Below are 63,194 nucleotides of genomic sequence, written 5' to 3'. Positions count from 1 at the left end.
TAACACGCATTGGAGCGGCAGGGTAAGTGGTTAGAGTAGAGACGGCAGGGTAGCCTAGTGTGGTAGCCTAGTGGTTAGAGGTAGAGACGGCAGGGTAGCCTAGTGGTCAGAGTGTAGGGACGGCAGGGTAGCCTAGTGGTTAGAGGTAGAGACGTGCAGGGCAGCCTAGTGGTTAGAGTGTAGGGACGGCAGGGTAGCCTAGTGGTTAGAGGTAGGGACGGCAGGGTAGCCTAGTGGTCAGAGGTAGGGGCGGCAGGGTAGCCTAGTGGTTAGAGTGTAGGGACGGCAGGGTAGCCTAGTGGTCAGAGTGTAGGGACAGGCAGGGTAGCCTAGTGGTTAGAGTGTAGGGACGGCAGGGTAGCCTAGTGGTTAGAGGTAGGGACGGCAGGGTAGCCTAGTGGTTAGAGGTAGAGACGGCAGGGTAGCCTAGTGGTTAGAGGTAGAGACGGCAGGGTAGCCTAGTGGTCAGAGTGTAGGGACGGCAGGGTAGCCTAGTGGTCAGAGGTAGAGACGGCAGGGTAGCCTAGTGGTTAGAGGTAGAGACGGCAGGGTAGCCTAGTGGTTAGAGGTAGGGACGGCAGGGTAGCCTAGTGGTTAGAGTGTAGGGGCAGGCAGGGTAGCCTAGTGGTTAGAGGTAGGGACGGCAGGGTAGCCTAGTGGTTAGAGGTAGGGGACGGCAGGGTAGCCTAGTGGTCAGAGTGTAGGGATGGCAGGGTAGCCTAGTGGTTAGAGTGTAGGGACGGCAGGGTAGCCTAGTGGTTAGAGTGTAGGGACAGGTAGCCAGGGACCTAGTGGTTAGAGTGCGTGGCAGGCAGCCTAGTGGTTAGAGTGCAGGGACGGCAGGGTAGCCTAGTGGTTAGAGTGTAGGGACGGCAGGGTAGCCTAGTGGTTAGAGTGTAGAGACGGCAGGGTAGCCTAGTGGTTAGAGTGTAGAGACGGCAGGGTAGCCTAGTGGTTAGAGTGTAGAGACGGCAGGGTAGCCTAGTGGTCAGAGTGTAGAGACGGCAGGGTAGCCTAGTGGTTAGAGTGTAGAGACGGCAGGGTGGCCTAGTGGTTAGAGCGTTGGACTAGTAACCGGAAGGTTGCGAGTTCTGCTCCTGAACAGGCAGTTAACCCACTGTTCCCAGGCCGTCATTGAAAATAAGAATATGTTCTTAACTGACTTGCCTGGTTAAATAAAGGTAAAATTAAAAAATTAAATTGCTTGTCGTATGGTTTTGAATGCACACTCACTTTATCTTTCATATCAGCGAGAAATCATGTTAAATTGATACACACCAACGAGCATATCTGCATGTTACAGTAAATTAGCTACCTAGTGTAAACGTAACTCGGGAAGTGTAGCTGAAGTGTAGTTTTGTTGGATGGAGGTCGAGGCGTCCGTAGCTGTACAGATCAGTGCAAAAACTGCTAGTGTTTTTAATTATTATTATTTTCTTTAAGGGATGCTTTCTCGCTGATGAAAGATTGACGTTTCTAAACCTTAAAACACAAGAGTTGGGATTGTAGTTCACATTTTTCCATTGACGGTAGATGTCTATTCAGTGCAGTGCATTGGCATCATGTTACAGGAAGCTAGCTAACCGGCTTCTTCATTAGTTGGGTAGCTATGGATATGCCTACATCTCTGTATGTACTCACTGATGCCTAGTAGTGGTGAAGGGATATACTTGTTTGTTTACACGCAGAAATGGTCTGACATTATGGTGTGCTGGCTGATAATATTATGAAGTACAGAGTTTCTGGTGGAAGAGGATCTACCATGTTCCCTATGTAGTGCACTACTTTTGACCAGTCCAGAGCCCAATTGGCCCTATATAGGAGTGCACTATATAGGGAATAGGGTGCCATTTGAGACACAATCTGTTTATGTAGGTGCAGCCCTCACCCTCCCTACCTGTGAGCTGACTAGCGGAGCTCAATGGTGCTGCTGGATACAATTCCCTGGATCAGTTTACACTGACTGACTGACTGGCTCACTGGCTGACTGACTGACTGACTGGCTCGCTGACTGACTGGCTCGCTGACTGACTGACTGACTGGCTCGCTGACTGACTGATTGACTGACTGGCTCGCTGACTGACTGACTGGCTCGCTGACTGACTGACTGGCTCGCTGACTGACTGACTGGCTCGCTGACCGACTGACTGGCTCGCTGACTGACTGACAGGCTCGCTGACTGACTGGCTCGCTGACTGACTGACTGACTGGCTCGCTGACCGACTGGCTCACTGGCTGACTGACTGACTGACTGACTGACTGACTGACTGACTGGCTCGCTGACTGACTGACTGACTGGCTCGCTGACTGACTGGCTCACTGGCTGACTGACTGACTGACTGGCTCGCTGACTGACTGACTGACTGGCTCACTGGCTGACTGACTGACTGACTGGCTCGCTGACTGACTGGCTCACTGGCTGACTGACTGGCTCGCTGACTGACTGGCTCACTGGCTGACTGACTGACTGACTGACTGACTGACTGACTGACTCGCTGGCTGGCTGACTGGCTGGCTGACTGGCTGGCCGACTGACTGACTGACTGACTGGCTGACTGGGGGTGTTGTGTAGGCTTTGTCCTGGCTACTTTTCCATTCCAATGGCCTCAACAACAAGAAAACAACTAAGACGGATGTAGACAGTAGGCCTTTTGATCCTAGAATAACATATTACAGGCAAGCAAGAGACTAAAGAATAATTGTTAACTTTGAGGTTATTTAACAGATTCTTCAATAATTGAATTGGCAACGTAGTGGGGAAAGTGTGTTTGTGTACTGTAAGATGCAGCTAGTCTATCAGTGAGGAGTGAAGTGGGTAGCTAGTGAGACCTGTGTTATAGATTACCCCGTGACCTTGATCTCTCTGACATTCTCTCCTTGTCCCAAATGGCACCCAAGGGCTCACCCTGGTCAGAAGTAGTGCACTAGGGAATAAGGCACCATTTGTGATGCTCCCTCCTTCACCTTGAAGGTGAAGGTCCTCTACCCTTCTTTCAAAGTGTGCAATCATACACTCCCCTTACTGAGTAAACAGTTTCCGTTGCAAAATGTTTTGAAACAAGCCAAACTTTTTGCTACGGTCTGCGACTAATGAATACACCCCAGGTTAGTCCATCCTTAATGCACAACAAATAACAAGCTTTAATCCTGATAAGGCCTGAAACAGTCTTGATTTAACCTGTTGCTTACTGTGCCGTTAATATCTGCAACTTAGTAATAATATAATATAGCCTAATAATATATTCCATTTAGCAGACACTTTTATCCATAGTGACTTAAAGTAGTCCGTGTATACATTCTCATATGGGTAACCCCAGTGGGAACCTACAAACCTGCTGTTATCTAGGACCACGTCAGCCTATAAAACACCCATTCCTCTGAGGGATAAGAACATAGTCCAAACTCAAGAGTTAACAACCAAATCTCGCTGCTGCTGTTTTGCGTGCCAAACATATTTGTGTTTGCAGTTCCTGTTTAGTGAGAACACAAAGTCACGTATGGGGAAGTCAATGACACACAGGCTGCATTAAAAATGACATCCTATTCACCAATCTACTGCACTACTTTTGACCACGGTCCACATAAGAGGTCGACCGATTATGATTTTTCAACGCCGATATCGATTATTGGAGGACCATAAAAGCCGATACCGATTATTCTGCCGATTTTTATTTATTTATTTATTTGTAATAATGACAATTACAACAATACTGAATGAACACTTATTTTAACTTCCTTTTAACATGAGTCTTCAATTTTCCCAGGTAAGAAGTTTTAGGTTGTAGTTATTATAGGACTATTTCCCTCTATACCATTTGTATTTCATTAACCTTTGACTATTGGATGTTCTTATAGGCACTTTAGTATTGCCAGTGTAACAGTATAGCTTCCGTCCCTCTCCTCGCTCCTGCCTGGGCTTGAACCAGCAACACAACGACAACAGCCACCACATCGAAGCAGCGTTACCCATGCAGAGCAAGGGAAACAACCACCCCAAGGCTCAGAGCGAGTGAAGTTTGAAACGCTATTAGCGCCCGCTATCTTGCCAGCCATTTCTGAATTCTGATTTCTGATTGTTATGAAAACTTGAAATCGGCCCTAATTAATCGGCCTGTCGACCTCTACTCGGTACCCCCTGTATATAGCCTCGCTATTGCTAATTTACTGCTGTTATTTAATTATTTGTTACTTTTATTTTTTACTTATCAATTTTTTACTTCTTTTTTAAAAACTGCATTGTTGGTTAAGGGCTTGTAGGTAAGCATTTCACCGGTTGTATTTGGAGCATGTGACAAATTAAAATAGATTTAACTATATATAGGGAGTACGGTGTCATTTGGGGCTCAATCATACACTTGGGTGACATGATTACAGTTGATGTCTGAGTAGCCAAAGTGTTTTTTCCCCCAACACTTTTCAAACAAGTTTGAAAGGTTCTCTTTAAAAAAAAATCTTCTTATAGTTTTTTCCTCCACAGGAGACCTTCTCCTCATGTTCATTTAGCAGGGCTCTACGCTGACCTTTCTTTTATTACAAGGAGCACATTTGTGCCGAGTTGAAAAATGTAGGCGCACACAAATACATTTTGAAGCACAATGAAATATATTAAAGCTAGAATTCCAAAAATGTCTTGGTACACTGGTGCTCCTAGGATAGAATTCCAGGTCAGACAGCTAAATATTTAGGTGCAAATGTGAGTAAAATGGTCACTCTGTTTATCCAAACTTTGCTTTATTTGTTACTGCTAACTTACAATAGGAAGAGCATTTAGGCCTACTGTCTGTTAATAATGACATATGACTATGTAGAACAAGACCTACTGTCTGTTAATAATGTCATATGGCTATGTAGAACAAGGCCTACTGTTAATAATGACATATGGCTATGTAGAACAAGACCTACTGTCTGTTAGCCATATGTCATTATTATGTAGAACAAGGCCTACTGTCTGTTAATAATGACATATGACTATGTAGAACAAGACCTACTGTCTGTTAATAATGACATATGACTATGTAGAACAAGGCCTACTGTCTGTTAATAATGACATATGGCTATGTAGAACAAGGCCTACTGTCTGTTAATAATGACATATGGCTATGTAGAACAAGGCCTACTGTCTGTTAATAATGACATATAGCTATGTAGAACAAGGCCTACTGTCTGTTAATAATGACATATGGCTATGTAGAACAAGGCCTACTGTCTGTTAATAATGACTATGTAGAACAAGGCCTACTGTCTGTTAATAATGACATATGGCTATGTAGAACAAGGCCTACTGTCTGTTAATAATGACATATGACTATGTAGAACAAGACCTACTGTCTGTTAATAATGACATATGACTATGTAGAACAAGGCCTACTGTCTGTTAATAATGACATATGGCTATGTAGAACAAGGCCTACTGTCTGTTAATAATGACATATGGCTATGTAGAACAAGGCCTACTGTCTGTTAATAATGACATATAGCTATGTAGAACAAGGCCTACTGTCTGTTAATAATGACATATGGCTATGTAGAACAAGGCCTACTGTCTGTTAATAATGACTATGTAGAACAAGGCCTACTGTCTGTTAATAATGACATATGGCTATGTAGAACAAGGCCTACTGTCTGTTAATAATGACATATGGCTATGTAGAACAAGGCCTACTGTCTGTTAATAATGACATATGGCTATATAGAACAAGGCCTACTGTTAATAATGTCATATGGCTATGTAGAACAAGGCCTACTGTCTGTTAATAATGACATATGGCTATGTAGAACAAGGCCTACTGTCTGTTAATAATGACATATGGCTATGTAGAACAAGGCCTACTGTTAATAATGACATATGGCTATGTAGAACAAGGCCTACTGTCTGTTAATAATGACTATGTAGAACAAGGCCTACTGTCTGTTAATAATGACATATGGCTATGTAGAACAAGGCCTACTGTTAATAATGACATATGGCTATGTATAACCATGCCTACTGTTAATAATGACATATGACTATGTAGAACAAGACCTACTGTTAATAATGACATATGGCTATGTAGAACAAGACCTACTGTCTGTTAATAATGTCATATGACTATGTAGAACAAGGCCTACTGTCTGTTAATAATGACTATGTAGAACAAGGCCTACTGTTAATAATGACATATGACTATGTAGAACAAGACCTACTGTCTGTTAATAATGACATATGGCTATGTAGAACAAGACCTACTGTTAATAATGACATATGGCTATGTAGAACAAGGCCTACTGTTAATAATGACATATGACTATGTAGAACAAGACCTACTGTTAATAATGACATATGGCTATGTAGAACAAGGCCTACTGTCTGTTAATAATGACATATGACTATGTAGAACAAGACCTACTGTCTGTTAATAATGACATATGGCTATGTAGAACAAGGCCTACTGTCTGTTAATAATGACATATGGCTATGTAGAACAAGACCTACTGTCTGTTAATAATGACATATGGCTATGTAGAACAAGGCCTACTGTTAATAATGACATATGGCTATGTAGAACAAGACCTACTGTTAATAATGACATATGGCTATGTAGAACAAGGCCTACTGTCTGTTAATAATGACATATGGCTATGTAGAACAAGGCCTACTGTCTGTTAATAATGACTATGTAGAACAAGGCCTACTGTCTGTTAATAATGACATATGGCTATGTAGAACAAGGCCTACTGTTAATAATGACATATGGCTATGTATAACCATGCCTACTGTTAATAATGACATATGACTATGTAGAACAAGACCTACTGTTAATAATGACATATGGCTATGTAGAACAAGACCTACTGTCTGTTAATAATGTCATATGGCTATGTAGAACAAGGCCTACTGTCTGTTAATAATGTCATATGACTATGTAGAACAAGGCCTACTGTCTGTTAATAATGACTATGTAGAACAAGGCCTACTGTTAATAATGACATATGACTATGTAGAACAAGACCTACTGTCTGTTAATAATGACATATGGCTATGTAGAACAAGACCTACTGTCTGTTAATAATGACATATGGCTATGTAGAACAAGACCTACTGTTAATAATGACATATGGCTATGTAGAACAAGGCCTACTGTTAATAATGACATATGACTATGTAGAACAAGACCTACTGTTAATAATGACATATGGCTATGTAGAACAAGGCCTACTGTCTGTTAATAATGACATATGACTATGTAGAACAAGACCTACTGTCTGTTAATAATGACATATGGCTATGTAGAACAAGGCCTACTGTCTGTTAATAATGACATATGGCTATGTAGAACAAGACCTACTGTCTGTTAATAATGACATATGGCTATGTAGAACAAGACCTACTGTTAATAATGACATATGGCTATGTAGAACAAGGCCTACTGTCTGTTAATAATGACATATGGCTATGTAGAACAAGGCCTACTGTTAATAATGACATATGACTATGTAGAACAAGGCCTACTGTCTGTTAATAATGACAGATGGCTATGTAGAACAAGGCCTACTGTTAATAATGTCATATGACTATGTAGAACAAGGCCTACTGTTAATGTCATATGGCTATGTAGAACAAGGCCTACTGTCTGTTAATAATGACATATAGCTATGTAGAACAAGGCCTACTGTCTGTTAATAATGACATATGGCTATGTAGAACAAGGCCTACTGTTAATAATGTCATATGGCTATGTAGAACAAGGCCTACTGTTAATAATGTCATATGGCTATGTAGAACAAGGCCTACTTTTAATAATGTCATATGGCTATGTAGAACAAGGCCTACTGTTAATAATGTCATATGGCTATGTAGAACAAGGCCTACTGTTAATAATGTCATATGGCTATGTAGAACAAGGCCTACTGTTAATAATGTCATATGGCTATGTAGAACAAGGCCTACTGTTAATAATGTCATATGGCTATGTAGAACAAGGCCTACTGTTAATAATGTCATATGGCTATGTAGAACAAGGCCTACTGTTAATAATGACATATGGCTATGTAGAACAAGACCTACTGTTAATAATGTCATATGGCTATGTAGAACAAGGCCTACTGTTAATAATGACATATGGCTATGTAGAACAAGGCCTACTGTTAATAATGCCATATGGCTATGTAGAACAAGGCCTACTGTCTGTTAATAATGACATATGGCTATGTAGAACAAGGCCTACTGTCTGTTAATAATGTCATATGGCTATGTAGAACAAGGCCTACTGTTAATAATGTCATATGGCTATGTAGAACAAGGCCTACTGTCTGTTAATAATGACATATAGCTATGTAGAACAAGGCCTACTGTCTGTTAATAATGACATATGGCTATGTAGAACAAGGCCTGCTGTTAATAATGTCATATGGCTATGTAGAACAAGGTCTGCTGTTAATAATGTCATATGGCTATGTAGAACAAGGCCTGCTGTTAATAATGTCATATGGCTATGTAGAACAAGGCCTACTGTTAATAATGTCATATGGCTATGTAGAACAAGACCTACTGTTAATAATGACATATGGCTATGTAGAACAAGGCCTACTGTCTGTTAATAATGACATATGACTATGTAGAACAAGACCTACTGTCTGTTAATAATGACATATGGCTATGTAGAACAAGGCCTACTGTCTGTTAATAATGACATATGGCTATGTAGAACAAGACCTACTGTCTGTCAATAATGACATATGGCTATGTAGAACAAGACCTACTGTTAATAATGACATATGGCTATGTAGAACAAGGCCTACTGTCTATTAATAATGACATATGGCTATGTAGAACAAGGCCTACTGTTAATAATGACATATGACTATGTAGAACAAGGCCTACTGTCTGTTAATAATGACAGATGGCTATGTAGAACAAGGCCTACTGTTAATAATGTCATATGACTATGTAGAACAAGGCCTACTGTTAATAATGTCATATGGCTATGTAGAACAAGGCCTACTGTCTGTTAATAATGACATATAGCTATGTAGAACAAGGCCTACTGTCTGTTAATAATGACATATGGCTATGTAGAACAAGGCCTACTGTTAATAATGTCATATGGCTATGTAGAACAAGGCCTACTGTTAATAATGTCATATGGCTATGTAGAACAAGGCCTACTGTTAATAATGTCATATGGCTATGTAGAACAAGGCCTACTGTTAATAATGTCATATGGCTATGTAGAACAAGGCCTACTGTTAATAATGTCATATGGCTATGTAGAACAAGGCCTACTGTTAATAATGTCATATGGCTATGTAGAACAAGGCCTACTGTTAATAATGTCATATGGCTATGTAGAACAAGACCTACTGTTAATAATGTCATATGGCTATGTAGAACAAGGCCTACTGTTAATAATGACATATGGCTATGTAGAACAAGGCCTACTGTTAATAATGTCATATGGCTATGTAGAACAAGGCCTACTGTCTGTTAATAATGACATATGGCTATGTAGAACAAGGCCTACTGTCTGTTAATAATGTCATATGGCTATGTAGAACAAGGCCTACTGTTAATAATGTCATATGGCTATGTAGAACAAGGCCTACTGTCTGTTAATAATGACATATAGCTATGTAGAACAAGGCCTACTGTCTGTTAATAATGACATATGGCTATGTAGAACAAGGCCTGCTGTTAATAATGTCATATGGCTATGTAGAACAAGGCCTGCTGTTAATAATGTCATATGGCTATGTAGAACAAGGCCTGCTGTTAATAATGTCATATGGCTATGTAGAACAAGGCCTACTGTTAATAATGTCATATGGCTATGTAGAACAAGGCCTACTGTTAATAATGTCATATGGCTATGTAGAACAAGGCCTACTGTTAATAATGTCATATGGCTATGTAGAACAAGGCCTACTGTTAATAATGTCATATGGCTATGTAGAACAAGGCCTACTGTTAATAATGTCATATGGCTATGTAGAACAAGGCCTACTGTTAATAATGTCATATGGCTATGTAGAACAAGACCTACTGTTAATAATGTCATATGGCTATGTAGAACAAGGCCTACTGTTAATAATGACATATGGCTATGTAGAACAAGGCCTACTGTTAATAATGTCATATGGCTATGTAGAACAAGGCCTACTGTTAATAATGTCCTATGGCTATGTAGAACAAGGCCTACTGTTAATAATGTCATATGGCTATGTAGAACAAGGCCTACTGTTAATAATGACATATGGCTATGTAGAACAAGGCCTACTGTCTGTTAATAATGACATATGGCTATGTAGAACAAGGCCTACTGTCTGTTAATAATGACATATGGCTATGTAGAACAAGGCCTACTGTTAATAATGACATGGCTATGTAGAACAAGACCTACTGTTAATAATGACATATGGCTATGTAGAACAAGGCCTACTGTTAATAATGACATATGGCTATGTAGAACAAGGCCTACTGTTAATAATGACATATGGCTATGTAGAACAAGACCTTCTGTTAATAATGACATATGGCTATGTAGAACAAGGCCTACTGTTAATAATGACATATGACTATGTAGAACAAGACCTACTGTTAATAATGACATATGACTATGTAGAACAAGGCCTACTGTTAATAATGACATATGACTATGTAGAACAAGACCTACTGTTAATAATGACATATGACTATGTAGAACAAGGCCTACTGTTAATAATGACATATGACTATGTAGAACAAGACCTACTGTTAATAATGACATATGACTATGTAGAACAAGGCCTACTGTTAATAATGACATATGACTATGTAGAACAAGGCCTACTGTTAATAATGTCATATGGCTATGTAGAACAAGGCCTACTGTTAATAATGTCATATGGCTATGTAGAACAAGGCCTACTGTTAATAATGACATATGGCTATGTAGAACAAGACCTACTGTTAATAATGTCATATGGCTATGTAGAACAAGGCCTACTGTTAATAATGTCATATGGCTATGTAGAACAAGGCCTACTGTTAATAATGACATATGACTATGTAGAACAATGCCTACTGTTAATAATGTCATATGGCTATGTAGAACAAGACCTACTGTCTGTTAATAATGACATATGGCTATGTAGAACAAGGCCTACTGTTAATAATGACATATGGCTATGTAGAACAAGACCTACTGTTAATAATGACATATGGCTATGTAGAACAAGGCCTACTGTTAATAATGTCATTTGGCTATGTAGAACAAGACCTACTGTTAATAATGACATATGGCTATGTAGAACAAGGCCTACTGTTAATAATGACATATGGCTATGTAGAACAAGACCTACTGTTAATAATGACATATGGCTATGTAGAACAAGACCTACTGTCTGTTAATAATGACATATGGCTATGTAGAACAAGACCTACTGTTAATAATGACATATGGCTATGTAGAACAAGACCTACTGTTAATAATGACATATGGCTATGTAGAACAAGGCCTACTGTTAATAATGACATATGGCTATGTAGAACAAGACCTACTGTTAATAATGACATATGGCTATGTAGAACAAGACCTACTGTCTGTTAATAATGACATATGGCTATGTAGAACAAGACCTACTGTTAATAATGACATATGGCTATGTAGAACGAGACCTACTGTCTGTTAATAATGACATATGGCTATGTAGAACAAGACCTACTGTCTGTTAATAATGACATATGGCTATGTAGAACAAGACCTACTGTTAATAATGACATATGGCTATGTAGAACAAGACCTACTGTCTGTTAATAATGACATATGGCTATGTAGAACAAGACCTACTGTTAATAATGACATATGGCTATGTAGAACAAGACCTACTGTTAATAATGACATATGGCTATGTAGAACAAGACCTACTGTCTGTTAATAATGACATATGGCTATGTAGAACAAGGCCTTAGTTTTATTTTTCTTCCACCACCACATTTATTTGATTGATTGAACATTCAGGCTGTCTTCTAGTAGGCCGTTCTGTACTCAACCTGTCTTCTAGTAGGCCGTTCTGTACTCAACCTGTCTTCTAGTAGGCCGTTCTGTACTCAACCTGTCTTCTAGTAGGCCGTTCTGTACTCAACCTGTCTTCTAGTAGGCCGTTCTGTACTCAACCTGTCTTCTAGTAGGCCGTTCTGTACTCAACCTGTCTTCTAGTAGGCCGTTCTGTACTCAACCTGTCTTCTAGTAGGCCGTTCTGTCCTCAACCTGTCTGTGTGTTCTCCCTACAGATCTGAGGCCTTCAGCCAGGAGAGCTCTCCCATGGAACAGGAAGTGATGCACATATACTCCTCCTCCCCCCCTCCGCTGGACGACGAATCAGGGGGAGAGGAGGACGATGACGAGTTTGGGGATTTCTCTGGGGGTGTGGCAATGTCATCCAACCAGCCGTGCCCCTCCACAACAGACCCCGCCTCCCCGACCCCATCAGCTGTGAGCTTTAGTGTTAGTAACTCCTCCTCTTTCTCCGGAACTACCCATAGCAACGGAATCTCGAAACAGTTCCGAGCAGCAGACGACCTGAAGAAGCCATGGGCGCCGGTGGTGGACCAATCACAGTCCGCTAATACTGGGACCTCAGAGGTCGGCAGGGTTCGGCCGGGGTTGGAGGTCAAAGGGCAGCCCTGTCATTGCGACCTCCCTGACCTCCCTCTCACCAATGGGTTTGTCAAGCGGAATCACCAGGGGACCATGTCTGCAGGTAACAACTTTAGTCCTGAGGGCTGTCATGGAGTTGTTTGTGAGGTTGTTTTTGTTGTATTGTGTTTTTAATCCTCAATCATTTTGAATATTTACTGTTGTACTCAAATGGCTGAGGCATCTCTATATGTATTTGAAATACGTTCCAGTAAAATGTATGAATTAATTCACCACAGGTCTTGTACCAGCTGGCCTGGGCTCCCCCAGCCAGGAGCAGGGGTTTGCAGACTTCTCTGCGTTCGCCGAGCCAGAGATGGAGCTGGAACCCTGGTGCTGCGGCTTCACTCACACTCACAGTACGGAGCACAGGAAGGACGGCAGGATGGAGGAGACAAACCTAACCAACGGTTTCTGCAATGCACACTCGGTCCAGAAGGACATGGAGCAGCGGGCCAGAATAGAGCCTGGCGGGCCTGACTCTCAATGTTTAGCACAGCAAGAGGACAGGGACTGCACTGGAGTCCAGCAACACTGTGAGCTAAGGGGCCACCCTCAGGACTCTGGCCTCTTAGCCCCCATAGAGGTGCTCTGTGCTAGGGGTGAGGGGCTGGGGGAGCCTGGAGAGAGGGCACCCAGCATCAACAGGGATAGCATGCTTACACAGGACCCAGAACTGGGAGGGAGGAGGGTGGAGGAGGAGGAAGATAAGGAGAGCGAAACAGAGGACAGTGTCTCTCCTCTCCCCACCACAGTCAGTGGGTCAGTGAGTGAGGAGTTTGCCTCCTCTGGTGAGGCTGTGTCGTCAGACGCTTTGGAGGAGTTTGGGAACTTTGGCGAGACGGTCTTCACTCCCTCGTCAATAGGGGAGGAGGAGAAGGAGAAAGAGGAGGCGCAGCGGAGTGACCTCAGGGAGGAGACCGAGACAAAGATGGTGGAGGAGGAAGATGAAGAAGAGGACTTTGGAATCTTCAGGGATGCTGGATCCTTCCCTAGCCAGGAGGACTTTGCTGACTTCAACCAATCGGAGTCCAGGACACAGGAGGGCTTTGTTGACTTTGAACAGGACTATTCTGAGGACCCAGGTCCGACCCAGGCATGTGGGGAGGAGGTTGGACATGGAGACCTTCCCCTCAGCGACAGCTTTGCAGACTTCCACTCTGCTCCCCTGGAGGGGCAGGGTGAGAGGGAGGAGGGCTGGGGGGCGTATGGGGACCAGAGAGGTCTGTCGGAGGGGGAGACCTGGGCAGAGTTTGGAGAGGAGGATAGAGCCAGGCGGACAGAAGAGGCAGAGGAGAAGAAGTGGGGAGAGAGATGTCAGGGAGGTGCTGCTGTACGAAGGGACAGTCTGCAGGTGAGTGGTCTGAGTTATTAGAGTGGATTTATATTGTGTAACGCCGGAGAGGCAGTCCCAGCTCCAACACCTCACATTTTCCCAACACGGCCGACACACAATTTATACCGGTGAGATGAATGGTCAGCCGCCGCATGCTCTAATGTAAAGTGATAGAGAGTTGGGACTCCAAACAGGATTCTCCAGGAGTCTGGATAACGAGGCATCCAACAGTACTTAGTTGTCCCACGTCTGGTAGAAATCCACTCTGACATTTGTAGTATGTTTGTCATAACCTTTGACTCAAGAATAAGAATAATTCTGCCCAGATGGTTTTTATTATTGTATCAATAGATTGTCACTGCAGTTCGCCTAAAGGTAGTTCCTAGAGGTAGTTCCTAGAGGTAGCTCCTAGAGGTAGCTCCTAGAGGTAGCTCCTAGAGGTAGCTCCTAGAGGTAGCTCCTAGAGGTAGCTCCTAGAGGTAGCTCCTAGAGGTAGCTCCTAGAGGTAGCCCCTAGAGGTAGCCCCTAGAGGTAGCCCCTAGAGGTAGCCCCTAGAGGTAGCCCCTAGAGGTAGCCCCTAGAGGTAGCCCCTAGAGGTAGCTCACACCTAAATGAGTTTGGCAGGAAATGTCTTATTCCAGCAGACTTCAGTTTGCTTCAAAATCAGGTAGATGGACATAGTTAGTTTAAAAATCTTTCCAATTAATTGTGTTTGATTACAATGTAGTAGACTGCACTGTACTAGATCTCAAACAAGCCATGTCTCTCCCATTCAGGACTCCCTGTCTATCCGGCTACAGAGAGTCCTACAGACCAGCTTCCCTGCAGTGGCAGTCCCAGAACTGGATCAGGAGAGGGAGGAGACTGACGTGGAGGGGGAGGAGACTGCCGTGGAGGAGGAGGAGACTGCCGTGGAGGAGGAGGAGACTGCCGTGGAGGAGGAGGAGACTGCCGTGGAGGAGGAGGAGACGGGGGTGGAGGAGGAGGTGGAGGACAGTGGGGATGAGGTGTTGAATGTGCTCAGCCTCAGGGCTCTGCTAGAGACTCTAGACACACAGCCTGAGAAAGAGGAGACGAAGGGGCTCAACCACACTACACACTGGTGAGAGAACCTCTAGTGATGATGATGATGATTATAACAATGATGGTTCAGTGGAATAACAGCAGATAGCATTGGAGGCTGGCCAAAGCACTACTCTGCTGTATGTGACCGCCTCCTTGTTTGCTTTACCCAGGGTTCCTAGGGGCGCGTGGCGGCAGCCTCAGGACCTCCACGATGCTGTGGGCCTGGGATTCCAGTGGGGCGGTTCCCATAGCAACAGGGCCCTGCTCCGCTGTCTGGGGATGGACACCAGAAACATGGTAACTGTCTCTTTTTCAGTTTAAAGCCACACTCTGTAGTTATGTGAATGGTTCCATCAATGATGTAGTAAGTAATGTGTCTGTCTGTCTGTCTGTCTGTCTGTCTGTCTGTCTGTCTGTCTGTCTGTCTGTCTGTCTGTCTGTCTGTCTGTCTGTCTGTCTGTCTGTCTGTCTGTCTGTCTGTCTGTCTGTCTGTCTGTCTGTCTGTCTGTCTGTCTGTCTGTCTGTCTGTCTGTCTGTCTGTCTGTCTGTCTGTCTGTCTGTCTGTCTGTCTGTCTGTCTGTCTGTCTGTCTGTCTGTCTGTCTGTCCGTAAGCCCCTCCCTCTCTCCTCCCTCCCCATAATTCCATATTGTACATCATCTACTGTAAATATGTCTGTATATCCCCTTTACTATGTAGAAGTGTTCTGTTGTTGCTGTATCTATAGTGTACTTACTGTATGTGGATTATGTGTCAATTCTTCATCTATAATATAATGTTATTCTGTCTGTATATTCTGTTTATTGGTGTAAAAGCAGCACCGTTTCAACAGCTTGAATTCCTGCTACATGTACAGTTACTTGGTGATTTCTGATTCTGTCTCTCCTCCACAGTTGTTCACTGGTCAGAGAAAGCAGCCTGTCATAGTTCCTGTGTTTGCAGCCAGCCTGGTGAGTGGACTGATGCAGATACTGTACTGTGTCCCAAATGGCTCCCTGTTCCCTATACAGTGCACTACTTTAGACCAGGGCCCATATGGACACAGTCCATGGTAGACCTAGTTCCATTTCTGTCCCTAGATCCTCCCCCTAAGCATGTGTACCAGTCAGTTTGTTCCATTATGCCACTCCTTGTCATGCCAAACATGACCAGGAGTTGACATGATAGCACCAACAGATCTGGGACCAGGCTACCTTCCCTTAGACTTGTATGCTGATAGCCCCTTAATGTTCACAGATCTAAAACTACTGGGTAGGTGTAAAGCAATGAGATGATGACTTGGCAGTCGGCCATTTTGCTTTCTCCCGTTATCCCCCCCTCTCCTCTCTCTTTCTCCTGTTATCTCTCCTCTCTCCTCTCTCTCTTTCTCCCATTATCTCCTCTCTCCTCTCTCTCTTTCCCCCGTTATCCCCCCTCTCTCCTCTCTCTCTTTCCCCCGTTATCTCTCCTCTCTCTCTTTCACCCTCTCCCCTCTTTCTCTCTCAGGGAATGTTAGAGCCCACCAAAGAGCCACTGAGACCAGCTTCAACTGCGGAGAAGACTGCTGCCACAGCACAAGCACTTCCTGGGTCACAGGAAACCACCACCACCTCGTCAATACAGGTACAGAAACAGGTGTAGGGAGAAGTTGTCCTAGATGCTGATATGTGGTCAGTTTAGCATTTTCCCTCCAAATGGTTACAGTTAGAATTGCGGGAGGTGAAGCAGATCCTAGATCTGTACTTAGGGGAAACTTCACTCCAGAGCAACAGGCACAGCACGGCTGTGTGTGAACATGTTACCAGCTGTTAAACACTCCTCCGTCTTTGTTTCCTCAATCCTGAACCCCTTTCTCAAAGCTCATTGAGGACAGTCTATGGCAAGGATGTGACAGTTGGTAATGTTTCCAGACAGCCTGTGGCTAGGATGTGACAGTTGGTAACGTTTCCAGACAGTCTGTGGCTAGGATGTGACAGTTGGTAATGTTTCCAGACAGTCTGTTGCTAGGATGTGACAGTTGGTAATGTCTCCAGACAGTCTGTGGCTAGGATGTGACAGTTGGTAACGTTTCCAAACAGCCTGTGGCTAGGATGTGACAGTGGGTAACGTTTCCAGACAGTCTGTGGCAAGGATGTGACAGTTGGTAATGTTTCTAGACAGTCTGTGGCTAGGATGTGACAGTTGGTAATGTTTCCAGACAGTCTGGCTAGGATGTGACAGTTGGTAACGTTTCCAGACAGCCTGTGGCTAGGATGTGACAGTTGGTAATGTTTCCAGACAGCCTGTGGCTAGGATGTGACAGTTGGTAATGTTTCCAGACAGTCTGTGGCTAGGATGTGACAGTTGGTAATGTTTCCAGACAGTCTGTGGCTAGGATGTGACAGTTGGTAACGTTTCCAGACAGTCTGACTAGGATGTGACAGTTGGTAACGTTTCCAGACAGCCTGTGGCTAGGATGTGACAGTTGGTAACATTTCCAGACAGTCTGACTAGGATGTGACAGTTGGTAACGTTTCCAGACAGTCTGTGGCTAGGATGTGACAGTTGGTAATGTTTCCAGACAGTCTGTTGCTAGGATGTGACAGTTGGTAACGTCTCCAGACAGTCTGTGGCTAGACTGTGACAGTTGGTAACGTCTCCAGACAGTCTGTGGCTAGACTGTGACAGTTGGTAACGTTTCCAGACAGTCTGTGGTGAGGATGTCACAGTTGGTAATGTTTCCAGACACTCTGACTAGGATGTGACAGTTGGTATTGTTTCCAGACAGTCTGTGGCTAGGATGTGACAGTTGGCAATGTTTCCAGACAGTCTGTGGCTAGGATGTGACAGTTGGTCATGTTTCCAGACAGTCTGTGGCTAGGATGTGACAGTTGGTCATGTTTCCAGACAGTCTGTGGCTAGGATGTGACAGTTGGTGACGTTTCCAGACAGTGACTAGGATGTGACAGTTGGTCATGTTTCCAGACAGTCTGTGGCAATGATGTGACAGTTGGTCATGTTTCCAAACAGTCTGTGGCTAGGATGTGACAGTTGGTCATGTTTCCAGACAGTCTGTGGCTAGGATGTGACAGTTGGTAACGTTTCCAGACACTCTGACTAGGATGTGACAGTTGGTAATGTTTCCAGACTGTCTGTGGCTAGGATGTGACAGTTGGTAACGTTTCCAGACACTCTGACTAGGATGTGACAGTTGGTAATGTTTCCAGACACTCTGACTAGGATGTGACAGTTGGTAATGTTTCCAAACAGTCTGTGGCTAGGATGTGACAGTTGGTAATGTTTCCAGACATCCTGTGTCTGACACAGTAGTATACTCAACACAAACAGGGCAACATTGGGCACTGTATTTTACACTCCCTTGATAATGAAGTTAACCCAAAACTCTGACCTATGATCAGATATCCTTACTGCGGATCCTAACCTTAGCATTAGGAGGATAATGACAATATCTGACCCTAGACTAACTAGCTCCCAATTCCTCTGTGCTGTCCTCTATCCATCACGAAGACCTGGCCATATTCACAAAGTGTCTTGGAGTAGGAGTGCTGATCTAGGATCAGTCTTTTAACTCATAATCAATAAGATAACAAGAACCAGGGGGACCTGATTCTAGATCAGCACTCATTTGTCTGATGTGTTTTTGTGAGTATGGGCCTTTAAGAGACTGTGTTGAATAGAGGGCACACTGCTGAGCCTCACTACAGTTTGTTCCTTCCGCCAGCAGGGGGCCCCCCAGCCTTGGTCCCAGTTTGACTGGAGCAGCAGTGGCCTTGGCATCAACCGTCAGGATGGTACGTCCTCCCACTGAGCCCCCTACCGACAGGGCCAGAGATGAGGCTGCTGAACACACTCTCCCCTCCGACTCTGCTGCTACCTGACTCCTGTTATTCTCTTTGGTTCCAATGTCCACACCAGCATACTAGACTACCATTTATAATGAAGCAATGTGTTGGACATGCATTCTAACTAAGTGGTATGCAAGTGTGGACTTTGGAACATAGGGACTATCACTCCCCCCCCCCTCTCCATCTCTCCTCTGCTCCTCTCTTCACATTGATGTCTCCCTCTAGATGGTACTACTCATTTTCATGACCTACTGTCCCTTTAATTGTATCTTGTACTGTGGAATCCCAAGACTCTCTCTCTCTATACGTCTAACTTAACCGGCTACCTCGTCTGCCCTGTATAGAGTGATGGTGATGAGGTTTCTCACATGTTGTTACCCTTCATCATTGATCCAAACACTGTTTCTTATTGCACTTGGCGAGAGATCTTTCAGTATTAGTGGAGGGAATGGGGCAAAGACAAGTCAAGCCATATAGATGAATGTGTGGCCATAGCCTAAAGGGAATCCCCCCCAGTAGCTGCATTTTGGTTGTAGTAGAAATAAGCTCATGTGAAAAAGCCTGAAATCCAGACCTGTTCTGTACTGACATTCCACTCCTTGTACTTTGTCATATGCCAAAAATTATGTTTGGCATGACATGAAGTGGCATGTTAGCACAAACAGACTGGTATCCAGACTAGAGAAAGCCAGGATCCTCTTACTAGTACCCAGGATAGAGAAAGCCAAGATCCTCTTACGAGTACCCAGACTAGAGAAAGCCAGGATCCTCTTACTAGTACCCAGGATAGAGGAAGCCAGGATCCTCTTACTAGTATCCAGGCTAGAGAAAGCCAGGATCCTCTTACTGGTACCCAGGATAGAGGAAGCCAGGATCCTCTTACTAGTACCCAGGCTAGAGAAAGCCAGGATCCTCTTACTAGTACCCAGGCTAGAGAAAGCCAGGATCCTCTTACTAGTACCCAGGATAGAGGAAGCCAGGATCCTCTTACTAGTACCCAGGATAGAGAAAGCCAGGATCCTCTTACTAGTACCCAGGATAGAGAAAGCCAGGATAGAGAAAGCCAGGATTCTCTTACTTGTACCCAGGATAGAGAAAGCCAGGATAGAGGAAGCCAGGATCCGCTTACTAGTACCCAGGCTAGAGAAGGCCAGGATCCTCTTACTAGTACCCAGGCTAGAGAAAGCCAGGATCCTCTTACTAGTACCCAGGATAGAGGAAGCCAGGATCCTCTTACTAGTACCCAGGATAGAGAAAGCCAGGATCCTCTTACTAGTACCCAGGATAGAGAAAGCCAGGATAGAGAAAGCCAGGATCCTCTTACTTGTACCCAGGATAGAGAAAGCCAGGATAGAGGAAGCCAGGATCCTCTTACTAGTACCCAGGCTAGAGAAAGCCAGGATCCTCTTACTAGTACCCAGGCTAGAGAAAGCCAGGATCCTCTTACTAGTACCCAGGATAGAGGAAACCAGGATCCTCTTACTAGTACCCAGGATAGAGAAAGCCAGGATCCTCTTACTAGTACCCAGGATAGAGAAAGCCAGGATAGAGAAAGCTAGGATCCTCTTACTTGTACCCAGGATAGAGAAAGCCAGGATAGAGAAAGCCAGGATCCTCTTACTGGTAGCCAGGATAGATAAAGCCAGGATAGAGAAAGCCAGGATAGAGAAAGCCAGGATCCTCTTACTAGTACCCAGGTAGTACCCAGGATAGAGAAAGCCAGGATCATCTTACTAGTACCCAGGCTAGAGAAAGCCAGGATCCTCTTACTAGTACCCAGGCTAGAGAAAGCCAGGATCCTCTTACTAGTACCCAGGATAGAGGAAGCCAGGATCCTCTTACTAGTACCCAGGATAGAGAAAGCCAGGATCCTCTTACTAGTACCCAGGATAGAGAAAGCCAGGATAGAGAAAGCCAGGATCCTCTTACTTGTACCCAGGATAGAGAAAGCCAGGATAGAGGACGCCAGGATCCTCTTACTAGTACCCAGGCTAGAGAAAGCCAGGATCCTCTTACTAGTACCCAGGCTAGAGAAAGCCAGGATCCTCTTACTAGTACCCAGGATAGAGGAAGCCAGGATCCTCTTACTAGTACCCAGGATAGAGAAAGCCAGGATCCTCTTACTAGTACCCAGGATAGAGAAAGCCAGGATAGAGAAAGCCAGGATCCTCTTACTTGTACCCAGGATAGAGAAAGCCAGGATAGAGGAAGCCAGGATCCTCTTACTAGTACCCAGGCTAGAGAAAGCCAGGATCCTCTTACTAGTACCCAGGCTAGAGAAAGCCAGGATCCTCTTACTAGTACCCAGGATAGAGGAAGCCAGGATCCTCTTACTAGTACCCAGGATAGAGAAAGCCAGGATCCTCTTACTAGTACCCAGGATAGAGAAAGCCAGGATAGAGAAAGCCAGGATCCTCTTACTTGTACCCAGGATAGAGAAAGCCAGGATAGAGAAAGCCAGGATCCTCTTACTGGTAGCCAGGATAGATAAAGCCAGGATAGAGAAAGCCAGGATAGAGAAAGCCAGGATCCTCTTACTAGTACCCAGGTAGTACCCAGGATAGAGAAAGCCAGGATCATCTTACTAGTACCCAGGATAGAGAAAGCCAGGATAGAGAAAGCCAGGATCCTCTTACTGGTACCCAGGATAGAGAAAGCCAGGATCCTCTTACTAGTACCCAGGATAGAGAAAGCCAGGATAGAGAAAGCCAGGATCCTCTTACTGGTAGCCAGGATAGATAAAGCCAGGATAGAGAAAGCCAGGATAGAGAAAGCCAGGATCCTCTTACTAGTACCCAGGTAGTACCCAGGATAGAGAAAGCCAGGATCATCTTACTAGTACCCAGGATAGAGAAAGCCAGGATAGAGAAAGCCAGGATCCTCTTACTGGTACCCAGGATAGAGAAAGCCAGGATCCTCTTACTAGTACCCAGGATAGAGAAATACAGGATCCTCTTACTAGTACCCAGACTAGAGAAAGCCAGGATCCTCTTACTAGTACCCAGGATAGAGAAAGCCAGGATCCTCTTACTAGTACCCAGGCTAGAGAAAGCCAGGATCATCTTACTAGTACCCAGGCTAGAGAAAGCCAGGATCCTCTTACTAGTACCCAGGCTAGAGAAAACCAGGATCCTCTTACTAGTACCCAGGCTAGAGAAAGCCAGGATCCTCTTACTAGTACCCAGGCTAGAGAAAGCCAGGATCCTCTTACTAGTACCCAGACTAGAGAAAGACAGGATAGAGAAAGCCAGGATAGAGAAAGCCAGGATTCTCTTACTGTTTTCTGTTTAAGCTGCTATTCTGTGTTTTCTTATATTCTTCTGTATCTTTACTTTTCATTTTCTTTGTAAAATAAAGAGGACATATATATTCAGTAAACTGAAACTGATCTTTACAATCACTGTGATTATATTAACACAATTTCTGCAAAAGAAAATACAATTTGATTTAGCTTGAATATGTTTTTATATTTCTTTTTAGATTCCCCCCAACCAATGAGATGTTTTTAATGTTCTTTCAGTGTGGTTGCAATAAACACTGTTGTAAATACGTGAATAAACCTCTTTCTAATATATTACACCTATCTGAGCTGTCCTGCCTCTTGGTTTTCTCTGGCTGTTCTATCACTGCACTGACGACTTTCCTCCATAGACATGGATAGATGTAACACATCCTGGTTTAACATCGGCAGTGCCATTGAGACCGTTCACCATAAGGAAGCAGTCAACTGGGTGGGAATTTCTATAGGATAAGTAAGGATCACAGAATTCCATTCAGGTCAGCAGGAAGGATCTGCCAATGAATTATACTCCTGAGCAAACGTCCCATACCTGGATGTGGCTGTAAATCACCCACCTTGGCCTTAATGCCTGTTCAGACAATACACTCCAGGAGGCAGTATGCAAACCCTTTCAGTTTGTTAACCGACTGTCAATTAACTCATTTAAGTCAAATGGAGAGAGCCCTTAATATTGCTGCCCATGCTGTCACGGAATCCAGAATGGCAAAGATGTAAGGAAGAGCCCTCTATCCAACTCTATGCTGCTTTCCTCTGTTCTGGAGATTCTTATTCCAGCTCCATACTGCCACCCACTGTGTTGAAAGACCAAATTCTTGATGGTTTCTTCACCACTTGCTAGTAGTTTGTACACCTTTTATTTGGACCAAGGACAGAAGTGCCATGGTGGTCTTTTTGTTTTGAACTCTAAACACAGGTGCAATGTGTGTGTGTGTGTGTGTGTGTGTGTGTGTGTGTGTGTGTGTGTGTGTGTGTGTGTGTGTGTGTGTGTGTGTGTGTGTGTGTGTGTGTGTGTGTGTGTGTGTGTGTGTGTGTGTGTGTGTGTGTGTGTGTGTGTGATGTGGTGGATCCAGAGCTAGACAGTGACACAAGCAGCCGTCCAGCTGACACCCTGAACCATCTCATGTCTACTATGGAGAACACCACCACCTCCGCCAGGTCAGACTGACACACACACACACACACGTAGAGATCAATAATTGCTAATCAAGCATAATCGATTGGTTTTATATCGTGCTCTGCCAGGTCTGAAAGAGCTTTGCATGGAAAGAGGGGAAACTCACCTGCAATCAAATGTCACCTCTGTGTTTTCCATCTTAATGTGTTGTGTGTGTTTGTGTCAGGAAACCCCATAGGGATGAGGAGGACCAGCTGAGTGAGAAGGCAGCCAGGGTGATCTGTGGGCTGGCTGACCTGTCCTTCATGAAGGCTAAGGTCCTAATGTTCCCCATCACCCTCACACCAGCCCCTGGCTCTGGTACACTGCTAGAGTGATGCACACATACACATGGACATACACATACCCAGTTCCTAGTTGGCCTACTTCTTCATTGCACAAAGGAATAACCTCAACCAAATTCCAAAGACTGGTGACATCCAGTGGAAGCGGTAGGACCTGAAAACCAGTTCCTGAGAAATATTGTTTGCCAACGAGAACTCACTGAACAGAGACCTAAAAAAAAAAAAAAAAATCTGAACGGTTAGTCCTCTGGGTTTTGCCTGCTACAGAAGTTCTGTTATACTCACATTCATGATTCAAACAGTTTTAGAAACTTCAGAGTTTTTCTATCAAAATCTACGAATAATATGCAAATCTTATATTCTTGGCATGAGTAGATGGAAGTTGAAATGGGGCATGCTATTTATCCAAAAGTGAAAATTCTGCCCCCTAGCCCCAAGAGGATTAAGAGTGTGCTTCTAATCTCAGTTTGTTACCTGTATAAATGACACCTGGGAGCCAGAAATCTTTCTGATTTAGAGGGTGTCAAATACTTATTTCCCTCATTAAAATGCAAATCAATTTATAACATTTTTGACATGCATTTTGTTATTACTGTCTCTCACTGTTCAAAGAAACCTACCATTAAAATTATAGACTGATAATTTCTTTGTCAGTGGGCTTAACGTACAAAATTAGCAGGGATCAAATACTTGTTTCCCTCACTGTAGTTAGTCTTTTGTTCTGAATGTATTGATGTATTTATGTTGTGACACAGTGGTTGAGGTCTAAGACTGATCCACATTTACCTCCAGTCATCTGCCTCGTTCCCCCAGTGGAATTAGATCAATTTCCTGTTTCTCTTTTCAAGATGGACATTTTATCTTCATGTATTTATTCTTAATGTGTGTATAGTTATTCATGTGAATTCGTCATAAATCCATAGGAAATATATTGTATTTAATATTTTCATAACAGTTTGGAAATAACAATATTTATATGATATATGTTTGTTGTTGATCCAGAGTGTGATTTCCTCTTAAATGGCACCCCATTCCCTATATGGGACCTAGTGGTCCTTCTGTAGCTCAGTTGGTAGAGCATGGCGCTTGTAACGCCAGGGTAGTGGGTTCGATTCCCGGGACCACCCATACGTAGAATGTATGCACACATGACTGTAAGTCGCTTTGGATAAAAGCGTCTGCTAAATGGCATATATTATTATTATTATTATTATTATTATTATTATATAGTGCACTATTATTGTCCAGAGCCATATGGGCCGTTGTGAAAAGTAGTGCACTACATAGGGGATAGAGTGCCATTTGGGACAAAGCCTATCATCATGGGGTTAACTACTGTTAAATAATATAATAGCACAAGTCTTAATGAATAGAACCCTACTATTTCTGATTAGTGTCTCGGGGGAAACACAGTCCTGTGTGTTCAGATGATCTGCCATTAAAGGGACAATCCACTATTGGTACATCCATTTTTTTTACCTTTAAATGAATGATATGTATCCATTGATTGGTAGAGAATTTAACATGAGTTTAGTTTGAATGTCTTTCCCAATCAGAACCCAAATGATCAGCTTGTTTCACGACATTTCTTGTAAATAATGTAATTGGTAACTAACGCTGTAAAGCTTCAGAATGTGGTTAAACTATCATGTTGATCTCATGGATGGTCAGTCCTTGCATCCATCCTTGCTTCATCTTTGAATTTGAGTGGTTTAATTTCTCCATCCCAGCTGTTTACCCAAAGAAAGTGGTGGGGGGGAATTTAGTTGTTTGAATCCCAGATTGCCCCTTTAAGGATCATATGGTGATGCTCACAGGAGCAATATGAATTTATTTGATTTCTTATTTCCATTTTGTGTGTTTGATATTTGGGTTTGTGACCGTTTCTCACACTTGTTCCGGCTGCCTGTCTACATCTTCAAGGAGGCCTTTGTACATTCTAAAGATATGAAATGAATGTGACCTGTAGTTCACTGGTGCTGAATAATAAGATCACATTCTAAAGATATGAAATGAATGTGACCTGTAGTTCACTGGTGCTGAATAATAAGATCACATTCTAAAGATATGAAATGAATGTGACCTGTAGTTCACTGGTGCTGAATAATAAGATCACATTCTAAAGATATGAAATGAATGTGACCTGTAGTTCACTGGTGCTGAATAATAAGATCACATTCTAAAGATATGAAATGAATGTGACCTGTAGTTCACTGGTGCTGAATAATAAGATCACATTCTAAAGATATGAAATGAATGTGACCTGTAGTTCACTGGTGCTGAATAATAAGATCACATTCTAAAGATATGAAATGAATGTGACCTGTAGTTCACTGGTGCTGAATAATAAGATCACATTCTAAAGATATGAAATGAATGTGACCTGTAGTTCACTGGTGCTGAATAATAAGATCACATTCTAAAGATATGAAATGAATGTGACCTGTAGTTCACTGGTGCTGAATAATAAGATCACATTCTAAAGACATGAAATGAATGTGACCTGTAGTTCACTTGTGCTGAATAATAAGATCACATTCTAAAGATATGAAATGAATGTGACCTGTAGTTCACTGGTGCTGAATAATAAGATCACATTCTAAAGACATGAAATGAATGTGACCTGTAGTTCACTGGTGCTGAATAATAAGATCACATTCTAAAGATATGAAATGAATGTGACCTGTAGTTCACTGGTGCTGAATAATAAGATCACATTCTAAAGACATGAAATTAATGTGACCTGTAGTTCACTGGTGCTGAATAATAAGATCACATTCTAAAGACATGAAATGAATGTGACCTGTAGTTCACTGGTGCTGAATAATAAGATCACATTCTAAAGATATGAAATGAATGTGACCTGTAGTTCACTGGTGCTGAATAATAAGATCACATTCTAAAGACATGAAATGAATGTGACCTGTAGTTCACTGGTGCTGAATAATAAGATCACATTCTAAAGATATGAAATGAATGTGACCTGTAGTTCACTGGTGCTGAATAATAAGATCACATTCTAAAGATATGAAATGAATGTGACCTGTTGTTCACTGGTGCTGAATAATAAGATCACATTCTAAAGATATGAAATGAATGTGACCTGTAGTTCACTGGTGCTGAATAATAAGATCACATTCTAAAGATATGAAATGAATGTGACCTGTAGTTCACTGGTGCTGAATAATAAGATCACATTCTAAAGATATGAAATGAATGTGACCTGTAGTTCACTGGTGCTGAATAATAAGATCACATTCTAAAGATATGAAATGAATGTGACCTGTAGTTCACTGGTGCTGAATAATAAGATCACATTCTAAAGATATGAAATGAATGTGACCTGTAGTTCACTGGTGCTGAATAATAAGATCACATTCTATAGATATGAAATGAATGTGACCTGTAGTTCACTGGTGCTGAATAATAAGATCACATTCTAAAGATATGAAATGAATGTGACCTGTAGTTCACTGGTGCTGAATAATAAGATGACATTCTAAAGATATGAAATGAATGTGACCTGTAGTTCACTGGTGCTGAATAATAAGATGACATTCTAAAGATATGAAATGAATGTGACCTGTAGTTCACTGGTGCTGAATAATAAGATCACATTCTAAAGATATGAAATGAATGTGACCTGTAGTTCACTGGTGCTGAATAATAAGATCACATTCTAAAGATATGAAATGAATGTGACCTGTAGTTCACTGGTGCTGAATAATAAGATCACATTCTAAAGATATGAAATGAATGTGACCTGTAATTCACTGGTGCTGAATAATAAGATCACATTCTAAAGATATGAAATGAATGTGACCTGTAGTTCACTGGTGCTGAATAATAAGATCACATTCTAAAGATATGAAATGAATGTGATCTGTAGTTCACTGGTGCTGAATAATAAGATCACATTCTAAAGATATTAAATGAATGTGACCTGTAGTTCACTGGTGCTGAATAATAAGATCACATTCTATAGATATGAAATGAATGTGACCTGTAGTTCACTGGTGCTGAATAATAAGATCACATTCTAAAGATATGAAATGAATGTGACCTGTAGTTCACTGGTGCTGAATAATAAGATCACATTCTAAAGATATGAAATGAATGTGACCTGTAGTTCACTTGTGCTGAATAATAAGATCACATTCTAAAGATATGAAATGAATGTGACCTGTAGTTCACTGGTGCTGAATAATAAGATCACATTCTATAGATATGAAATGAATGTGACCTGTAGTTCACTGGTGCTGAATAATAAGATCACATTCTAAAGATATTAAATGAATGTGACCTGTAGTTCACTGGTGCTGAATAATAAGATCACATTCTAAAGATATGAAATGAATGTGACCTGTAGTTCACTGGTGCTGAATAATAAGATCACATTCTAAAGATATGAAATGAATGTGACCTGTAGTTCACTGGTGCTGAATAATAAGATCACATTCTAAAGATATGAAATGAATGTGACCTGTAGTTCACTGGTGCTGAATAATAAGATCACATTCTAAAGATATGAAATGAATGTGACCTGTAGTTCACTGGTGCTGAATAATAAGATCACATTCTAAAGATATGAAATGAATGTGACCTGTAGTTCACTGGTGCTGAATAATAAGATCACATTCTAAAGATATGAAATGAATGTGACCTGTAGTTCACTGGTGCTGAATAATAAGATGACATTCTAAAGATATGAAATGAATGTGACCTGTAGTTCACTGGTGCTGAATAATAAGATCACATTCTAAAGATATGAAATGAATGTGACCTGTAGTTCACTGGTGCTGAATAATAAGATCACATTCTAAAGATATTAAATGAATGTGACCTGTAGTTCACTGGTGCTGAATAATAAGATCACATTCTAAAGATATGAAATGAATGTGACCTGTAGTTCACTGGTGCTGAATAATAAGATCACATTCTAAAGATATGAAATGAATGTGACCTGTAGTTCACTGGTGCTGAATAATAAGATCACATTCTATAGATATGAAATGAATGTGACCTGTAGTTCACTGGTGCTGAATAATAAGATCACATTCTAAAGATATGAAATGAATGTGACCTGTAGTTTCACCATTTTGAATAATAAGATCACATTCTAAAGATATGAAATGAATGTGACCTGTAGTTCACTGGTGCTGAATAATAAGATCACATTCTAAAGATATGAAATGAATGTGACCTGTAGTTCACTGGTGCTGAATAATAAGATCACATTCTAAAGATATGAAATGAATGTGACCTGTAGTTCACAGGTGCTGAATAATAAGATCTGTGGAGGAAAACTATGGACTGTAAAATGTCAGGGACTTCCTGTGGAAAAACACAAGACATTAAAGAGCCTCTAGAAAGGTTTGAAAGCCTTGCTCTCCTTGGCTGTTCCTGTTAATGTACATTCACATGGAAATGATTTAGAAGAGGTACATGAGTGTGAACGTGTGTTTGTCTGTGCTGAGATTCAAACACGTTACCACTAGATCATTACACTAGATGTTTACGTTATACTTCCACCTCGACCAACCACCTCCTTTCAGTTATGCCTTAAATAACCATCTGTCTTATGTGACCATATCAAACGTAACTTATACTAATTTAAGTGTTCTGGATTTACGTTTACTAAGTTACATCTAGTCTAGTCATGTAACCTAACATAAACATATCATACTGTATAAATGGAGTGGCACAGATTTAAGTAAACTATAATGTGTTTTGCTTGGGTTATAGACCTCTCTATGTCATGTGGTCTGCACATCAGCCAGGCTTGGAATCCACAACCAAAACTTACCACCACAGTTCACACCCATGTTATCTGATTCTGAGCTCTATGCAACAGTTGTGTGCAGCGATGCAGTTGAACAGGTTCTTGTTCCAAGGAATAGAAAGAAGAAGGTAGTTTGATCACATCACAACAGTTTGATCACAGAACACTAGTACATTTATCAGACTGCAGTGCCTCAATAGGACCGATTCAACCAGGTAAATGGATCAGCTAGTTTGCTATTGAAATGTGTTATACTATATTATCCATTGTTATTGTATAATAAATGCTACAGCATTGCTTTCCAGGTTTCAAGTTGTGTTAGTCTTTCTATTTATGATGAATCTAATTGTCTTCAGGAATGAAGATGACTCAACTAGACTGTCTGTGTGTGATTCTTCTACATCTCCTACACACAGCAGGCTCTGGTACAGTAGAATACACATTTAATATCTCACTGCCTTTAATACCTCTGTGTGTGATTAATATGATCTCATTGTGTCTTTAGTCACTATTGCGGTCTTAAGGGTTCTACACAGTCTAATCAAACAGAGCTGAATGAGGTCCTTTTGCTCCTCTGTCTACATAGTTTTACTACTATTGTCCATCAGCTCCATGGTGTAAACTGTGGAGATCCCTTTAGGGTGCCTGGCCTAAGGAGATTTCCTCTCCTAGTCTCATTTCCTTCATCTGCACTGGTGTGTGTGTGATTAATATTATCTCATTGTGTCTTTAGTTGCTTGTATAGTGTTAAGGTGCATAACCTAAGGTGGATTCCTCTCCTAGACTTAAAATGCTTCAAATTATTCTAGCAAAGTGATGATCTTAAGACACTACTTACCTAGCTCCATAGTGAGGTCATCTGTAAACATGTAGAGTATGAGCTCAATGACCTCAAAGTAACCTTAAAATGTTTTTGTACTTGAAGTCGGTAAATTAAAGAAAATGTTCCTTTTGTGGTTCTAATAATGTTATCAAAGTGATGATCTGAAGACAGTACTTACAGAAGCTCTCCTTGAAATTGTCTGTAAATTGTCTACGTGGAGTAGATGGAAGACAGTGAGAACATCATTAACATGAACACTAGACGATGTAGTCTGTCTCTGGGACTCCTTGGTCAGGATTCAATCCAATGTGCAGTATATCGCAGGGCACTTCACAGCTGACAATGCACTTTTTAAAGGCATTTTCCACCAGCAATCACAGATATCACATTCATGGTAAACACTGCACATGTCGATTCATGTGTAAAATACCTTTAAAAGTCTATTATAGTGTGTGGTGTTATAATGAGCCTTGAGTTGAATCCCGGCCCTTGTCTCATACCACTGTTCCAACATCAGATGGAACATCTTAAAATGTGCTCAGCTACAAAAAATACTTTAACTGCTTCAAATAATTATTGCAAAGTGATGATCTGAAGACACTACTTACCACTTTCCTTCTTGAGGACATCTGTAAACATGTAGAGTAGATGCAAGACAGTGAGAACATCATTAACATGAACACTAGAAGATGTAGTCTCTCTCTGAGACTCCTTGTCTCATATCACTTCTCCAACGGCACAAATCCTATTTGAGTTCCACCACCTAAATGAGTCCCGTGTTCCTCTGTGAGACAACTTCTCCAATGAAGATATTCTACCCTCCCACCACTTCTTAATTTAATGAATGAAATGTGACTGGCCCATCAGTGATAGAGGTGTATCAGAGTTCATTTGACCTTTATTTAACCAGGTAGGCTAGTTGAGAACAAGTTCTCATTTGCAACTGCGACCTGGCCAAGATAAAGCATAGCAGCGTGAACAGACAACACAGAGTTACACATGGAGTAAACAATTAACAAGTCAATAACACAGTAGAAAAAAAGAGAGTCTATATACATTGTGTGCAAAAGGCATGAGGAGGTAGGCGAATAATTAAAATTTTGCAGATTAACACTGGAGTGATAAATGATCAGATGGTCGTGTACAGGTAGAGATACTGGTGTGCAAAAGAGCAGAAAAGTAAGTAAATATAAACAGTATGGGGAAGAGGTAGGTAAAATTGGGTGGGCTATTTACCGATAGACTATGTACAGCTGCAGCGATCGGTTAGCTGCTCAGATAGCAGATGTTTGAAGTTGGTGAGGGAGTTAAAAGTCTCCAACTTCAGCGATTTTTGCAATTCGTTCCAGTTACAGGCAGCAGAGAACTGGAACGAAAGGCAGCCAAATGAGGTGTTGGCTTTAGGGATGATCAGTGGGATACACCTGCTGGAGCGCGTGCTTCGGGTGGGTGTTGCCATCGTGACCAGTGAACTGAGATAACCTATGAGTTCTGTTATACTCACAGACATAATTCAAACAGTTTTAGAAACTTCAGAGTGTTTTCTATCCAATAGTTATAATAATATGCATATATTAGCATATGGGACAGAGTAGGAGGCAGTTCACTATGGGCACGCAATTCATCCAAAGTGAAAATACTGCCCCCTATCCTCAACAAGTTTTCACTGACTTGCCTAGTTTAAATAAAGGTGTTCTCAACTAGCCTACCTGGTTAAAGAAAGGTGTTCTCAACTAGCCTACCTGGTTAAATAAAGGTGTTCTCAACTAGCCTACCTGGTTAAATAAAGGTGAAATAAAAAAAATACAAAACAGGGCAGGCAATCTTCCAAACAAGAAGTGAAATTCTGAAAGTTGACTCCAACATGGCGGTTACGTCTGAGCGCCGTCTCAGATTATTGCAATGTTAGGCTTTTTCCTTAACGTTTAAAACAAATCTGACACATCGGTTGCGTGTGTGTGTGTGTGTGTGTGTGTGTGTGTGTGTGTGTGTGTGTGTGTGTGTGTGTGTGTGTGTGTGTGTGTGTGTGTGTGTGTGTGTGTGTGTGTGTGTGTGTGTGTGTGTGATTGTGTGTGTGTGTATGTGTATGTGTGTGTGTGTGTGTATGTGTATGTGTATGTGTGTGTGTGTGTGTGATATTTAGTTGCTTGTGTAGTGTTAAGGTGCATAACCTAAGGTGGATTCCTCTCCTCGTCTCCTTTCCTTCCTCTGCACTGATGTAAAAACTAAACTAATGGTGAATCCAACTCTTCTGTAGGCCTCCACCCTATTGTACTGCTATATATCCTGCAGTGTATAGTACTACTATATATACTACAGTGTCTAGAACTACTATATATACTACAGTGTATAGTACTACTATATATACTACAGTGTCTAGTACTACTATATATACTACAGTGTATAGTACTACTATATATCCTACAGTGTCTACTACTACTATATATACTACAGTGTCTAGTACTACTATATATACTACAGTGTATAGTACTACTATATATACTACAGTGTATAGTACTACTATATATACTACAGTGTCTAGTACTACTATATATCCTACAGTGTATAGTACTACTATATATACTACAGTGTCTAGAACTACTATATATAATACAGTGTCTAGTACTACTATATATACTACAGTGTCTAGTACTACTATATATACTACAGTGTATAGTACTACTATATATACTACAGTGTCTAGAACTACTATATATACTACAGTGTCTAGTACTACTATATATAATACAGTGTCTAGTACTACTATATATACTACAGTGTATAGTACTACTATATATAATACAGTGTCTAGTACTACTATATATACTACAGTGTATAGTACTACTATATATAATACAGTGTCTAGTACTACTATATATACTACAGTGTCTAGTACTACTATATATAATACAGTGTCTAGTACTACTATATATACTACAGTGTCTAGTACTACTATATATACTACAGTGTCTAGTACTACTATATATACTACAGTGTATTTCAGATCAGTGCAGATGAGAGAGGAATCCACTGTAAACTATTGAAACTGTTAATATGTCTGTTCTCTTCAGAGAGGTTTGAGGTTCTTGGTCCAACTGATTCCATTGTTGCCGTAGCTGGTGATGACATCATTCTGCCCTGTTACCTCAAACCCAACATCAGTGCTGAGGACATGACAGTGGACTGGCTGAACCTGGACTTCTTAGACGGTCGTGTCTTTCGTTACCAAAACCACAGAATCATACGAGATGATCAGATTCCCTACTATAGAGGAAGAACTTCACTGTTTGAAGAGGAACTCTGGAGGGGAAACACCTCTTTAAAACTGACCAGGGTACAAGGCACTGATGAGGGACATTACAAATGTTTAATTCAGTCAAAGAGCTGGTATGATGATTCCACTGTTCAAGTCCTCGTTAAAGGTGAGGTTTATTTTCATGTTTATGTAATAATCTAACTACAGTACAATGACATCACCTCTTTCCTTCATATTACTGGACACAGTATGTGTCTATGTTCACAGCCTGTCACCAGTTAACATCAGTCTGTCTGTGTGTCTGTAGCTGTAGGATCCAAGCCAGTGGTGTCCATTATGGGACACAGAGAGGGAGGGATGGGTCTGCTGTGTGAAACAGAAGGCTGGCACCCTGAGCCTGAGCTGGTGTGGCTGGACAGTAAAGGAGTCCATCTCTCTGCTGGTCCTCCTGAGACACACAGAGACTTAGATGGATTCTACACAGTCAAACGACATGTCATTGTCCAGGAGACTGACACCAACCACTTTACCTGCAGAGTCCAACAGAGCCGGATCAATGAGAAGATGGAGACAGAGATTCACCTCCCTAGTGAGTAACAACATAATATTATTTAGACATGAAACACTGGAGATATTGATGTGTTAATGTAAAGCATGTGTCTATTTGTTCACAGCCTGTCACCAGTTAACATCAGTCGGTCTGTGTGTCTGTAGTTGTAGGATCCAAGCCAGTGGTGTCCATTGAGGGACACAGAGAGGGAGGGATGGGTCTGCTGTGTGAATCAGAAGGCTGGCACCCTGAGCCTGAGCTGGTGTGGCTGGACAGTAAAGGAGTCAATCTCTCTGCTGGTCCTCCTGAGACACACAGAGACTTCAAGGGATTCTACACAGTCAAACCTGTTGTTGATGTGTTGATGTCATTGTCCACCCTGTTGTTGAGACTGACACCAACCGTTTTACCTGCAGGGTCCAACAGAGCAGGATCAACCCTGTTGTTGAGAAGATGGAGACAGAGATTCACCAAACCCTAGTGAGTAACAACATATTATTATTTAGACATGAAACACTGGAGATATTGATGTGTTAATGTACAGTATGTGTTTTAACCAAAGGCTTTGGTTGGTAGTGTTAGTACCAAACCCTGTTGTTGATGTGTGGTAGCAGTAGTACCAAACCCTATTGTTGATGTGTAATGGTGTGTGGTAGTATTAGTACCCAACCCTGTTGTTGATGTGTGGTAGTATTAGTACCAAACCCTGTTGTTGATGTGTGGTAGTATTAGTACCAAACCCTGTTGTTGATGTGTGGTAGTATTAGTACCAAACCCTGTTGTTGATGTGTGGTAGTATTAGTACCAAACCCTGTTGTTGATGTGTGGTAGTATTAGTACCAAACCCTGTTGTTGATGTGTGATAGTATTAGCACCAAACCCTGTTGTTGATGTGTGGTAGTATTAGTACCAAACCCTGTTGTTGATGTGTGGTAGTATTAGTACCAAACCCTGTTGTTGATGTGTAATGATGTGTGGTAGTATTAGTACCAAACCCTGTTGTTGATGTGTGGTAGTATTAGTACCAAACCCTGTTGTTGATGTGTGGTAGTATTAGTACCAAACCCTGTTGTTGATGTGTGGTAGTATTAGTACCAAACCCTGTTGTTGATGTGTGGTAGTATTAGTACCAAACCCTGTTGTTGATGTGTGGTAGTATTAGTACCAAACCCTGTTGTTGATGTGTGGTAGTATTAGTACCAAACCCTGTTGTTGATGTGTGGTAGTATTAGTACCAAACCCTGTTGTTGATGTGTGGTAGTATTAGTACCAAACCCTGTTGTTGATGTGTGGTAGTATTAGTACCAAACCCTGTTGTTGATGTGTGGTAGTATTAGTACCAAACCCTGTTGTTGATGTGTGGTACTATTAGTACCAAACCCTGTTGTTGATGTGTAATGATGTGTGGTAGTATTAGTACCAAACCCTGTTGTTGATGTGTGTGGTAGTATTAGTACCAAAGCCTGTTGTTGATGTGTGTGTTTTAGGTGAGTTGTTTGATTACGCAACCCCATTGAGAATATCCTTCATTGTGTTATGCTGTCTGGGAGCCATCGCTGTGTTTGGGTTATCTCTGGCTATCTACTGCGTATGCAATAAAAAAGGTAATGGACAGATTATATGAATGTTTAATTGTTAGAAAAAAATGTCTGCAATGTATTTTTTCAACCTCAACACATTCACAGTGGTTGTATTCTATGGATACAGGATAATATACTACACCTGCAGGTGATTAACATGTTAACACTGAAGACTAATTTTAATCTGCAGGTGATTAACATGTTGACACTGATGACTGATTTTAAGGATGTGTTGAGAGTGTAGAGGACCACTAGACTAGAGAGAGGTAGTCTCTGATACACCTGGATCACTGATGGACCAGTCACATTAATGTTGATGTTCTAGAACAGGATGTGTTGAGACTGTGGAGGACCACTAGACTAGAGAGAGGTAGTCTCTGATACACCTGGATCACTGATGGACCAGTCACATTAATGTTGATGTTCTAGAACAGGATGTGTTGAGACTGTGGAGGACCACTAGACTAGAGAGAGGTCGTCTCTGATACACCTGGATCACTGATGGACCAGTCACATTAATGTTGATGTTCTAGAACAGGATGTGTTGAGACTGTAGAGGACCACTAGACTAGAGAGAGGTAGTCTCTGATACACCTGGATCACTGATTGACCAGTCACATTTAATGAATGAAATTAAGAAGTGGTGGTAGGGTAGAATATATTTGTCTCACAGAGGTAGTTGTCTCACAGAGGTAGTTGTCTCACAGAGGTAGTTGTCTCACAGAGGTAGTTGTCTCTCAGAGGTACGCTGGTTGTCTCACAGAGGTTCGCTGGTTGTCTCTCAGAAGTACGCTGGTTGTCTCACAGAGGTAGCTGTCTTTCAGAGGTACGCTGGTTGTCTCACAGAGGTAGTTGTCTTTCAGAGGTACGCTGGTTGTCTCACAGAGGTATGCTGGTTGTCTCACAGAGGTACGCTGGTTGTCTCACAGAGGTACGCTGGTTGTCTCACAGAGGTACGCTGGTTGTCTCTCAGAGGTACGCTGGTTGTCTCTCAGAGGTACGCTGGTTGTCTCACAGAGGTACGCTGGTTGTCTCACAGAGGTACGCTGGTTTTCTCACAGAGGTACGCTGGTTGTCTCACAGAGGTACGCTGGTTGTCTCTCAGAGGTACACTGGTTGTCTCACAGAGGTACGCTGGTTGTCTCACAGAGGTACGCTGGTTGTCTCACAGAGGTACGCTGGTTGTCTCACAGAGGTAGTTGTCTCTCAGAGGTATGCTGGTTGTCTCTCAGAGGTACGCTGGTTGTCTCACAGAGGTACGCTGGTTGTCTCACAGAGGTACGCTGGTTGTCTCTCAGAGGTACGCTGGTTGTCTCACAGAGGTACGCTGGTTGTCTCACAGAGGTACGCTGATTGTCTCACAGAGGTACGCTGGTTGTCTCACAGAGGTAGTTGTCTCTCAGAGGTACGCTGGTTGTCTCACAGAGGTATGCTGGTTGTCTCTCAGAGGTACGCTGGTTGTCTCACAGAGGTAGTTGTCTCACAGAGGTACGCTGGTTGTCTCACAGAGGTAGTTGTCTCACAGAGGTACGCTGGTTGTCTCACAGAGGTAGTTGTCTCACAGAGGTACTCTGCTTGTCTCACAGAGGTAGTTGTCTCACAGAGGTAGTTGTCTCACAGAGATAGTTGTCTCACAGAGGTACGCTGGTTGTCTCACAGAGGTAGTTGTCTCACAGAGGTACGCTGGTTGTCTCACAGAGGTAGTTGACTCACAGAGGTAGTTGTCTCACAGAGGTACGCTGGTTGTCTCACAGAGGTAGTTGACTCACAGAGGTAGTTGTCTCACAGAGGTACGCTGGTTGTCTCACAGAGGTAGTTGTCTCACAGAGGTACGCTGGTTGTCTCACAGAGGTAGTGTCTCACAGAGGTAGTTGACTCACAGAGGTAGTTGTCTCACAGAGGTACGCTGGTTGTCTCACAGAGGTAGTTGACTCACAGAGGTAGTTGTCTCACAGAGGTACGCTGGTTGTCTCACAGAGGTAGTTGTCTCACAGAGGTATGCTGGTTGTCTCACAGAGGTAGTTGACTCACAGAGGTACGCTGGTTGTCTCACAGAGGTAGTGTCTCACAGAGGTAGTTGTCTCACAGAGGTAGTTGAGTCACAGAGGTACGCTGGTTGTCTCACAGAGGTACGCTGGTTGTCTCACAGAGGTAGTTGTCTCACAGAGGTACGCTGGTTGTCTCACAGAGGTAGTTGTCTCACAGAGGTACGCTGGTTGTCTCACAGAGGTAGTTGTCTCACAGAGGTACGCTGGTTGTCTCTCAGAGGTAGTTGTCTCACAGAGGTACGCTGGTTGTCTCTCAGAGGTAGTTGTCTCACAGAGGTACGCTGGTTGTCTCACAGAGGTAGTTGTCTCACAGAGGTACGCTGGTTGTCTCTCAGAGGTAGTTGTCTCACAGAGGTACGCTGGTTGTCTCTCAGAGGTAGTTGTCTCACAGAGGTACGCTGGTTGTCTCACAGAGGTAGTTGTCTCACAGAGGTACGCTGGTTGTCTCTCAGAGGTAGTTGTCTCACAGAGGTACGCTGGTTGTCTCTCAGAGGTAGTTGTCTCACAGAGGTACGCTGGTTGTCTCACAGAGGTATGCTGGTTGTCTCACAGAGGTACGCTGGACTCATTTAGGTGGTGGATCTCAATTAGGATTTGTGACGTTAGAGAAGTGATATGAGACAAGGAGTCCCAGAGAGAGACTACATCTTCTAGTGTTCATGTTAATGATGTTCTCACTGTCTTCCATCTACTCTACATATTTACAGTTGACATCAAAAAGGAGAGGAGTAAGTAGTATTTTTAAATAATACTTTAAATACTAAGATGTAACTTCTAGTGAAGTAGAACACTTCATGTTGTACATATTAATGTTCCCTGACTTTTATCTGATGTTAGATCATTGATATGAGACAAGGAGTCCCAGAGAGAGAGACAACATCTTCTAGTGTTCATGTTACCTCTGGTCTCTGAATAATAATGTTCTCACTGTCTTCCATCTACTCTACATGTTTACAGATGACCTCAGGAAGGAGAAGGGTAAGTAGTGTCTTCAGATCATCTCTTTGCTAAATTTAATTAAACACTGTTTTTTTTAGCACAAAGGCATAATCGGTAGTTGCTACATCCATTTTTTGATTTATAAATTAATTATATGTACCCACTGATTCTTGAAGAATATAATTTATAAATGATTAAAGAGCTTAGTTTAACTGTTGTACCCCATCAGAACCCAAAATATAACCTTGTTTTATCTCAATGTTTGTAAACAAAGTAAATGCAAGCAGACACTATACAGCCTCCAAACATATTTAAAACTATAATGTATATACAGTATAATGGATGGTCAGTCCTTACATCCATAGATCTGTCTAAGAATTTGAGAGTGATATTATTTCTCCAACCCCTCCCTCAGCTTTTTACCAAAACAACAGTGGATCATGTTTTGTTATCGTTTCAACTTCTGATTGACCCCAGATGTTCCTTCTGATGTTAGAACAGTGGTATGAGACAAAGGCCGGGATTCAACTCAAGACGCATTATAACACCACACACTATAACAGACTTTTAAAGGTATTTTACGCTTGAGTCGACATGTGCAGTGTTGACCATGAATGTGAAATGAAGGCCAGTGGAAAATGCCTTTAAAAACCTGCACTGTCAGATGTGAAGTGCCCTGCTGTATAGTGCACATTGGATTGAATCCCGACCAAGGAGTCCCAGAGAGAGAGACTACATCTTCTAGTGTTCATGTTAATGATATTCTCACTGTCTTCCATCTGCTCTACATGTTTACAGGTGACCTCTGTAACCAGAATTGTAAGTAGTGTCTTCAGATCATCACTTCGATAACATTATTTGAACCACAAAAGTAACATTTTCTTTAATTTACCGACTTCAAGTACGAAAACATTTTAAGAAGGTTATTTTGAGCTCATTGAAGATGTTAGTTCTGATGTTAGATCATTGATATGAGACAAGGAGTCCCAGAGAGAGAGACTACATCTAGTGTTCATGTTAATAATGTTCTCACTGTCTTCCATCTACTCTACATGTTTACAGATGAACTCTGGGAGCAGAAATGTAAGTAGTGTCTTCAGATCTTCACTTTACTACAATTATGTGAAGCATATTAAGTCTTTTTTTGTGGCTGAGCACATTGAAGATGTTCCTTCTGATGTTGGAACAGTGGTATGAGACAAGGGCCGGGATTCATTTCAAGACGCATTATGACACAGCACACTATAACAGACTTTTAAAGGTATTTTACACTTGAGTCGACATGTGCAGTGTTGACCATGAATGTGAAATGAAGGCCAGTGGAAAATGCCTTTAAAAACCTGCATTGTCAGATGTGAAGTGCCCTGCTGTATAGTGCACATTGGATTGAATCCTGACCAAGGAGTCCCAGAGACAGACTACATCCTCTAGTGTTCATGTTAATGATGTTAATGATGTCTTCCATCTACTCTATATGTTTACAGATTACCTCACTGAGAATCGAGGTAAGTACTGTCTTCAAATCATCACTTTGATAATGTTATTAGAACCACAAAAGTAACATTTTCTTTAATTTACCGACTTCAAGTACGAAAACGTTTTAAGAAGGTTATTTTGAGCTCATTGAAGATGTTAGTTCTGATGTTAGATCATTGATATGAGACAAGGAGTCCCAGAGAGAGACTACATCTAGTGTTCATGTTAATAATGTTCTCACTGTCTTTCATCTACTCTACATGTTTACAGATGACCTCAGGAAGGAGAAGGGTAAGTAGTGTCCTCAGATCATCTCTTTGCAAGAATTATGTGAACCATTTTATAAAGGCTATTCGTAATCCAATTCAAAACTTACCTTGAGGCCACAGGTACGTGATGAACAGACAGTTTGAAACCTTTAACCCCATCAACACTTTGTACAGAGATAAGAGTCATATTGCTGAGAACCATGTCCCCAGAGACACATTTTCGTCTCGTGTTAATTTTTGTTACTCCTGCAACTCAGGAAGATACTCTTTGGTCCACCTCTTCCAGAACAAGTCTGACATACGCTGAGAGTACAAACCATTAGGAACACCTTCCTAATATTGTGTTGCAACCCCTTTTGCCCCAATTTGTTAGGGGATGGACTTTACAAGGTGTTGAAAGCATTCCCAAGGGATACCAGTCCATGTTGACTCCAACACTTGACTCATCTGACATCAATCTATAGACCTGTACCCCTTTCTTTTCTTTCCAAAATAATTGAGCGTGCTATCTCTGATTAACTCTCTCGTTATTGCTCTCAGAACAATCTTCTTGACCCTAACCAGTCAGGCTTCAGGCCGGGTCACTCAACCGAGACTGTTCTTCTTTGTGCCACGGAGGCTCTCCGTACTGACAAAGCAGACTCTCTCTCATCTATTCTCATCCTCCCAGATCTATCCACTGCCTTCGACACTGGGAACCATCAGTAGAGAGCATCTGGGTCTGCACCATGTTCTCTCACTACTGGTGTCACCCAGGGTTCTGTTCTAGTTTCTCTCCTCTTCTCTCTATACACCAAGTCACTTGGCTCATTCATATCATCACACCTCTCCATCACAATTGACAACTCCACAGTGTCGCACACCCAGAGTGCAAAGAACCTTGGCGTGAACCTAGACAACAACCTGTCGTTCTCTGAAAACATCAAAGCAGCGTCTCGCTACCGCAGGTTCATGCTCTACAACATCCATATGACCATACCCCACACAGGAAGCAGCACAGGTCCTAATCCAGGCACTTGTCATCTCCATTCTTGACTAATAGAAATCTCTGTTGGCTGGGCTCTCTGCTTGTGCCATGAAACCCCTGCAATTTATCCAGAATGCTACAGCCCGCCTGGTTTTCAACCTTCCCAAGTTCTCTCATGTCAACCCCCTCCTTTGCACAATCCACTGGCTTCCAGTCAAATCTTGCGTCCACTACAAGATCATGGTGCTTGCCTACGTAGCAGCAAGAAGAACTGCCCCTCCCTTCTTTCAGGCTATGAGCAAACCCTACACCCCGTTCTCCCACCTCTGGTCTCTTGGCCCTTCCACCCCTGGGAGGGCAGCTCTCGCTCAGTCCAGTCCAAGCTCTCTCTGTCCTGGCACCCTAATGGTGGAACCATGAGTTTTATACACCAATGAGCGGAATGTTTCTTTAGAGACAGATTTTTGGTGTTATTTTTGTAGTAATAGGATTTCATTCAGTCATTCAATTCAGCAGTGCAGGACAGTTTCTTTCACTGAAACTTAATTTGTTCTTTGATAAGTTGACAAAATTCTGCTTTTTTTAAAAGAGTTGGGTTTAAGCTCCATCTATATGTCCCTTGAACTCCATCTGGCATCCAAACAGAACGTGTGAGGGGAGAATGATCTGAGCTAGTTCTGGATAAATACTCAATTTACACAACTCTATGGGTTACCTGTGCTAATAGGAGAAAGATCATCAATCCAGGTATTAGAGTGCAGGTAGGAGTAGAATGAGTAATCCCCGTCTTGGGGGTGGAGCTATCTCCATGTGTCTTTCAAATGTAAGTCTTTCATAAATGATAGAGTGCATTTGGCTGACTTAGTCAATGAGGTTGCTTTAGTGGAGGATGTATTCAGAATCTGATCCAGACAAAAAATCAAGTTGCCCCAAACTAAGAGTGTTCCCTGAAATTCCGTTACCTTGGGTTATATTTCTTGAATAAAAATATGATAATCATAATTGGGTGCATATACATTAAGCAAGGTCCAAGATTCAGAATACATTCTGCCATGGACCACTATATAACGTCCCAGTAGATCAATATTTATTTTCGTTACACAGAAGGGTAAATTCTGATTAATCAACACAGCTACTCCCTGTGTCTTTGTGTTATATGAAGACCTGTCCTGCCAATCAAATCACATTTATTTATATAGCCCTTCGTACATCAGCTGATATCTCAAAGTGCTGTACAGAAACCCAGCCTAAAACCCCAAACAGCAAGCAATGCAGGTGTAGAAGCACAGTGGCTAGGAAAAACTCCCTAGAAAGGCCAAAACCTAGGAAGAAACCAGGCTATGTGGGGTGACCAGTCCTCTTCTGGCTGTGCCGGGTGGAGATTATAACAGAACATGGCCAAGATGTTCAAATGTTCATAAATGACCAGCATGGTCAAATAATAATAATCACAGGCAGAACAGTTGAAACTGGAGCAGCAGCACGGCCAGGTGGACTGGGGACAGCAAGGAGTCATCATGTCAGGTAGTCCTAGAGCTCAGGTCCTCCGAGAGAGAGAAAGAAAGAGAGAAAGAGAGAATTAGAGAGAGCATACTTAAATTCACACAGGACACCGGATAGGACAGGAGAATTACTCCAGATATATCAGACTGACCCTAGCCCCCCGACACATAAACTACTGCAGCATAAATACTGGAGGCTGAGATAGGAGGGGTCAGGAGACACTGTGGCCCCATCCGATGTCACCCCCGGACAGGGCCAAACAGGAAGGATATAACTCCACCCACTTTGCCAAAGCACAGCCCCCACACCACTAGAGGGATATCTTCAACCACCAACTTACCATCTTGAGACGAGGCCGAGTATAGCCCACAAAGATTTCCGCCACAGCACAACCCAAGGGGGGGCGCCAACCCAGACAGGAAGATCACATCAGTGACTCAACCCACTCAAGTGGCGCACCCCTCCTAGGGACAGTATGAAAGAGCCCTAGTAAGCCAGTGACTCATCCCCTGTAATAGGGTTAGAGGCAGAGAATCCCAGTGGAAAGAGGGGAACCGGCCAGGCAGAGACAGCAAGGGCGGTTCGTTGCTCCAGAGCCTTTCCGTTCACCTTCACGCTCCTGGGCCAGACTACAGTCAATCATATGACCCACTGAAGAGTTGAGTCTTCAGTAAAGACTTAAAGGTTGAGACCGAGTTTGCGTCTCTCACATGGTTAGGCAGACCATTCCATAAAAATGGAGCTCTATGTATGTATGGCAGGACCAAATCAGGACCAAATCAGAGAGATAGGTAGGAGCAAACCCATGTAATGCTTTGTAGGTTAGCAGTAAAACCTTGAAATCAGCCCTTGCCTTGACAGGAAGCCAGTGTAGGGAGGCTAGCACTGGAGTAATATGATCACATTTTTTGGTTCTAGTCAGGATTCTAGCAGCCGTATTTAGCACTAACTGAAGTTTATTTAGTGCTTTATCCGGGTAGCGGGAAAGTAGAGCATTGCAGTAGTCTAACCTAGAAGTGACAAAAGCATGGATTCATTTTTCTGCTTTTGGCCTCTGCATACCCTCTGTCAGCCTCCATATGTTGGTAAATGTGGACTAGATCTCTGGCTAATCTGACCATAACTATCCTCCTTAATCCTGTTTACAAGTAAAAACTCAACCAGGAAGTACCAGTGAAACGCTCAATTCGGAAGTGGTGAGGAGTTTACCACATCAGTCACCTGCTTCATTAAAGTGCATCGATGACATCGTTCCCACAGTGGCTGTACATACATGTCCCAACCAGAAGCCATGGATTACAGGCAGCATCCGCACTGAGCAGAAGGCTGCCGCTTTCAAGGAGCAGGACACAAACCCAGACGCTTAGAATAAATCATGTTATTCCCTCAGATGAATCATCAAACAGGCAAAGCATCAATACAGGAGTAAGATCAAATCCTACTGCACAAGCTCTGACACTTGTCGGATGTAGCAGGGCTCGCAAACTATCACAGATTAGAAAGGGAAACGCAGCCACAAGCTGCCCAGTGACACGAGCCTAGCAGATGAGCTAAATGCCGTCTACGCTCCAGTCGAGAGAAGAAACACTAAACCATGAGTTCCGGGCGGCTGTGTGACCACGCTCTCGGTAGCCAATGTGTGTGAGACCTTTAAACAGGTTCTTCACTCACAAAGCCGCAGGGTCAGACGGATTTGCAGGACTCGTACTCAGAGCATGCGCTGACCAGCTGGCAAGTGTCTTTACTGACATTTTCAACCTTTCCCTGACCCAGTCTGTAATACCTTCATATTTCAAGCAGACCACCATAGTCCCTGTGTCCAACAACGCCAAGGTAACCTGTCTAAATGACTATTGCCGCTTAGACTCACATCAATATCCTTGAAATGCTTTGAAAGGCTGATCATGGCTCACATCAACACCATCATTCAAGACACCCTGGACCCACCCCAATTCGCATACCACCCCAACAGATCCACAGATGACACAATCTCTATTGCACTCTACACTACCCTTTCCCACCTGGACAAAAGGAACACCTACGTGAGAATGCTGTTCATTGACTACAGCTCAGCATTCAACACCATGGTGCCCTCCAAGTTCATCACTAAGCTAAGGACCCTGGGACTGAACACCTCCCTCTGCAACTGGATCCTGGACTTGCTGACGGGTCGCCCCAAGGTGGTGAGGGTAGAAACAATACATCCGCCATGCTGACCCTCAACATGGGGGCCCTTCAGGGGTGCGTACTTAGTCCTCTCGGGTACTCCCTGTTCACCCATGACTACATGGCCACTTAGAACTCCAACACCATCATTAAGTTTGCAGACGGTGATAGGCCTGATCACTGAAAACAATGAGACAGCCTTGGGGAGGAGGTCAGATACCTGGCAGTGTGATGACAGGACAACAACCTCTCCCTCAACGTCAGTAAGACAAAGGAGCTGAGCCAAGATTTGATTTGAGTTGCCCCATGGTGAATTTCTCCAAAAGGTACAGCCTGTCTTTGCTGTTCTCGGTCCGGTCTTCGATAGCGTGTTCAAAGCCATGCACACAGAACCTGCCGTCTAGTGGGTCACCCTTAAACATGGGTACAAAGATATGTAGTCTAGTGGGTCACCCTTAAACACGGGTACAAAGAACCTGTAGTGTAGTGGGTCTCCCAGTGGTACACTAAGAGGTGGTAATTAGGACAAACTTTGTTGCCTTACCAGCATTTTAGTGATAGCATTTTGGTGTAGCAGAATGTTGACAATACTGCCCATGTTGTCAGCTCCACCCTGGTCTGGGTTGAAAGGCCTTCCTCCCCTCATTGGAAGTTACAGCTGCCTCTTTTGGTCTTACAACAGGCTCTACTGTGTGTGAGTTGACCTATGATGAACAGTGCTGTATGTGGTGGTAGTCCTTAGTTATAACACAGTATATTGACCCTGGCCCTGTGCAGTATGAACAGACATGGTGAACAATGGGGATCCCAGGTCAGCCATGATGTGTGACTGTGTGGTATGGATACCTGTGACAACCTGAGTGGTGGTGGGCACCATTTTGCTTTGAGTAACCTTCCCCATGGTATCTTCAGACCTTCCCATTGCATTCAGGTATCGTTCATTAAATCATCTGATTTGTTTCCCCATTCCTTGAGTGGCTTCCTACTCATGGAATACATTCATCTTAGCACTGTTAGCCAATATTTCAGCTTCAAGCTCCAAACATTTATTTTGTGCCTTGAGTTGAGCCTCCTGTTTCTCCAGTGCTTGTTTCCTATTCAATGCTTCAGCTTTAACCAGTAAGGCTTCCCTTTCAGCCTTCAAATAGAGCCTGGTAGAAGATGTGATGGATTGTCCTGAGTGCCTGCTGTGTTGTGATCTATTTACATGTTCTGATGAGACATTGGAGAAACTTGGCTGGACCTCCTCATAACTTTTTTAGCCGCTGTTTATTACTGTGCTTCTTCCATCCATGCGTCCAAAATGGTTGCAAAACGTTCCAGTGTTGCTGCGTTTGGGCCATAATGTTCAACATTACACTTGCCTTCTCAGCAGATAACAAAGCCTTTATGGACTCATTGAGATCAGGCACCAACTTAACCAACTTTGAGTAATCTTTGTGTCAGCAAAGATTTCAACATTTCCATCATCTCCCATAAGTTGTGTGATCTCATTTATCTTTTAGTAAGTGCACCCAACTTAGCACTTCTCGATCATTTTAAAAGTTTTGCAATGTTTCCATTGGATCCATTGGAAAGGCAGGTAAGAGCACTGAACATCAAATCCCATTCAATTCCATTGATTTGCAACCATCAGCACGGTATGAACACATTTTAGCACGGCATAGGTTAATGAATGAGACAAAAATGAAGTCATCACAACTCAGACACAGCAGCCAATAAGCAAAGCGTCCTCTTTTTGCCGCTCCACAATGTGTTCTTGTCTCAGCGCGCAAATCCAACAACAAAAGACACACACGATTCCAAGCTACATGAGCGATCGATTCCAAGCTTACAAGTTCCACAAATTCATTCAACACACAGAACAGAACCAAAAACGGAAGAACAAGCACACTTTTCTCCCCTTTATTCACAGTGAATAGCTCAAATCAAACAGTCACAGAGCTTCAATAGCATCAGTCACTTCTAACACAGTCACTGGGAACATTCATTTACAGTTGAGGAGCGCCACTAGTTTAACCTCTGGTCTGATGAGTGATCACGTTCATACACCTTTCGTCAGCGTTCCATTCAGCTACGTTTTTTTGTCAAATATAACGGCAATTCGTAATCCAGTCATGTGATGTCGCCATCAGACACGCTTCCAAAGTAACCACAAAACAGGGAATCCAACGCTTCTATAGTGTAACAACAGAAATGTATTTGCCAGACAAAGGCCCCACAGGTAATTTCATAGGCTAGAAAACAAAAGAGTATATAGTAGAAGGTTTCTTAGTTCATGTAATAGTGATTAAAAAACTGTATTGTAACACATTACCCGAGTCCTAGCTGACCCATAATGCCAACGTTCTCAATTTGAATTATACACACGAGTGCCCTTTACTCACTTACTGGTTCCAAAAGGAAACCCCTATTTTGAAAAGGTTCTTCAAAGCACACCTTAAGTCTACAAAGGTTCAAAATGAACTGACGGGCCTCCCAAGTGGCGCAGTGATCTAAGGCATTGCATCAGGCTAGCTGTGCCGCTAGAGATTCTGGGTTTGAGTCCAGGCACTGTCGCAGCTGGCCGCGACCGGGAGACCAATGGGGCCCAGCATCGTCCGGATAGGGGAGGGTTTGGCCGGCTGGGATGTCCTTGTCCCATCGTGTACCAGCGACTCCTGTGGCGGGCCGGGCACAGTGCACGCTGACACCGTCACTAGGTGTACGGTGGTTCCTCCAACACATTGGTTCGGCTGGCTTCCGGGTTAAGTGGGCATTGTGTCATTTGGTTGGGTTGTGTTTCGGAAGAAATGGAAAAAACGACCTTTGCCTCTCCCGAGTCCGTATGGGAGTTGCAGCGATGAGACTAGACTGTAACTACCAACTGGGGAGAAAAAGGGGTCAAATACACTAAATAAAACACGACCTGATGGCAGAGTATAGGTTCTTAAATTAACCGTAAGGCTTTTTTTAAACCTTATATTATCCAAAAAGATCATACAGGAACCTTTTATAGAGTGTAGACTAGAGAGGTAGCCAACACATGTTGATTCCCCCTTGGACACCACTGATGTGTCTAATTGACTATATGTATGTGTTTAACCTTTTATAGAGTGTAGACTAGAGAGGTAGCCAACACATGTTGATTCCCCCTTGGACACCACTGATGTGTCTAATTGACTATATGTATGTGTTTAACCTTTTATAGAGTGTAGACTAGAGAGGTAGCCAACACATGTTGATTCCCCCTTGGACACCACTGATGTGTCTAATTGACTATATGTATGTGTTTAACCTTTTATAGAGTGTTTAGCCAACACATGTTGATTCCCCCTTGGACACCACTGATGTGTCTAATTGACTATATGTATGTGTTTAACCTTTTATAGAGTGTAGACTAGAGAGGTAGCCAACACATGTTGATTCCCCCTTGGACACCACTGATGTGTCTAATTGACTATATGTATGTGTTTAACCTTTTATAGAGTGTAGACTAGAGAGTAGCCAACACATGTTGATTAGCACTGAACTAATTGACATGTTGATTCCCCCTTGGACACCACTGATGTGTCTAATTGACTATATGTATGTGTTTAACCTTTTATAGAGTGTAGACTAGAGAGGTAGCCAACACATGTTGATTCCCCCTTGGACACCACTGATGTGTCTAATTGACTATATGTATGTGTTTAACCTTTTATAGAGTGTAGACTAGAGAGGTAGCCAACACATGTTGATTCCCCTTGGACACCACTGATGTGTCTAATTGACTATATGTATGTGTTTAACCTTTTATAGAGTGTAGACTAGAGAGGTAGCCAACACATGTTGATTCCCCTTGGACACCACTGATGTGTCTAATTGACTATATGTATGTGTTTAACCTTTTATAGAGTGTAGACTAGAGAGGTAGCCAACACATGTGTCTAATTGACTATATGTATGTGTTTAACCTTTTATAGATTCCCCATGTTGATTCCCCCTTGGACACCACTGATGTGTCTAATTGACTATATGTATGTGTTTATCTGTAGAAATCCTGACTTCTCAGATGGGTAAGTATTAAGGCTTTGTTACCTACTGTATATGATGGCTTATAAATGTTAGCTTTGTCAATGGAGTTGAGTGGTGATGAGTGGCTGTGGACTGTACCTCCGACTATCAGTCGATACTTGTAAAAATGTCCATTCTTAAACTCTTACCGTGAACCTGTTTGTCCTGTGTAATTGTGTGCCTTTCTTTGTTTGCTGAAATCTGTAGTTTATTAAAGTAGCATTTTAGGTGACCTCTGCCAAAGGAATTGTTGTGTGAAGGAGCATCATCACCCATCATTGTACAGCTGATTTAAAAAAAATTGGGGCAGTGAACGCCTAGAATAAAATGTTTAATGAAAAACTATGGATTTCCAGTCCAACTGACAACGCTATAACAATCAGGACAAGGATAAGACCAGCTACACAGTATGTAATACATACAGTTAAATAATGGATATGTATAAGACCAGCTACACAGTACGTAATACATACAGTTAAATAATGGATATGTATAAGACCAGCTACACAGTATGTAATACATACAGTTAAATAATGGATATGTATAAGACCAGCTACACAGTATGTAATACATACAGTTAAATAATGGATATGTATAAGACCAGCTACACAGTATGTAATACATACAGTTAAATAATGGATATGTATAAGACCAGCTACACAGTATGTAATACATACAGTTAAATAATGGATATGTATAAGACCAGCTACACAGTATGTAATACATACAGTTAAATAATGGATATGTATAAGACCAGCTACACAGTATGTAATACATACAGTTAAATAATGGATATGTATAAGACCAGCTACTATCATACAGTTAAATAATGGATATTCTCCAGTATGTAATACATACAGTTAAATAATGGATATGTATAAGACCAGCTACACAGTATGTAATACATACAGTTAAATAATGGATATGTATAAGACCAGCTACACAGTAGGTAATACATACAGTTAAATAATGGATATGTATAAGACCAGCTACACAGTATGTAATACATACAGTTAAATAATGGATATGTATAAGACCAGCTACACAGTCTGTAATACATACAGTTAAATAATGGATATGTATAAGACCAGCTACACAGTATGTAATACATACAGTTAAATAATGGATATGTATAAGACCAGCTACACAGTATGTAATACATACAGTTAAATAATGGATATGTATAAGACCAGCTACACAGTATGTAATACATACAGTTAAATAATGGATATGTATAAGACCAGCTACACAGTACGTAATACATACAGTTAAATAATGGATATGTATAAGACCAGCTACACAGTATGTAATACATACAGTTAAATAATGGATATGTATAAGACCAGCTACACAGTATGTAATACATACAGTTAAATAATGGATATGTATAAGACCAGCTACACTTAAAATATTTAGATGTATGTAATACATACAGTTAAATAATGGATATGTATAAGACCAGCTACACAGTATGTAATACATACAGTTAAATAATGGATATGTATAAGACCAGCTACACAGTATGTAATACATACAGTTAAATAATGGATATGTATAAGACCAGCTACACAGTATGTAATACATACAGTTAAATAATGGATATGTATAAGACCAGCTACACAGTATGTAATACATACAGTTAAATAATGGATATGTATAAGACCAGCTACACAGTATGTAATACATACAGTTAAATAATGGATATGTATAAGACCAGCTACACAGTATGTAATACATACAGTTAAATAATGGATATGTATAAGACCAGCTACACAGTACGTAATACATACAGTTAAATAATGGATATGTATAAGACCAGCTACACAGTATGTAATACATACAGTTAAATAATGGATATGTATAAGACCAGCTACACAGTACGTAATACATACAGTTAAATAATGGATATGTATAAGACCAGCTACACAGTACGTAATACATACAGTTAAATAATGGATATGTAATTATGTAATGGATATAATGGATATGTATAAGAGCATTAAGTTGTCGTGCCTGATTGAAGTCGTAATTTTTTACTCCATTGCGTTATAACCGTTTTTATCCAAAACTACGTATTTCAGCAAACAAAAAGGCACACAGTTACACAGGACACACATAGGTACAAAGAAAGCATTAAAGAATGGGGATTTACAAGTATGGACAAGTATGAACTAGTGAGTGACTGGATGTAGTGACGGTACACTCTTCTGGGTGCATCGCTCTAGAAGTCATTATGGAAGATATCCTTATTACAGGGTTCTAAACTATAGCTTCAGTATATGCTGGCTTCCAGTACATCAATAATACATTGACAATGTCTAAACTTTTGTGTACAGTGATGAACAACCTGTATATCTCAATGATTAATATTGGTTAAAAATAATGTCTCCACAGATTTTGTGAACACAAACTGGAGTCCAGGTAAAGGAAGAACTGATTTCTAATATTTTGAATGTACTTTTTCTTTGAATCTTGTTTGCAGTTATAGTATGTTAGATAATTAATGTAGTAAATGTTTTATTACATTGTGTCAGTGTGTTTGGCACTAAATTTGACTGAAGTTACCATCAATCTCATCACTGGCATAACACAGTTTCTCTGGACCCCCGTAAGGTCGGAGTTCCCCCCCCCTAAAATAAAAATTGAAGTATAGACTACCAATCGCTGGCCATGGTGCTGAAATCGCGACATGTCTATGCGGCTGCATGCCTATCAAATCGACTAGTACGGTCTGGATGGTCTTCTGACTTATAAAACGGTGGGCAATCCAACAATGAAGTCATGTAAACATAAACAAAGAAGTCATGTAAACATAAACAAAGAAGTCATGTAAACATAAACAAAGAAGTCATGTAAACATGAACAAAGAAGTCATGTAAACATAAACAAAGAAGTCATGTAAACATAAACAAAGAAGTCATGTAAACATAAACAAAGAAGTCATGTAAACATAAGCAAAGAAGTCATGTAAACATGAACAAAGAAGTCATGTAAACATAAACAAAGAAGTCATGTAAACATAAACAAAGAAGTCATGTAAACATAAACAAAGAAGTCATGTAAACATAAACAAAGAAGTCATGTAAACATGAACAAAGAAGTCATGTAAACATAAACAAAGAAGTCATGTAAACATAAACAAAGAAGTCATGTAAACATAAACAAAGAAGTCATGTAAACATAAACAAAGAAGTCATGTAAACATCATGTAAACATGAACAAAGAAGTCATGTAAACATAAACAAAGAAGTCATGTAAACATAAACAAAGAAGTCATGTAAACATAAACAAAGAAGTCATGTAAACATAAACAAAGAAGTCATGTAAACATAAACAAAGAAGTCATGTAAACATAAACAAAGAAGTCATGTAAACATGAACAAAGAAGTCATGTAAACATAAACAAAGAAGTCATGTAAACATAAACAAAGAAGTCATGTAAAACATAAACATAAAAAAGTCATGTAAACATAAACAAAGAAGTCATGTAAACATAAACAAAGAAGTCATGTAAACATAAACAAAGAAGTCATGTAAACATAAACAAAGAAGTCATGTAAACATAAACAAATAAGTCATGTAAACATAAACAAAGAAGTCGTAAACATGAACAAAGAAGTCATGTAAACATAAACAAAGAAGTCATGTAAACATAAACAAAGAAGTCATGTAAACATAAACAAAGAAGTCATGTAAACATAAACAAAGAAGTCATGTAAACATGAACAAAGAGTCATGTAAACATAAACAAAGAAGTCATGTAAACATAAACAAAGAAGTCATGTAAACATAAACAAAGAAGTCATGTAAACATAAACAAAGAAGTCATGTAAACATAAACAAAGAAGTCATGTAAACATAAACAAAGAAGTCATGTAAACATAAACAAAGAAGTCATGTAAACATAAACAAAGAAGTCATGTAAACATGAACAAAGAAGTCATGTAAACATAAACAAAGAAGTCATGTAAACATAAACAAAGAAGTCATGTAAACATAAACAAAGAAGTCATGTAAACATAAACAAAGAAGTCATGTAAACATGAACAAAGAAGTCATGTAAACATAAACAAAGAAGTCATGTAAACATAAACAAAGAAGTCATGTAAACATAAACAAAGAAGTCATGTAAACATAAACAAAGAAGTCATGTAAACATAAACAAAGAAGTCATGTAAACATAAACAAAGAAGTCATGTAAACATAAACAAAGAAGTCATGTAAACATGAACATATTTTTAAGTAATTCTAGAGCCTGATTTCAGGGACTGTCAGCTTGTGGGCTCCCGAGTGACGCAGCGGTCTAAGGCACCATCTCAGTGCTAGAGGCGTCACTACATGGTTTGATCCCGGGCTGTATCCCAACTGGCTGTGATCGGGAGTACCATAGGACGGCGCACAATTGGCCCAGCGTCGTACGGGTTAGGGGAGGTTTTGGCCTGGGTAGGCCCTCATTGTAAAATAAGAATTTGTTTCTTAACTGAATTGCCTAGTTAAATAGAAGTTAAATAAAACAATTATTGGTTAATTATTGATGTTACTGAACTGCTGTATTTGAAGTACAACTCCCTTCTGCCCAGTTTCACTGATGTTGCTATGGCAACTCAAGCCGTTTCTACCATCCCTGACTATCCCATCAAACTATCAATCAGTTTCTTTTTCACTTTTTCAGTCACATTCCTGTAGCCAAAAAAAAACACATTTAGCTTCCTATCACATATGGAAAAGAAAAAGGTTTATGAATGAATTTATGGAGGGTTACTGTCCAAATGATTTATTATATATACTGTGCGTATACTGTATAATAAATTGTCTCTTGGGCTCCCCACCTTCCTGGGACTGCTGGGGTGTCAGATATGCCAGTGTTTCTCCCCATATGTTCACTAAGATTAAAGTTATTATAGGTCTGCATAGTTTGAGGTCTGGGTTGAACAACACAAATGTCCTTTAACAGTAGTTTGTTATATCCATCAGTATGTTGCTCATTTTCATAACCAACAGTCTCTTACTCTATATTTCAGACTTTGAAACCATCAGAAGACATGAAGGTGTGTTTTATACTCTGTGACATCCACAAATTATTACATACCATATGAAACGTAACATATGATACCAAACAGTGTCTCGGATGTCATTGTGTTTACCATAGTGTATTATACCACTGATGTTGATGTCAGTGTGTTTACCATAGTGTATTATACCACTGATGTTGATGTCAGTGTGTTTACCATAGTGTATTATACCACTGATGATGATGTCATTGTGTTTACCATAGTGTATTATACCACTGATGATGATGTCATTGTGTTTACCATAGTGTATTATCCCACTGATGTTGATGTCATGATGTCATTGTGTTTACCATAGTGTATTATACCACTGATGTCATGATGTCATTGTGTTTACCATAGTGTATTATACCACTGATGTTGATGTCATGATGTCATTGTGTTTACCATAGTGTATTATACCACTGATGTTGATGTCATGATGTCATTGTGTTTACCATAGTGTATTATACCACTGATGTTGATGTCATGATGTCATTGTGTTTACCATAGTGTATTATACCACTGATGTTGATGTCATTGTGTTTACCATAGTGTATTATACCACTGATGTTGATGTCATGATGTCATTGTGTTTACCATAGTGTATTATACCACTGATGTTGATGTCATGATGTCATTGTGTTTACCATAGTGTATTATACCACTGATGTTGATGTCATGATGTCATTGTGTTTACCATAGTGTATTATACCACTGATGTTGATGTCATTGTGTTTACCATAGTGTATTATACCACTGATGTTGATGTCATGATGTCATTGTGTTTACCATACTGTATTATACCACTGATGTAATGATGTCATTGTGTTTACCATAGTGTATTATACCACTGATGTTGATGTCATTGTGTTTACCATAGTGTATTATACCACTGATGTTGATGTCATGATGTCATTGTGTTTACCATAGTGTATTATACCACTGATGTTGATGTCGTGATGTCATTGTGTTTACCATAGTGTATTATACCACTGATGTTGATGTCATGATGTCATTGTGTTTACCATAGTGTATTATACCACTGATGTTGATGTCGTGATGTCATTGTGTTTACCATAGTGTATTATACCACTGATGTTGATGTCATTGTGTTTACCATAGTGTACTATACCACTGATGTTGATGTCGTGATGTCATTGTGTTTACCATAGTGTATTATACCACTGATGTTGATGTCGTGATGTCATTGTGTTTACCATAGTGTATTATACCACTGATGTTGATGTCATGATGCCATAGTGTACTATACCACTGATGTTGATGTCATGATGTCATGATGTCATTGTGTTTACCATAGTGTATTATACCACTGATGTTGATGTCATGATGTCATTGTGTTTACCGTAGTGTATTATACCACTGATGTTGATGTCGTGATGTCATTGTGTTTACCATAGTGTATTATACCACTGATGTTGATGTCATGATGCCATAGTGTACTATACCACTGATGTTGATGTCATGATGTCATGATGTCATTGTGTTTACCATAGTGTATTATACCACTGATGTTGATGTCATGATGTCATTGTGTTTACCGTAGTGTATTATACCACTGATGATGATGTCATTGTGTTTACCATAGTGTATTATACCACTGATGATGATGTAATGATGTCATTGTGTTTACCATAGTGTATTATACCACTGATGTTGATGTCATTGTGTTTACCATAGTGTATTATACCACTGATGTCATGATGTCATTGTGTTTACCATACTGTATTATACCACTGATGTTGATGTCATTGTGTTTACCATAGTGTATTATACCACTGATGTTGATGTCATGATGTCATCGTGTTTACCATAGTGTATTATACCACTGATGTTGATGTCATGATGTCATTGTGTTTACCATAGTGTATTATACCACTGATGATGATGTCATTATGTCATCGTGTTTAGCATACTGTATTATACCACTGATGATGATGTCATGATGTCATTGTGTTTACCATAGTGTATTATACCACTGATGATGATGTCATGATGTCATTGTGTTTACCGTAGTGTATTATACCACTGATGTTGATGTCATGATGTCATTGTGTTTACCATAGTGTATTATACCACTGATGTTGATGTCATTGTGTTTACCATAGTGTATTATACCACTGATGTTGATGTCATGATGTCATTGTGTTTACCATAGTGTATTATACCACTGATGTTGATGTCATGATGTCATTGTGTTTACCATAGTGTATTATACCACTGATGTTGATGTCATTGTGTTTACCATAGTGTATTATACCACTGATGTTGATGTCATGATGTCATCGTGTTTACCATAGTGTTTTAAACCAGTGATGTCATGATGTCATTGTGTTTACCGTAGTGTATTATACCACTGATGTTGATGTCATGATGTCATTGTGTTTACCATAGTGTATTATACCACTGATGTTGATGTCATGTGTTTACCATAGTGTATTATACCACTGATGTTGATGTCATGATGTCATCATTGTGTTTACCATAGTGTATTTAAACTGATGTTGATGTCATGATGTCATTGTGTTTACCATAGTGTATTATACCACTGATGTTGATGTCATGATGTCATTGTATTTACCACTGATGTTGTGTATTATACCACTGATGATGATGTCATGATGTCATTGTGTTTACCATAGTGTATTATACCACTGATGTTGATGTCATGATGTCATTGTGTTTACCATAGTGTATTATACCACTGATGTTGATGTCATGATGTCATTGTGTTTACCATACTGTATTATCCCACTGATGATGATGTCATTGTGTTTACCATACTGTATTATCCCGCTGATGTTGATGTCATGATGTCATTGTGTTTACCATACTGTATTATACCACTGATGTTGATGTCATTGTGTTTACCATACTGTATTATCCCACTGATGTTGATGTCATGATGTCATTGTGTTTACCATAGTGTATTATACCACTGATGTTGATGTCATGATGTCATTGTGTTTACCATAGTGCATTATACCACTGATGTTGATGTCATGATGTCATTGTGTTTACCATAGTGTATTATACCACTGATGTTGATGTAATGATGTCATTGTGTTTACCATAGTGTATTATACCACTGATGTTGATGTCATTGTGTTTACCATAGTGTATTATACCACTGATGTTGATGTCATGATGTGTTGGTAGAGCATGTGCATTGTGTTTTTACCACTGATGTTGATGTTGGTTTACAATAGTGTATTATACCACTGATGTTGATGTGTATGTATACCACTGTATTATACCACTGATGTTGATGTCATGTATGTATAAATGCATGTCATATTATTACTGATGTTGATGTTATGTCATTGTGTTTACCATAGTGTATTATACCACTGATGTTGATGTCATTGTGTTTACCATAGTGTATTATACCACTGATGTTGATGTCATGATGTCATTGTGTTTACCATAGTGTATTATACCACTGATGTTGATGTCATGATGTCATTGTTTACCATAGTGTATTATACCACTGATGATGATGTCATGATGTCATTGTGTTTACCATAGTGTATTATACCACTGATGTGATGATGTCATGATGTCATTGTGTTTACCATAGTGTATTATACCACTGATGTTGATGTCATTGTGTTTACCATAGTGTTATTTGATGTCATGATGTCATTGTGTTTACCATAGTGTATTATACCACTGATGTTGATGTCATGTCATTGTGTTTACCATAGTGTATTATACCACTGATGTTGATGTAATGATGTCATTGTGTTTACCACAGTGTATGTTTCTCTCCACAGTGGATGTGACTCTAGACCCTGATACTGCACATATTAAACTCATCCTGTCTGATGACGGGAAACAAGTGAGACATGGAGAACTAGATCAGGTTCTCTCTGACAACGGGAAGAGGTTTACAAATTGGTCCTGTGTCCTGGGAAATGAGGGCTTCTCAGGGAAGTTCTACTATGAGGTGAAGGTGGAGGGGAAGACTGAGTGGACTTTGGGGGTGGTCATACAGTCCATCAATAGGAATGAGAGTTTTATACCAATCCCTCATAATGGATACTGGACTGTGGAGCTGAAGGATGGAGAGTACACAGCTCACGCTGATTCCCCTGTCACCTTCACCCCGAGAGAGGAGCCCCAGAAGGTGGGGGTGTTTGTGGATTATGAGAAGAGACAGGTCTCCTTCTACAATGTGGAGGACAGGTCTCATATCTACTCTTTCACTGACTGCTCCTTCACTGAGAAACTCTATCCATTCTTCAACCCTGGTGATTCAGATAGTATTTCACTGGTCGTCTGTCCTGTGGATGCCACTGACTGACTGTTTTAAATCAAACAAGGTGCAATTGTTATTTGTGAAATGCTTGTTACTCTGCTAATGTGCAGTAAATATACTGTATATAATTTTAAAAAGTGCTGAACAAGTAGTTATATTGACAACATCCGTCCGAGCTCATTTATGTCTTAGTGGAAATGACGGATTGTCTCTTATCCGCTCCTCGTTCCACACTCACTCAACAGCCTGCCTCACTGCCTGATAGATAGTCAGCAGCAGCAGATCACATTTAAATATATATATTTTTGAAATGGCATGTTGGCCGCGGTGCAATCTAGAAGTTGAACAACCCACGACCAGTATATTTTCACCTGCGACATCGTTTTCAAAGTAACCCAATTACAGGAATTTGCGAACATTGCAACCCTGAGTTCAAGTGCGAAACCGAAAGTATCCTTGGCTGTAGACCGTTGGTTGTAATGTAGCCCAGGCGTATGACTCTAATGCAGCCTTCTGTTACTCTTTAAGGTCCAATGATCTTTATATACTGAACAAAAATATAAACGCAATATGCAACAATTTCAAAGGTTTTACTGAGTTACAGTTCATGTAAGGTAATCAGTCAATTAAAATAAATAAATTTGGCCCTAATCTATGGATTTCACATAACTGGGCAGGGGCATAACCATGGGTGGGCCTGGGAGGGCATAGGCCCACCCACGTGGGAGCCAGGCCCAATGACTAGGGAGCCAGGCCCAGCCAATTGGAATGAGATTTTCCACAAAAAAGGGCTTTATTAGAGACAGAAATAGTTTCATCAGCTGTCCGGGTGGCTGGTCTCAGATGATCCCGCAGGTGAAGAAGCCGGATATGGAGGTCCTGGACTGGCGTAGTTACACGTGGTCTGCAGTTGTGAGGTCGGTTGGAGTCCTGCCAAATTGTCTAAAATGACGTTGGAGGCGGCCCATGGTAGAGATATTAACATTCAATTATCTGGCAACAGCTCTGGTGGACATTCCAGCAGTCAGCATGTCAAATGCACGCTCCCTCAAAACTTGAGACATCTGTAACATTGTGTTGTGTGACAAAACTGCACATTTAAGAGTGTCCCCTGCACAAGGTGCATCTGTGTTATGATCATGCTGTTTCATCAGCTTTTTGATGTGTCACACCTTTCAGGTGGATGGATTATTTTAGCAAAGGAGAAATGCTCACTAACAGGGATGTAAACAAAATTGTGCACTAAATTAGAAATAAATACTGTACATGTTTTGTGCATGATGGAACATTTCAGGGATGTTTTATTTCAGCTCATGAAACATGGGACCAACACATTACATTTTGTATTTATATTTTTGTTTAGTAAATGTTATTTTCAGTGGTGTACTTACTTTGGCAGCCTAAACAGCTAAAAGTGAATTGATTCTTAATTGCAATATGGTTCTAGAATCATAAAGCCCTTGACTTTCATGTCACATAAAAATCATTTCACAAATGCAAAATATACCCTTACTGTATGTAACAGTGTAATTTTAAACCGTCCCCTCGCGCGAACCAGGGACCTTCTGCACACATCAACAACAGTCACCCACGAAGCGTCGTTACCCATCGCTCCACAAAAGCCCGCGGCCCTTGCAGAGCAAGGGGAACTACTACTTCAAGGTCTCAGAGCTAGTGACGTAACCGATTGAAACGCTGTTTAGCGCGCACCGCTAACTAAGCTAGCCGTTTCACATCCGTTACATGTACAATGTTTTAACTGGCTTTATAACAGCTGCTGTGGACAGTATTTTTCAGTGACAGCATGTTTCTGGCAGCCTTCTTCCATTACACACAGGTGTTTGAAGCATGCTAGACAGCTAATTAGCACAGCCTCTGTCTTCCATCTGTTATCCATAAACATGTGTTGTAACATGGAGATATGGCTGAGTGGGAACACTAACCCTCATCCTATCAAGGTGTGTACCAATTTAACCCTTTGTTTTTTTGACAATTATTTCTCACTGATATGAAAGATAATCCTTATGCTTTTAAAACCGTAACCCAAGTGATGCATGTTAAACCGAGCATCATGGAACGTCTTTAGGATACGCCCCTTTTTTTCAATTTTTGCCTAAAATGACATGACAAATCTAACTGCCTGTAGCTCAGGACCTGAAGGAAGGATATGCATTTTCTTGATACCATTTGAAAGGAAACAATTTGAAGTTTGTTGAAATGTGAAACAAATGTAGGAGAATTTAACACATTAGATCTGATAAAAGATAATACAAAGAAAAAAAAACTAGTTAAAAAAAGCATTCCTAGCCCAGGCGCAATTTAGACTTTTGCCACTAGATGGCAGCATTGTACGTGTAAAGTTTTAGAGTGAAGTAATGAACTATTGCATATCTATTAAAAATGTTGTATCAAGACTGCCCAAATGTGCCTAATTGGTTTATTCATACATTTGTGCACTCTCCTCAAACAATAGCATGGTATTATTTCACTGTAATAGCTACTGTAAATTGGACAGTGCAGTTAGATTAACAAGAATTGAAGCTTTCTGCCCATATCAGATATGTCTATGTACTGGATTTATTTTTTGTTTCTTACAACCTCATGCTAATCACATTAGCCTACATTAGCGCAACCGTCCCGAGGACGGGACACTGGCCTGAAGAAGCTGTAGTACTCCCACCTACAGAAGAGGCCTTCTTCCAATGACTCTTATGTGTAATGTAATGGACCTGAGACTCTTATGACTCTTGTGTGTAATGTAATGGAACTGAGAGTCATGACCTGAGAGTCATGACCAAGACCTAGATGTAATGTAGTCTCAAAGACTGTACAGTATGGTAGCCTGTAGATTTGGTTCAGTGCACAAGTTCAAACTGTAGATTCCAACATCCATCCCTACTAGTCTACAAAGGTGATTTAGTTTTAGCTCGTCGGTGGCCTAGATGTGGGCAGAGATTTCACAATGGAATATAAACCATTTACAGTTTTATGAATATTCAATCTAAAGTGTATATGGAAATAACAAAATCAGTATTACATCAAAAATCAACATCAGACAGGGACAGCTGATCAGCTGATCAAGATCATCTATATATAAATCTGGAACCTGATTAACAGACAACATGACCGTCTCATATGAAATATATTGCATATACCAATCAAAATGACCTATTAAGTTTGTTCATTAATCTAATTTAGGCCTACCACCCTAGTCATTTAGCTATCTGACAGATTTGGTAACAAAATTACTTCTCCTTTTATAAGTGACAGTAAATTAGGCCAAATTAGGTTGCAAGTTCAAATCCCTGAGCTGACAAGGTACAAAACTGTCGTTCTGTCCCTGAACAAGGCAGTTAACCCACTGTTCCTAGGCTGTCATTGAAAATATGTTCTTAACTGACTTACCTAGTTAAATAAAGGTAACATTTAAAAAAATAATCAAGTTGGATTCTAGGAGTGATGACAGTCTGCCTCGGTGTCACTCAAAGTAGGCAGAAGTCCAGATTTAAAAATCTCTGAATAATCAATCATTCACACAAAGCCTATAGGAAATTAAGTTACTGCAGGCTATTTGGCATAGCCAATATCTGTTACCATGCATTAGGCCTAACATTGCACTGTGTGCCATATTCACATATTATAATGATGTTGCGAGCCTATAGGCTACACCATAATATACTTGATTTGTAGCCTCCACTTTATTCATGTATAGCCTATAAAATAACATTGCTGCAATTTTCAATCTTATAGGAGAACTGACATTACATAATATCTGAAGATGTAGGACGGCTGAGATCTACGCAGACTACTCGCCCCCTAAAAGGCCTGTCGGCTCGCGTACAATGTTGAATGGATTATTAGCAGGGCCGGGGGAACTGGGAAGCGGGTGTGAGGTAAACCCGCCCCTCGTCTTCTTTAGCAACTGCCTGTGTTATTTTGGGATCGGGAACAAAGTATTTCGGTCTCAATGACAACATGAAGCACATATGAGTTATGAGAGAATGGTCTGACAGTACGCATCGATGCACGGATTTTAAGAGCACCTAATTGTATCCAAGATAGGCTATATGATTAATAACTGTATATAAGGGTTTTCTTCTGGTGAAAGAGAGGCGGACCAAAATGCAGCGTGGTGGTTATTCATGTTTTTAATAAAGACGACTATACATGAACAGACTATACAAAACAAGAAAAGTGAAAACCTAAACAGTCCTATCTGGTGCAAACACAGAGACAGGAACAATCACCCACAAAACCCAACACAAAACAGGCTACCTAAATATGGTTCCCAATCAGAGACAATGACTGCCTCTGATTGAGAACCATATCAGAGGCCAAACATAGAAATAGACAAACCAGACACACAACATAGAATGCCCACCCAGCTCACGTCCTGACCAACACTAAAACAAGGAAAACACATACGAACGATGGTCAGAATGTGACACTGTAGCCTAGCCTATAGCCAATAGGACTAGCGCCTAGCATATACAGAGCCTTCGGAAAGTATTCAATCCACTTGACTTATTCCACATGTTGTGTTAGAGCCTGAATTCAACATGGATTATAATGTATTTATTTTCTCACCCATCTACACACACTACCCCATAATAACAAATGGGAAGCAGGTTTTTCAACATTTTTGCAAATGTATTGAAACTGAAATACAGAAATATTTCATTTTCCATATATATTGACACCGCTAAGTCAATACATGTTATAATTATGTGTGGCAGTGATTACAGCTGTGGGTCTTTCTGGGTAAGTCTCTAAGAGCTTTGCACACCTGGATTATACAATACTTGCACATTATTATTTTCTTCTAGCTCTGTCAA

At 41.0% G+C, this 63,194-nt stretch overlaps 2 protein-coding genes across 5 annotated transcripts; both read left to right on the top strand.

Annotated features, from left to right (window-relative positions):
* The first annotated feature begins 3,711 nt into the window (after positions 1-3,711).
* Positions 3,712-23,854, top strand: LOC124024519 (aftiphilin-like). 3 transcript variants are annotated; one of them, XM_046338439.1, is made up of 10 exons: positions 3,712-3,764; positions 12,248-12,717; positions 12,893-14,007; positions 14,766-15,091; positions 15,225-15,351; positions 15,946-16,002; positions 16,538-16,654; positions 18,753-18,822; positions 23,248-23,332; positions 23,518-23,854. In XM_046338439.1, exons 2-10 carry the CDS (start codon positions 12,279-12,281, stop codon positions 23,666-23,668), a joined length of 2,487 nt encoding a protein of 828 aa, XP_046194395.1. In that variant the 5' UTR covers positions 3,712-3,764; positions 12,248-12,278; the 3' UTR covers positions 23,669-23,854. The 3 variants fall into 3 exon arrangements, with proteins under 3 accessions (XP_046194395.1, XP_046194397.1, XP_046194394.1); XM_046338441.1 differs by lacking the exon at positions 3,712-3,764 and having other exon boundaries at positions 11,847-12,717; positions 18,756-18,822; XM_046338438.1 differs by lacking the exon at positions 3,712-3,764 and having other exon boundaries at positions 11,847-12,717.
* Positions 23,855-28,806: 4,952 nt separating this feature from the next.
* Positions 28,807-49,288, top strand: LOC124024518 (butyrophilin subfamily 2 member A1-like). Of its 2 annotated transcripts, XM_046338436.1 has the most exons (12): positions 28,807-29,632; positions 29,774-29,842; positions 33,312-33,662; positions 33,804-34,085; positions 35,534-35,650; positions 38,382-38,402; positions 38,632-38,652; positions 39,412-39,432; positions 39,676-39,696; positions 40,098-40,118; positions 40,360-40,380; positions 49,011-49,288. In XM_046338436.1, exons 2-12 carry the CDS (start codon positions 29,776-29,778, stop codon positions 49,040-49,042), a joined length of 975 nt encoding a protein of 324 aa, XP_046194392.1. In that variant the 5' UTR covers positions 28,807-29,632; positions 29,774-29,775; the 3' UTR covers positions 49,043-49,288. The 2 variants fall into 2 exon arrangements, with proteins under 2 accessions (XP_046194392.1, XP_046194393.1); XM_046338437.1 differs by lacking the exons at positions 39,412-39,432; positions 39,676-39,696; positions 40,098-40,118; positions 40,360-40,380.
* Positions 49,289-63,194: the final 13,906 nt, after the last annotated feature.

This window comes from Oncorhynchus gorbuscha, unplaced genomic scaffold (genome assembly GCF_021184085.1).
Source record: "Oncorhynchus gorbuscha isolate QuinsamMale2020 ecotype Even-year unplaced genomic scaffold, OgorEven_v1.0 Un_scaffold_1906, whole genome shotgun sequence".
Taxonomy (NCBI): domain Eukaryota; kingdom Metazoa; phylum Chordata; class Actinopteri; order Salmoniformes; family Salmonidae; genus Oncorhynchus; species Oncorhynchus gorbuscha.
The sequence above is the reverse complement of the archived record's forward strand: the minus strand, read 5'-3'. Positions and strand labels throughout refer to the sequence as shown.

Excerpts from the sequence above, each read along its gene's own strand:
- LOC124024519 (XM_046338439.1), top strand. The coding sequence starts at position 12,279 with ATGGAACAGGAAGTGATGCACATATACTCCTCCTCCCCCCCTCCGCTG. Across the intron at positions 12,718-12,892 it reads CCAGGGGACCATGTCTGCAG|GTCTTGTACCAGCTGGCCTG; the intron begins GTAACAACTTTA and ends AATTCACCACAG. Across the intron at positions 14,008-14,765 it reads TACGAAGGGACAGTCTGCAG|GACTCCCTGTCTATCCGGCT; the intron begins GTGAGTGGTCTG and ends TCTCCCATTCAG.
- LOC124024518 (XM_046338436.1), top strand. The coding sequence starts at position 29,776 with ATGAAGATGACTCAACTAGACTGTCTGTGTGTGATTCTTCTACATCTC. Across the intron at positions 38,403-38,631 it reads TGACATCAAAAAGGAGAGGA|ATGACCTCAGGAAGGAGAAG; the intron begins GTAAGTAGTATT and ends ACATGTTTACAG. Across the intron at positions 40,119-40,359 it reads TTACCTCACTGAGAATCGAG|ATGACCTCAGGAAGGAGAAG; the intron begins GTAAGTACTGTC and ends ACATGTTTACAG.